Below are 72,089 nucleotides of genomic sequence, written 5' to 3' on the forward strand. Positions count from 1 at the left end.
TCAAAAAACGGGGACGATTCCACCATTTTTATTTTCTTAACGAATTTTTCTAAAGAGGTCAAGATATTGAACTAACCTTCTTCTGATTAAATCAGATAGAAGGGAAACTATTACACACTTAACTTAAATGAATCAACGCTTTTTTCCTAATTGAATCAGGCACAGCCGTTGATCTATTCATTAGAGAAGTCTTCAGGCTATTATTTAATTACTCGAGTTCTAAGCGTATTCCTATTAATCAATTTTATTATTAAAATTCTACAGATTGCAACCTAACCCCATCCGGCCCATGGGTTACCATTGGAATTGGTAGAACCAGACAAGTACTCACCCACCCATAATTGAATGCCTTTCTTAACTTTTGCTTTAGAATACAGATACGCACACACTCCTCTTTAAACTTTAACTTATAAAACAATCCATTGAGACAAACAATCAAGTTTTGTGGTAAAGTTGATGTTTTGCATCAACTTTGATGCAAAACATCGAGTTGTGTGAAGAAAATTGTTGTACCATGCCTATGTGTAGTAGTATGCTCTCCAAGCATAGGGGACCTTGAATCTACCATCATCGTCGTGAAAGCTCTAAGCTCTTCTCTACCACCATTCCAGAAGCCCTAAGCTCCTCTCTTTTCTCTTTGTACATAAAGACAATGTCGCGAGCGAAGATTGCATCTCTCAGCATCCTTTGCATGTCCTCTAAATAATTATAACCAGAGTTCATTCTACACTACCCTTAGACATACCATCTTTCAACATCCTTCACATGCAAGTGCTATAAATAATTATAACTAGAGCTCATTCCTACACTACTCTTAGATATACCATCATCTATGTTCATGATAATGGCTATCTGGATCAAACATCAACATATGCATACTATGAATTTTTACCACCACCACATATGTACATGATATAGGCTACAATTTCTTCTCACCACCCTTATCCATATTGCATAACAAAAATTCCCTTCATGAAAATAAATGCCTATGTGGGTCAAAATTTACACTCATAGGCTATATGATGTCTGCCTCTAAGATTGTCCTGTTGAAAAAATATCTCTTTTAACATGCTTAGGTTTACTCAGAGCCTCCATAGTTACCATCTTCTACATATATATATGAATCTAGGTCTACCTTTGCACACCTATAAGTTGACCTCTTTAACTCTTAGCATTGGTTGTACATCATGCCCACTATCTGCTTATAAATAATAGAGCAAATAATTATATCATGCAAACTGTCAAGGTAAGTATATACTAAGGCTTTACTATTTGGGTCTAGAAATAGACTCAAGGATGTTTGTAGATTTTTTCATAAATTATGGAGCTTATATTGTTATGTATTCTAATATTTTTTGAGTGCTTATCAAATAATGTGCATATTTATGCATAGTGGTAGAATTTGTCCCCAAAAAGTCCATTAAAAAAAGTGTCTTATATTCATGAAATTTATAAAATAATTTTTTATTTGAAAAAGATTGATATTTCTTTAAGTTATGTAGACTCCTATGTAATTTTGTAAGTCAAGTTTATTTTTATGTCACAAACAACAGCAGTTTATAAATCTACAAAGGTCAAACGTGTTTTCAATCTTGAAAAAAATAGCAAAATTCATGTATTTTTTAATTTTATACATGGAATTCTAGATGTGTTTTCAAAAAACTATGCTTTTAAGCCATTTTTGAGATTTCACACATTTTGGAAGGGAATCTTTTTAGGTAACCCTCGTCAGTTACCTATTTTGCTCATTAGTTAACTATTTTGCCCATATGAACTGTGAGCAAAATTAAATGACACAAGATAGAAACTCAAAACACTAACCATGCATAAACTATATTCCATAATCACTCCAATACAAGAAAACAACAACACAAACATAGGAGACACAATGACATAAGATATAAACTCAAAACATTAACCATGCATAAAAAAACTATATTCCATAATCAAGAAAAAAAGCACACACTGCACCACACTGCTCATCACACACCCAATTGATACATAAGTTCAATGTTCTCAAAACTACTACATCCTCCTCTACACTTTTAGCTCCTCCCTCTCATTTTAAGGTAGCCTCAGATTTTTCAATGGGAGTAAACATGGAAGGGATGGAGAGAGGGAATAATCCCCATCAAGAAAGAGAAGATCACACCATCAGGAAAGAGAAAATTACACCTTCGGGAAACTCAAGGATCAGACCAGAGAGAGAGAGAGAGAGAGAGAGAGAGAGAGAGAGAGAGAGAGAGAGAGAGATCTACTTAACTTGAGAAAGTGAGAGAGATATGAATGCCATGAGTGTTGCATTAAGGCCCAGGATGGCCATGTACAACATGAGTACACACATCCGTGATCGTGGAGTAGTCGAAGAGGTCAAAAGAGGGTATCGACAACAGTCAGAGGGCATTGATGGTGATGGCTAGATAGCATAGAGTGTGGAGGATCCATCAAAGTATCCAAAAAGAAGAGAATAAAGCTCTTGCAAATATAAAAGTTTTTACTTTGGAAATTCTAGAAAATAAGTTAAAATTAAAGTGACACCAAAAATCTAGAAAAAGTTGCCTTTCAAGATATTGGAAAGATACATCTTTCAAGGTTTGGTTAATCATGATTTTAGAAAAGCCACATTTCTTGGGCACATGGTTGGACATTTGATGGTATGCTTTTTAGGTAGGAATAGACTAGATAGAAGATAATAATTCTTACTCATGTTTACTATGGTCCTAAAACTATTCCCATTTGGGCCCAATGTAGACCAATTGGGTCTAATTAAGATAAAAAACTATGGATCCTTATACTGGTACCATGTATCCTTATACGGGTATCATGTAAAGGAAGGTAAGTTACCTTTATCATTTCTATATACCTTGCAATGTTATATAGATCCTTATACTGACAAAGCTCATAAGCTATGAGCATGAGGAAGGTAAGTACCTTTACCTTTTTTATATAGAGGAAGGTAAGTTACCCATACCTTCTTGAAATGTTATATAGATTTTAAAGGAAAAGGGAAGAAAGGTATGCTTACAACGCTATACCTTGCAATTCTTATTTTAACTTTTCTATATAGAGGAAGGTAAGTTACCTTTACCTTCTCTATATACCTTGCAATGGTACATAGATAAAGGAAAAGGGAAGAAAGGTATGCTTGCAACGCTATACCTTGCAATGTTTACCTTCTCTATATACCTCACTATGTTTATATAGATAAAGGAAAAGGAAAGAAATTAGGCATGCTTCTTCATCTCCTTATGCACAAAGTCTTTCCTTTCCTAAAAATCTTACTTTCCCATGCCATGTTACCATCTTGATAAATGTAAGAAGCACAAAAAACTATAAAAAATCTTTCCTTTACCTTGTGGCATAGTAAATAAGGAGACTAGAGAACAAAGATTCCCCTTGTTTTTCTCCTCTTCCTTTCTTCTTGATTCTTTTGTCTCCATCTTTATGTTCTTTCTTTTTCTTTTGTCTTTCTATTTTTAATTTTATCTTCTTCTATTTTATGTGATTTTGAACATTTTGAGAAATATAGGGCGTTACAGCCATAAGCTTACCCCATTTTGCTAAACATTATATATATATAACACCGCTCTATAGCAATGTTTATGTTTTTTTGACATAACTACAAATTTATGCAAGAGAATAAGGGTGATAACAAGGGTAATAGTGAGGGTAACAGCAATGTTAATATCAAATTTTTAGCAAGATTTAGGTGAGCAAATGAGAGTGAGGTTAATAACTACACTAGTAGAGGGTTCATGAGTTCGTGAGAGTAAAAAAAAGTGTGAGTGAAATTATTGCTGAAAATGGCATCATGGTGCCCTAATCTCATTATAGTGCTTATGGATGAAAGTTATATTCAAGGCAACCTTAGAGGTTCAAAAAGGGGGCTCTCATAAGCCAAATGTTTTATAATAAGTTATAGAATTAACATACATAAGAGTTATTTCAATGTGTAATTGGACAAAAATATGTAAGTGTATATAAATTGGATGAGGAGTCATTTGAAGCAGTCATGATTTGTAGGTGATGAGTTTTTTTTTAATGCATATGATTTGTAGGGTACAGTAAAGCCCCTAAGACCTTTTTATTTCTTAGAATGACCACATTTAAAGCATGTGTGCATAAAAAACACCAATAAGGTATGCGTTCTTAAAATACCAATCCTAAAACACATTTAAGTATGTGTTCTTAAAACACCAATTTGAAAACACATTTAATATATGTGTTCTTAAAACACCAATGAAAAATGCCCAATCAAAAAAGATAAAGGCCATGGTTACCATGGGTATTTGATAGTTCACGAAAGAAAATTGAGTTTGGTGAATTTGTAAGTGCTCTTTGGGCATATGCATTTGAATCATTGCTAAAATTCTTATTATGCATAGTAATTTGGTTATAGTGCTTGCCGATGAGGGTTCCCTTAAAATTATATTTAAGGCAACCATGGAGGCTCCTTCCTTAAGTCAAAATGTTTCAAACAACTTATAGAAATAAACTTACATAACGGATGTTTTAATTGAAAAAAAATGTAAGTGTGTTATTTTGAGTGGTCATGATTCACATGAGAGTTTTTTTGAATGCACACACTCCATAGGGTATGAAAATATAAAGCCCTTGAGACCTTTTTGTGTCCAAGAGATTAAAATGCCCACATATATAAAATATGCATTCTTAAAACACCAATGAACAAATGCCCAACCAAAAGAAGATAAAGGCCATGAATACCATGGGTACTTGATAGCCCAACAAAGATTCGGAGAACTTTCAATTGCTCTTTACAAATACCTTTGTAAAAGCAAGGCCTTATTTTGGCAATAAATATAATGTTTCTAAAATGTCTAGCTTTTTTATTCTCTCACGTGGCAACAATGATAAGCGTTCATTTCTCATTCCCTCTCTTTGACTAGAGCTTCTTTCCACGTTTATGTCCTTTCTTTTCCCAATTATGTATATTGTGTATGGCTCACAATTTAAATGAAAAAATGGCCTACATTACCATAGTAGAGTCCCAACACACACACACACACACACACTCTCTCTCTCTCTCTCTCTCAAAATGTTTTCTATCAATCACCTACGATCCTTGAGATTCACTTAAACAAAGCATAAAAATCGCAGGATAAGATTTGTTTTCTCTTAAAAATCTCTCTCTTCAGCAAAATACATAGTTTTTCTAACATTCTCTCTCTCCCATCAAAATCTCTCTTCAAAAAGTACATAAGATGTCAAGTTTTTCTTTCATTCATTCATTCATTCTCTCTCTCTCTCTCTCTCTCTCTCTCTCACACACACACACACACTCTCTCACACACACACACACACAGCACACCGCACACATGCATAGACACACACGTAGCAACTACAACAAAGGCAGTCCACCTTTTGTACAAGTTTCTCTCTGGTTAACAATAAATAAAAAAGTTTGATATTTTAATGGTCCTAAGAAGTGCTGAATAGTTGGGAGATTTTAGTTTTTAAACCTCCAATTTTTGAAATATATATGTCTTACGTTATGTAAATTATGTTTTCCAAACACTAGTGTTAGTGGCGATGTAACCATCTAATATAGGTCTTATAACTGTGTATTAGTCGAGTTTAGGATGCAGAGGCCTTCACTAGAGATCAGCAAGCTGCTGGCTTGAAGGAAATCAGGCCAATATAGTTCTTATATCTGTGTTAATATTAGTGTTAGTGGCGATGTAACCATCCAGTATAGGTCTTATATGTGTGTATCAGTCGAGTTTAGGACGCGGAGGCCTTCATTAGAGATCAGCAAGCTGCCGGCTTGAAGGAAATCAGGCGAGCGTCAAGGTCGTAGAGGATATGGTAATTCTGCTGCTGGACATTGCCAAAGACGGATTGACTATCGCTTGACTTTAGAATGGCCAAGCAGAACAGACCCTCGATGGTGATGAAATAATTCTGGGATGGGAGATACAAGCTGGCGCCATGGAAGTGGAATGCGAGGGAAGGCACGGGGCCAGTGGAATAATAGCAGAGGGTAAGGTTACGGGGTGAGGAGCCATGGGCACGAGGCAATGAGATGCGGGAGCGGAAGGCCTTGAGAACGGCATTGAAGGCAGGCGGCGCTAGGGTAGTGAAGGTGGTGCCGGAGTCGACAATGACGCCTCCATGTTGGAAGACTTTGGTGGAGATGTTGAGCCTTTTGCCGCCGACGCTGATACCCTTGAGCAGCACGTTGTAGACGGGGGTGTCGGTGTAGAGGATGGTGGTGGACTGTACGTCGTGGGCGCCGCCTAGGCTGGCTGCGTGGCCCAAGAAGAGTGGGCTGGTAAGCGATGGGGAGCTGTCTGCGGTGCTGCGTAAACAGTAGGAGAATTTGCGCACGTTGAGCTGAGATGGGAGAGACAGCGGGCCTTGCCCTAGCCCAACTATTCCGCCCGACCCTGCGAAATTGTAAGGGCCGTGGCTATTATGGCTGCAGCCAAAAGCAAATCTAGGAAACAGCCTAGGTTTACCAGCCACGTCTGAAATGGTGAGCGTGTCGAAGGACAAGTCTCCCTGTGTGTAGGCAGGAGGGTCGTCGTAGTTGCTCGTGTATTCGCAGGTGCGGCTGCTGCACGTGCCTCCGACTGCAGCGCACAGGGGGTCCCTGCAGGAGGCCTTTCTATAGGTGGGCGATTTCGAGGGGTCGAAGATGGTGGTGCCCCCGACTGCTTGTGGGTAGCATTTCCTGCAGGGCTTGCACTGGCGCCACACCAGGTCGCTGCCCGTGTCTACGATGCCCGTGAAGCTTACGGGCGGCGTCCCTATGGACAGAGACGTCATGAACTGGCCGGGGCCAGCGAAGACGGAGGTCTTGTAAGACGTAGAACTGTGTTGCTGCTTCACAACGCGGCTCCGCGGAGCAGCAACACGGCTCCGATTTGCAAAGCCTGGATCTACCTTGAGAGAATCAGAGAAGGGAATTCTGGCGCCATAGGCACCACTGTAAGAGGAGCTGCAGCAGGCTTTGACGATCACCAGCAGAAACATGAAGTGAAGAGCCATCGCCGCTTGCTGCATGCGCAGTCGCCCCCCCTTCCTAAAAATATAAGCATTCCACCATAGAGAAAAGCCCGCGTGTGTACGACGAAGTCAATGACCCACTTCGCAAAAGCACCCCTCCACTTGCAATGCAATGACAGGTGGCCCGTGTAGTACACACAGCCTTTGGACTAAGATAATTTGAACTCATTATTAGCATACCAAATTCAGACTCTCACACTATAGACAATGTGGCTATTTTTAAGATGCATTTGGCGAACTCAGCTCGTGGTTTTCAACTTCCCCACGGTTCACATCAAACCTAGATCCTCAAAACCTTCTACCCTCATCTCAATCGAAAAAACTAGATGAGTTCTCAAGGTAACCATCATTGGAATTTGAGCTGGACACACCTCAAGGGGTTCACCAAGGAATATGTGAAATAGCATGTCAATTCAATAAGGGGTTTGGTTCCTATGGACCCATAGGAAAAGTTACGTAATAAGATCGTTCTTAATTTGAAAATGTAGAAATAAGATTTATAATTTTGGTCTCAAATGGGCCAGTTTTATTAAGTCCGAATTTGAAGTAAAGCTCCAAAATATAGAGAGATTGGCTTCTTGATACATGTTGGTTTTCATGTAGTGACATACAATACCACAAAAGACTTTACAACATGGTCCAAAAATAAAAAATGCTTAAATGATCTAACATTGATACTTTGTACAATTTATCAACTAGGGAGTATACTTTACTTTAAGTTGCACATGTGAGTACATACGAGAGAGACACACACATGCACGCACATGTGCATGTGCGCACGCACGTACACACACACACACACACGCGTACACACACACACACACGCGTGCACGCATGCACACACACACACACATACAGAGGAAACTTTAGGCTGACGTACTTGGAAGTCCAAGCTTCACACGCATACAGTATGAGAAATTTAAAAGAAGAAAACGTCGATAGAATAAAGGAGGGAGGGAGGGGGGTGAAACCTCGAATATGTAAGATAGCACGTGTGAAGTGGAAAAATATATAAATTTGATCTCAAAAGGGTAATATATCCAAATTTATAGAAGGTTTTCATGGAGGAGTGAACCCACAGAAGCATTATACTTGAATATTGATATGTTGCGGCTGGGGGTGTGAATGTAGGTTGGTATGAATTATATTGGGAAAAATATTACACATAGTGGGTTTCTTCTTTTCTCAAAGAGTTGAATCAGCATGATGACATGAAGAAGCCCCCGACTTTTTCTATTTCTTTTCTAATTCTTAAAGTAAGTACAAGTTCTTAAGTCATAAGAATGATGAGTGGCCATCTTGAAGGCACCAATCTTTGTGATTTAAAATTTCACTTAGAAGCAATGATCACAAATTGGGTTGCACAATAGGACTAAAAGAATGAATCACAAAATAACCAGAACAAGACACTTTGAGGATGACAAAGTGGTTGTACAATAAAACAAAGCTCTACTTGAGCTGAAAAGGGAATGATTCCAAATGTACATAGAAAAGTTTTTAAAAATGATCAAAGGACTTTTAAAGGGCCCATGATCATTGTGGATCCATATCAAGAATAAGGATTGTAGCATCGGTGCAATCATAACAATGCATGAAAAAAATTTCACCTTCATTGTGTTTTTCTACAAAGACTCACTTTTAAGTCTACAAACACTTTTATGTATTCAAATGAAAAGAAACAAACAGCCACATAGATAATCAAGGTAGGTAAATAGATTCAAGCGAAAAACATCAATAAGAACTTATGAAATTTGAGGCATGATCTTATTTTTCTCATGTTCACAATTTGCAAGGAATGTAAAAATATATCGAAAAGCCACAGTATTGAAAATTTTCATGAGTAATAATAATTATTAGTTTTATACATTGTACACATAGTGAGCTCTCTCTCTCTCTCTCTCTCTCTCTCTCTCTCTCTCTCTCTCTCTCTCTCTCTCTCTCTCTCTCTCTCTCTCTCTCTCTCTCTCTCTCTCTCTCTCTCTCTCTACATATATCTATGTGTATATGTGCAAACGTGTACATGCATTTATGCACGTGTGTGTGCGTGTGCATGCATGCATGCGTGCGTGGATGTGTTTACAAGATAAAAGCTAAGCAACACTAGCTATCTATATACATATATTGTGCAAAGAAGCCTAGAGGTGCTCTATTTTGATGGTAATTGGAAATGAAATAGGAATGACCAAGGGCCATGCGTGATGGTAATTGGAAATGAAATAGGAATGACCAAGGGCCATGCGTGATGGTAAATAAAGCCTTTCAAATAGCCATAGGTGGGTAGAAAATCAAAGAGCTTGGGAGGTCAAAGAAAGTGCAAATGAGTTGTCATGTATGTATATGGAGTTATTTATGAGATTCCTTGAGCGTGATAGTGGGCAACCATTACGGTTCATGACAAGGCTTTTTGTGGTGATGTAATCAATAGTGCTTGGGAGGGTCGAGCATCACCTTGCATAAAAAGGGCTAGGCAAAAGTAATGAAGGTGGCACTGATGGGCACTGATGGCCTGCCACTCACCTTCGCTAGATAGCTATCAACATCACATGACATCAATTGCAGCTTCTTAGCCACCCCTAGCACCACTCGCATTAATATGCTCATAAACATGAACTAAACAAGACATTTATGAATTGAATACTAACATTGGGCTTGTAAAAAAGACCCAACTTTGTGGCTTACACATACTTTTGTAAAAAAAATCATTTTCTTTAAGTATATCTTGTTAAAAAAATACAAGGAAATACTTTCATCACAAGATATTAAATGGAAATAAAATATTAGCAACCAAAAAAATGTCAGCAACCAAAAAAATGTCAGTGACCAAAAAAGTGTACAAAACATTGTTTCTCATGGTCCCATCTAGACACTTTTTACAAAAAAGGTATATTATTAAAGTTCTGCTTTGGAAACACCTAAATCATGCATGCTACAAATATAATTAAATATATATTATATATTTATTTAATCCATAGACATGTGTGTGTACCTTCCACATAAATTGAAGACATAGTTTTGCTCTAGAAACACCTTCCACATGAATTGAAGACTATTTTTTAAATCATGCTATAAATACAATAAAAAAATATTCTATATTTATTTAATCCATTGACATGTACTCTCCATCAATTGAAGACATATTTTTATGTACTTATCCTCAAAGGCAAGGCAAATAAAACATTTTTATACTTTTTTTAATTTTTATAAAAATTATAAATTTGCTATAGATACATGTTTTTTTTCCAAAAAAATCATAAATGCTCGCTAACTAAGCATACTCAAGTAAATTTTCTATAATTTTGAGTCAATTTTCCTTTCCATTTCTTTAAAATTCATAAATCAATCTTGTCAAAAACTTTTCATTGGGTTTGAGCCACTTTTATGGCTTCATTGCAAGGCTAGTGTTAAAATATATTAACATAAAGGCTTATGCCTATAACTGTATAAAAAACCTCAGTAATGCATTCAATGTGATATCATCAAAGAAGTAATGAAGTCAAAGTGACTTCTAAAAATGTGCCTAAAAAATATCAGCAAATGTAGCTTACCATTGAGATTGAAAAGTAGCATAATCACATAAAATTGACCATCCATAATACTACAAATAAATCTTGTGATATACTATTTATCATGTCAAATTAACCTTGTGGCTTACTAAAAATATCATTGTTAAATTCCATTTACTATCCACAATGAAAGAATGAACATATGCAAGCCCACATCACAAATTTTAGTGCCAATGAGTCAAATTAATTGAATAAAAGAGGACCCTAATATATAGTGTGAAAACTAAGAGAAATTCTTTTGCATCAATGAGATGTTGAATAAGATCAAGTAGAGCACATTAACAAATCAACTAAATAGTTACAAACCCACACAACATTTAAAAGCCTAGAGCTCAAAAGAAGTTCCATGTTATAAATGTTTGAAATAGCTCTACTAGAGAGAACATCAACAAATAAACTAAACAATTAAAAAAACCCATGGTAATTAATCGGTAATTTTGATCATTAAAGAAACAAAACAACTCAATAGAGCATATGGACCAATTATATAGTGTATTGTAAGATCATTCTAAAGATTGGGAATATATTAATCACATTTAAAGATAGTCTGTCTAGCCACCCACAAGACCTAGAGTTTTCTTAGTAGGCTAACGTTTACATCATTTTGGTACATTACATTCTATTCTAGTAATTAGGATATACATATTAGACACAAAGTTTACCATTTATGATTGATATTTTATAATTATCAATAATATCCTTAGTTTGCTTTTGGGTTATTGTTGGAAAAAAAACATTTGAGATAAATTAGTATTATGGAAGCATGTCTCCTGAACATCATTATTTGGAGTTATTAGAATGTCCCTCTATAACCATTGATAAATATACTTATTTTAATGTTAATTAAAATATTATGTAGGTGTAAGGAATTTGGAATTTTAAAATGGCTATACATCTAAAGATAGATTAAAGTTGATCCATTTGTTATATGTAATATGATGATCCATTTATTATATGTAAGATGATGGTCGTGTAGTCAACCAAAAACAAATTGGGGGGCATAGCAATATCATCTTATCTCACCATGTACCATTTAGATATCAAGCTCCACATCAAAATCATAGAAAGATTATTATGTGAAATGTTCAACACTCGATAAGCTCTGGTAGTGATGTGTAGGTTTCCCACGTACTAACTCTCATGTATAGACAAAGGCACCAAGCATTAAAATATGATGCCGAAAGAGTACATTGATGAAGGATGTAATAGAAAGAAAGGGATGCTAAATGTTAAAATAATTTATTTTCTATAAGGTTGCAAATTGCAATAATGAAGAAAAATCCATCTTTTTGCACAAATGGTACCTAACTAGAACCCAACCCATAATTTGCATAAAGGATTAGAATACACGAGAACTTATACATTAGATATTAATGCTCCACCCTCATATTATGATGTTTAGGCTATGTATGTACAACCCTCACTATGAGAAGTAGCCATGGATGAAAAGCGTGAGCACATATCCTTGTATCCACGTGGGCGATAGCCTAGGAGTCCAGATGGTCTAGAAATGACTTATATAAGATTTATAATAGTGCTAACTAAGTTTCATGGTAGACTAGACTATTATCCCCCATAGTGACCACACTACACTGAGGGGGTCACTCATAAATATGTAAGTGTAGCACGCGGGCTCAACAAAAGGGGGTTTTTTTTAAATCCCCTTTTTTACACATTTTTTACATACAAAAGGGTACCCTTTAAAGGGGGTATATACAGATTGAATAGAAAAAGGGTGTGTTTTATTCATGAAAAAATTACAGATAAGGGGTTTTTAAATTAGGCCTTGAACGCACGTGATATAGAGAGTTTACATATAGTGAACCCCCCGAGACACTACATTATCCCATCCCATAATGACCACACCACATGGGGTAGGCAGATTTGACACTTTTAGAATATTATCCCTTCATGGCTACACCACATGGGGTAGGTAGGCTTTACTCTTGGACACTTTGTCCAAAAGTAGCAAGGCCCAAAGGAGGCCCAAAGGAGGCCTAAAATGAGCCATAGAGGGTGGAATACTGGAAAATGGTGTTGCAGTTTCTTGACACCATGAAGGCCATGGATTAATGTAGTTTAGTTATGTCTACCCAAGGTAAACTATGTACTCTATGAGACCCGTTTCAAATACACTACAAGACCCATTTCCAAAAAAATCATTAGTATTACCATGAAGGCTCCCACATATTGGTAGTTCTAAAAAGACATACATGCAGCATGTAAAGCTTGGTCCTCTATTGTATCAAATAAATAATATAACTATGTTTTCTCTCTTTATTATGTGTAGATTGGTTTCAAGTTTTTTGCTATGAATGATCCTACCTCTTGTGAGTGTTATGTGTCCACATATACTACACACAACATCAGTAAAAAGGAACTATCACACAGAGTAGGGGAATTCAACCCCTTATCTTTTGTAACTATGATTATGGGATCTAGCAACTTTTAGGTCCCTTCGACATTTCGTGGGTAACCGGTTGGACATGGGATCTAGAAAGTTTTTAGGTCCCTTGGACCTTCCATGGTCTTTTGGACATGCCATGGGATAAAATAACCCAAAGTTCTTGGTGTCCTTTAGGTAACGGAACCCATGGAAATACCTTTCTCGAGTGACTTATTATGAGCAAAAGGAAAAGTCGAGCGAAACTCGCCAAACACCCCCCAAATAGAAAAGAATAGCATCACTATCTAAACATGCTTATGCTAGCACAAAATTTCATTCTAGTAAAAAATAATAGCATTTAATCCAACAAATGACACCACCCACCACAAAACAAGGGAATTTGAAAGATGCTATATTCCAACGATCAAGTGCACCTAATTCAAGGCTAATAACAAAAAGGACCATTGTACAAGCCATCAAAAAAGTGACATCAACAACATCTGCATATTCTATTGGCACATGGCATCATCTACCACTAAGTGCATGCAAAAACAACTCCACCTTAGTTAGTGCTACCTGGTGCATGAAATCGTGAGCTATTGAATCCAATCTCAAAACCTATAAGTAAACAAAGTACAAGTGCTTGCATGGTATGTACGATAGATGTTTGCCCTCTCGTTTTTGAAAACATTCACACGTGCACCATGGAAAGTCTACTATTAACACAAAGTAGCTCACACTCATTGCTCTGGACCCCTCAGTACTAACGTAAAAGATGTGGGATTCATTACATAATATAATGCCCTTGTTGCGAATAACCTATGAATCCAAGGTCCTTCCCTTCTCCACACTCTCATGAAATTCCTTAGTCAATCGGGCTCTTCACCTAACAATCTTGCCATCCCTGTATTTTGGACAAAAAGCACTTGGAATGTTTACTGCGTTTGCATTGGCTTGATTTGATTGTGCAGGCAGAGGTGGTCCTCCACTTTGAAGCATAAATCCATTTTCTAGGAGCATTTGCACCTCATGTGCTGCAGACATGTCCCTTCATCCACCATTGGCCACACCCTAGGAGTTGGACCAGGTGTGCTAATCACGTGGCTTTCATCAACATCCCAAGAGTGAGTGGAAGATAAGTTACAAAACCATACAAACGCCCCCACAACACCACGAGGGTATTTTCGTCGACCCCAAAAGCATGGTGCAGGCACTCCATCATGTTTATCTCCATCTCCCTCGTTGATGTGTCTCTGTCCTGGAAAATGCCCAAAGCAAGTCATTTTTTGGTCTAGCTCCATCCTTCGAATAGCCCACATTGTTTTAGGAACTTGTTTCTTAATACATCCATGTGTTTCCCCTCCTTGTGCACCTTGCTGCTTGTTCACTGTAACAGTCACATATTCATGCCTATGGCTATCTTCTTCCAAGATGACACCTAGATCTGCATGCACCAGTCTTTTCTTATGAACACTACATCGATTTATGTTTTCATGTTGCATCTTTGGAGAATTTTTCCCCATCTCTTACATAGATTAGTGTGCCAAATCAACTAGTCTTTTACTTGTAGCCCATTCCTCAATTGTAAAATCTCTCTGCCATTTCCTACATCCCTAGTCCATTACATTTGCGCATTCCTTTCAAGTATGCATTATATTTAGCACTCTGTAGAACCTCCATTGTCATGTTTACACCTATTGCCTCATAGAGTGAAAGCTTGCTCTTCTAACTAACACTTTGCTCTCATGCTTTCATGTTTAGCCTTTGAAAGGTTAGTTGTGGGATGAAAAACACTAGACTCATCTTGAGTTACTAACCAAGATCCCCAATGGAACACCTGGATATCCCACCAAGCTAGCCATGTCTCCAATGCCTGGGATCTCTCCATGTATTGCATGCCATGATTGCCAAAAAATTTTGATTTCATTTTTGCAATTCTCAGCCGCTACCTTGGTTGGACATTGAATTTCTCCATTTTCGACACAAAGACTTATGATCCTCATGGGGAAAGGGGGACGCATACATTTTTGGGTATGATGCACCATGCTCTGCTCCTAATGAAAAATTCAAGCTCTTTGCTTCTCTTGCACCCTTTTATTTGCTCCTCCAAACTAAACAACACGAATGTTAACCACATGCGGTTAACACATTCCTACAACAACTATGTCCACACACTTATATAATGGGCATCATCACTCTATTTTAAATCTCGTCATTTGTTGAGGGAAACGCCCTAAGATTATCCCAAGCCTTGAGCTCCAAAGGACAGACAAGAGGATCTCGTATAGTTGGCCAAACCATAGAGAAAAGCCTTGTAACTATGCTTTGGCGCCTCGTGTCAATGTGGGCGGCCTAGTGGGAAAAGGCTTGGAACTATAAAAGCCAATTTCTCTTGTTTGTAACTCATTCTCCCATTTGTGAAATAGAAGTGGAGTGTTCTCCCTCCCCCCCCTCTCTCTCTCTCTCTCTCTCTCTCTCTCTCTCTCTCTCTCTCTCTCTCTCTCTCTCTCCAATCTAGCATGTGTGGTGTGCATAGGGTTAGGGTTTGGGAGTGAGCTAATCACTTATTCTCTCTTGCTTCTTGTCTCCCTCTTGCTTGAGTGGTTAGGTTGTCACCCACGATCGTCTTTTGTGGAGAGGTTGCACCACCCATTGGATTAGCAACCGCCTCGGTGTGACAACTAGTGTAGGAGGATAGTGCGAACGCGGCTACGGTGAAGCTCTTGATCATAGCTCAAGCTCGGTGGATCGATAACTTCCAACGACACGTTAGGGTGAGCTTAACATCTTTGTCAAAGCCTTCCTTGATTCGAATCTGATGGAGTCTCCATAGCCCGGTGCCAAAAGGAAGTAACTGTGGCATTCAGTTTTTAGTTTGCGTGATTTGTTTTGTTGATTTTTTTATTGTTTTTATCTTGATTTTGTGCATAGCTTGTGGTTGTTTGGGAGTAGAATTAGCAAGTGTTTGAGCAAAAAAAAACTAGAGATTTGAGTGATTAGAGAGCTCAAAGAAGAGGGTTTTTGCTTAAAACATAGAGCATTTTTTGCTAATTTTTAGCTTTCAATCGTGTTTTTTGTTAGATTAGTGTACATAGGTAGCTTAGGAATATAAAATAGAACCCTAATCAACCAAAAAAGTCAAAAACAAATCATAAAAATCTCTTAATTTTTACTAATTACCACTAATCCACTGATTAATGTGATTAGTGAGCTTAAAGAGAGCTAAAAATCAAAGGAATTGAGCCTAATTGCTTACACAATTGGAGTGGCATTAGCACTTTAAAAACTTGCCTTGACCTAATTCCATGCCTAGACCAGTCTCATTAGGTCACAATTAGTGAGAATTAGCACCAATTAGGTATCATTTGCCCATTAGGGAGTAATTAGAGAGCAAAGAATAGGGTTAAAGGGTAATGAACAGTGCGATTAGAGAAGATTAATTTTAAGTTAAGTTAGAGTGCCTCTAGATTAGTTAAAAACTACTAATCTAGAGTTAACCTCTTCCCACCTACTTGACATTAATGAGGGAATCTTAGTTGTCCCCCTCACTCAAAAATTCAAATCTCCACCAAACCCAAATTCAAAATTGCACGGCATACGGATGTACGGACACCCAAAAAAAATAACCGACACCCAAAAAAATTATTTTTTTCCCTCAAACCTAAGCCACGATCGTTCACACCTAAACCATGTCCATTCACTCCTAAAGGTCACGGCTGTTTGCTCATAAACGTACGGGTGTACCTTCTTAAAAAAAATCTCAAAAAAAACTTTGGATTATAGTCCAGTTATTAAGGTTCCTATGGGCCAATAGGATCAATCCAAGTGTGGGGAGGAGATAAATCCAATTTATAAAAGAAAAATACCCAAAAACGAGTAAATGCCCACTTAATATGAAGAGTTGACTGAGTACAAGGTTTATTAGTAAAAAACTATGAATATTACTAAAAAAAAGAGATATTTTGGGTATAATGATTCAATTTTGACACCTTGATAAGGAGATGGGGGCTCTTCAAGGAGGCACCTATTTCACATGTGTGGTGGAGTTTTAAACTCAAAAATATTGTGATATTTTTTATCTCTCCTCTCTCCTGGATCAAACCAAATCAAAAGGGAGCCAAACTAGGTCCAAATCTTGTCCAAATTCAGCCAAACTGAACCTGGAAAATTTTAGAAACTAGTTGGACTTGGTTAGAGGCCTCCCTTTGTAAAAAAATATGAGAACTATACCATGCCAGTATTATACTGAAATAATGATATTTTCTATTATCCTCTAAAAATCATCTACAAATTGGAGAGATTGGAGTTTCTCTCTCTCTTCAATCTTCCTTGGAGTCTTCATCAACATACCAAACCAATTGATTGGTTGGGGGCCTCTACATTGATTAAAGAATCAAGCAATCTAGGAGGTAAAGTGTGGTTTATGGTCTTTTTTTTAAAAATCTCAAAATGTTCTCTCTTCTCAACCCCTCTCAAGCTTGAGAAGCATTCAATTGAATGGATTTTTAATACAATTGAAGTTCTTTAATGAATTGTAGTGATAAAACACATAAATTTCCATTTATGCTTAAATTAAAATGTTTTTTTTAAAGCACATCTCTCTCTCTCCCCCCCAAAGAATGGTCATTTCTATTACCTATTCTATATTCAAATGAAGCTTCTCATGAAGCGATTCTCTAATCTAAAAGTAATTTCTATGCTTGTCAAATTGAGGCCAAATAAGTGGCTTTTTAATATTTTTATGCTATTTAATTCATGGAAATATTAGGAATCAAATCCATAATTGGATATTGATCCAATTAATGGTTATTCTATCATATGATATTACTAAACTTTATGTTTTCAAAATTATCAGTAATAGCAGCGAAGCTATGGTAAAATTTCTAAAAAATTAACACAAATTATTTTCATTCATAATATGAAAAGAGAACTTCCTACCATATTCTAGGATTAATTGAATGATTCTCATTATAATCATGGAAAATTTGATTTTTTATGTTTATGCATAAATAGTTAATTAGAAAAAAGAGAAATTTCTAGTAATTCATTTTTATATTAAAAGTGTAATCCCCATGACAATGGAAATCCATGTATTCCAATGAAGTAAGAGAAAAATTGGGATGCTAAAATAATGTATATTTTATTTAAAAATTAAAGAAGGATTTTAGTTAAATTTATCTTTTTGCATAGATGAATTTAAATGATGAAAGAGGAATTTCCACCATATTGGAATTCAAATATTTAAATGAGAAAAGTATAATTTTTAGCATATTGAAATTATTGGGTACTTTATTTAAATTCAAAGATGAATTTTAGATAAATTTATTTTATCTATGAGAAATATTTAGATGGTAAAAGAGGAATTCCTATGACATTTGAAATTCCATCATTTAGATGGGAAAAGAGAAATTCCTAGCATATTGAATTAATGGGTATTTTATTATGAGAAATATTGATGATAAAAGAGAAATTTCCATGACATTGGAATGCAAATAATTAAATGCAAAAAAGAGAAATTTCCATGGTATTTGAGATCGAAGAAATTAAATGGAAAGAAGAGGAAAATTTTAGTATAATTCAATTTATGATTATTTATCAAAGTGAAAATATGGGTAGAATTTATTTCTGTAAATCCCATGAATTCTTTTATTCAAAAGAGGAATGTTGAATATAATTCAATTGAGGAATTGAGAAGGAATATAGAAATAGTTGTTCGAGAAAAGGAACCTTTAATTAGGCCAAGAAATTGGTAGAAATTAAAAAAAAAGCCCCATTATCGGAATCAAACTAGAAAATGCTACTAAATGGGAATAGCATGTGAAAGAATGGATGTGGATGTGTATGTGGAAGAATGGATGTGGATGTGAATGTGAAAGAATGGATGTGGATGTGTATGTGAAAGAATGAAAGTGGATGTGTATGTGAAAGAATGGATGTGGATGTGTATGTGAAAGAATGGAAGTGGATGTGTATGTGGAAGAATGGATGTGGATGTGTATGTGAAAGAATGGATGTGGATGTGTATGTGAAAGAATGGATGTGTGGATGTGTATGTGAAAGAATGGATGTGGATGTGTATGTGAAAGAATGGATGTGGATGTGTAGAGAAATGGACAGCCATACAAAGGAGGTTATGGCAAAATTTTCCAGAATTTTGTGGAAAAGAAAGTTTATTTTTATGTCATTCCAAAAGAGTAATTCCCACCATTTTTGCATCTAAAAGAAATATTCTAATTACTCCATGTACATATTCACCTATGAATATGCATGGATATCACTGATAATATTTATTAAAATTGATTTCTATGCATAGAAAGATGCATAATGGAAATTTTTTTATTATAAAAGTGTTATTCTTATTAAATTTAAATTCTATGCACAAAAAGATGCACAAAGGAATTTTTTAATATAAAAGTGTTAATCTTATTAAAGTTGATTTCTATGCATAGAAAGATGCATAATGGAATTTTTTTTTAAAATATAAAAGTGTTATTCTTATTAAATTTGATTTTTATGCATAGAAAGATACATAAAGTAATTTTTTTATTATAAAAACGTTGTTCTTATAAAAATTGATTTTTATGCATAAAGAAATTCTTTTTATTTAAAAAGTGTTATTCCTATTAAATTTGATTTTATGCATAAATAGATGCATAAAAGGATTTTTTTATAAAAGTGTTATTCCCATTGAAGTTGATTTTGATGCATAAATAGATGCATAAAGAATTTTTATATCAAAATTAGAATTCTCCTAAATTCTATGAGTATTTGCTAAATGAATAATTAAATACTCTAAGAGAGAAATTTCTATCGTTTTATATTCACACGGATTGTAAAAAGAAAATTCAAGAAATCTATCGAGATTGAAATATTTAGATAAATGATTAATTTATTCCTCATTGGAATTTGTAACTAATTTAGAAATCAGTTAAGTGAATATTCAAAGAAAGAAATTCAGTAAAATAGTATCTGAATTATCAAACCTTTTTGAGAAAGATAGTTTAGGAAAAATCTTATCCGATTCGAACCTTGAATCAGACTATGACCAAGGCCAAACTCTTTCGTCAGTTTCGACCGACGAGGATAGAAGATGTGAGCAGTTTATAAAAATACACTCAAAACTCCCGCCAAATTTGAAACTAAGTTTGAGACCCTTCGAATTGATCTATGGATCAAGGTTACAGAATTCAAAGAATTCTGGTATGAAATTCATAATTTCGATTAAGAAGTTTTGGGGATACTGATTCAAGAAATACTCCTTGTATTCAAAAGAAAATCAAACTGAAAACTTGTATAGAAACCCTGTTTTCTTAAAAGACTGTCTTATGCCAGAATGCTAGAGGGAGCATTTGGTATATGTTTTTCTAAGGGAAGTTCGGTTGCAACAACTGGTGAGGAGTGTTCAAAGACAGCTCATGCGGCAAAGCCTGCCAAGGTCTTGACCAGCCTCAGTACGGTTAAAATGGTACGCTTCCAGTACGATGGACGAGAGCTGACAAAGCGATCCCTGAGTGAAGTGCCAGGACACCTAAGGAGGATCCTGGAGGGTTTTGACCAAGCGATGCACGGGCTTGCGGTGCCTAGGACACCTATGCGTATGTCGAGGAAGATATGTATGATGGGACGAAATGATTATTGTAATCTGTTATTTACTAGATCTCGTTGATGACAAGCTGGTCTCAACGGAGAGTCCAGAGTGATACTGGTTTTTTAAAAACAAGGGACTGGATGGAATTTTTGAGTTATGACATCTGTAACCATTGTCAATGGATTCTTTTATATGTTAAAGTTTTAAAGAGGAGTGTGTGCATATCTATATTCGAAAGCAAAAGTTAAGAAAGGCATTCAATCATGGGTGGGTGAGTAATTGTCTGGTTCTACTGATTCCAGTGGTTGGGTGGTGGCTAACCCATGGGCCGGATGGGGTTAGGTTGGAATCAGTGGAGTTTTAATAATTAAATTGAAATAATAGGAATATGCTTAGAATTCGAGTAGTTATGAAGAATTTCTCAAATGATTAGATCAATGGCTGTGCTTGATTTTGGTTTAGGAAGAAAGCGTTGATTTCTTCAAGTGAAGTCAGTAATAGTTTTCCTTCTATCTGGTTTAATCAGGTGAAGGATAGTTTAGTCTCTTGACCCCGTTAGAAAATTCGTTAAGAAAATCAAAAAGGTGAAATCGTCCCCATTTTTCGAGGAAGGAAAATTTTCTCGATTTCGATTTCGGAATGACCACCAGTTTAGTCTTGTGTCCAGACATTCGAGGGTGAGGCCCTGAGTGGGAAACCCTGCCGGCGTAAGAGGAAGCTACTTTCGCTGACTAGCAACCGGAAATCGCGGTGCGCGGAGGGGACAGAGGGGTCTCACAGTATTAGAGCGTTGTTGTAAACCTACAAAACAGCAGCAGAAATTGTCAAAAATTTTAAAGTAATTCTGGAAAATAATGTTTTCACTTGTTAAGATTATTTTTGAAATGAACTTCATAAATTGAAAACTCATAAATTGAACTGGATTTTTAGATGGATATCCCAAATCTGTCTAGCATTCCTGGACTCTCCCATAGTCAGGATATGATCGCCTTTGCCTTTGAAAATCTTGTCAACTCCGCTACAACCCGAGAAAGCAGAGTGAGACTCGCTCGTCACTTTGAGGATCTATACTTTCCTGATCCAGTAGAGCGACGTCACCATATGTGGTTCTCTAGAGGGCGAAGTATTAGCATCAATACCAATCAATGACAGAGACTCAGATAGAATATCTTGCTAACCATGATCTTGATAAGGCTAAGAGTTATTCATTATGTACAACTCTATAATCATTTACCCCGGAATTTTAGAATTTGTTGCTGTATTTTTAGACTTCTTAGCCGCTTTATTCCTAGGAGAAGAATTACAGCACCATTATTAGTAATGAATCGCGTATATCATAGCATGTCTCCATCGTAGTATTGCCTTTTTATGCGTACACGATTGAGGCGATGAATTTTGGAGCCGAGACGCTCTATGTATATATCAAAATCTTTTGATAATAAATGATGTTTTGTAAAAGATTCCAAATTGTTTTCGTGGTTGTGAATATCGTTTAATAAAATTATCAGAGTGAATCTTGTTTTCAAGAATTATGATGGAATATTTATTTATTTAAGAAATAAATCTAAAAAATTAAATAGTCATAAATCTAATGACAAAGTTAAGTTGACAAAAATATCATTTTGTCAGAATCATGAGGCGCGCGGGTCGTGGTAGGCAGTCGAATCCTCTTACCGATGATGAAGAGTTAGATCCGAACGTTCGTAAAGCCCTGCACCGGTCCCAATTGGTCCCTTCAAGGGTTAAGGGGAACATTTAGGAGAAGTAGTGAAAAAATGGATCGAGGCAATGGAAGAGTATTTTGATGTAACCGGTTATAACGAGAGGAGCAAGATAGCTCTTGCCAGATTGAAAATTGTGGAAACGGCCAGGGTCGCATGGAGGAACCATTGTGAGACAAACCATCTTGATCAAAATACCTAGACCTGGTCAGATCTTAAAGCTTACCTCAAGAAGAGGTTCTCTCCTCCGGGCTTCCTAAAACGAGCCATTGGACACGTTAGTGAAAAATGCCAAACCAGTCTCAATGGAGCAGAAGCTGTCAGAATGGCAAAGGACTGCCAAAGCATTTGTTGTTAATGTCCCGCCGAAGCCTGCACCCTCAAACTTTACAAGGTTTCAAACCCCGGGAAGTGCTTCAAACTTTCCACCCCCAAAGAGGCAGCAAGGCTCTAATCAGAATCAAGATGCTGGAAGATTTAGAAGTGAAGAAGACCCTTCCCTCAGAACACTTTCTCAGGAGCCCACCTTTTTCAAGGATTCAGAGGGATGAGCTTAGAAGTGAGAACAGGTGTTTTGGGTGTCAGGGTCAGTCACCAGCTTAAAGACTGCCCGACTCCTGCCATGTCAAGAGGACAAGGAAGTCAAGGACCCAGAGTGCAGAGACCAGCTCCTTCATATCAGGGTTCATCTCGCCAAAATCACGGCAATCCCAGGAGGACTCCAGCTCAACCATCTGCCTCAACCATCTACCTCTATTCAGAGTAATCTCAGAACTCCCTCCCAGAATTGGGGTAACCAAAGAGAAAGAGTTCCGCCCCAATCTGCAGAGCAGCCAGAGCAGTTATGATAGCAGAAGTAGTGGAAGAGGAAAGAGGTCAGATTTCTGCCGCCGCGATTGAAAACCAAGGGCCAAATCGTCAAATCTCTGTCATCCATACCGAGTATAAGGGTAGGCCATTTTTTCTTTTGATTGATTCAGGCAGTACTCATTCATTTATTTCCCTAGGATGCTTGCGTAAGCTAGTCTTAGAACAGAAGTCAGGGAAACCTATACAAGTTGAATTGGCCAGTGGGAGGATTCTTTTCACTCACCATGAGACAGATCGTATTTAGTTTAATCTAGATGGTAATGTAACTGACTACCAGTTCAAAGTCTTACCTTTGGCAGTTTTCGATGGAATCCTTGGAATAATGGATTGGCTCCACAAAAATCAAGCTGACATTCACTGTCACAATGGAGTCGTTTCCTTCCATGACCTTCACGGGAACAAAGTTCAAGGAACTGGAATTTTTGGATCCCCAGATCTGCAATTAGTAAAAGCTTCTAGGTTACTGAAAGGACTTAGAAAGAAGCAACTCATTTAGGTTGTCAAAATGAATCCGGTAGACACAAAGTTAAAGGCTAAAGAACCAGAATGGTTAAGTGAGTATGATGATTTATTCCCAGCAGAGCTAACTGAGACAGGACATATTCTCAGAGAATACTTGGATGATTTTGTTCTTGTTTTCTTTGATGATATTTTGATTTACTCAAAGAATGCAGCTGACCATGAAGCTCATGTCCGTAAAGTTCTTGAGATTCTAAGGGAGCACTAACTCTTTGCAAAAAAGAGCAAATACACTTTCTCTGTCGACCAAGTTGAATACTTGGGCTTTCTGGTATCCAAAGACGGAATTTCTCCAGATTTTGCAACAGCCCAAGCAGTCATAGATTGGCCTAAACCAAAGACAGTGAAAGAAGTCAGGGGATTCTTGGGATTAACTGGTTGGTATAGAATTTTTATACCTAAGTATGCCCTCATAGCTTCCCCTTGACTAATCTTCTCAAGAAGAATACCCCGTTTCAATGGTCTGCCAGGTGTCAGAGCACTTTTGATAAGTTGAAGACTGTCTTGGTAACCAATCCTATTCTGAAGTTACCAAATTTTTCTCTACCCTTTGAGGTAGTAACTGATGCCAATGGTTTTACCCTGGGAGGTGCACTCATGCAGGAAGGTCATGCAGTGGCCTATGAATCCCGAAAACTTAGAACGCATGAGAGAAATTATGTTGTCCACGACCTGGAGCTACTTTCAGTAGTCTATGCCCTGAAGTTGTGGAGACATTACCTCCTACTGGGTCAAAGATTCATTTTGATGATAGATCATCAAGGCTTAAAGTGGATCTTCACTTAGAAGGATCTCAACATGCGCCAAAGAAGGTGGATGCAGACCCTGGAATTTGATTTTGAAATCAAGTACTGCCCAGGCAAAGAAAATGTGGTAGATGCCCTCAGCAAAAAAGCCTCCTTGCTTGCAATCACAGTGCTGTCAAATCCATTGATTAATGAAGCAAGAGAGAAGATAATGCAGGATAGATTCTTTGGTCCTATTGCTACCCTACTTATGCAGGAAAGCAAAACTCCTCAGGAGTTGAACTTTTATGCATAAAGGAATAATTTTCTTTTATTATGAAAGTGTTTCTTTCATCAAAATAGATTTTTATGCACAAAGGAATAATTTTTTTTAATTATGAAAGTGTTACTTTCATCAAAATGGATTTTTAGGCATAAAAGATTATTTTCCATTATAAAAGTGTTACTTTTGTCATATTTGATTTTTATGCATAAGAGGATGCATAAAAGAAATTTATTTTATTATAAAAGTGTTACTTTCAACATATTTGATTTTTATGCATAAAAGATTATTTTTTTAATTACAAAAGTGTTACTTTTATCACATTTGATTTTCATGCATAAAAGATTATTTTTTTATTATAAAAGTGTTACTTTTATCATATTTGATTTTTATGCATAAAAGTATGCATAAAAATTTATTTTTTATTATAAAAGTGTTACTTTTATCACATTTGATTTTCATGCATAAAAGTATGCATAAAAGATTATTATTTTTATTATAAAAGTGTTACTTTTATCATATTTGATTTTTATGCATAAAAGTATGCATAAAAGATTATTTTTTATTATAAAAGTGTTACTTTAATCATAATTGATTTTTGTGCATAAGAGGATGCATAAAAGAATTTTATCTTATTATAAAAGTGTTACTTTTATCGTTATTGATTTTTGTGCATAAGAGGATGCATAAAAGAAATTTATTTTTATTATAAAAGTGTTACTTTTATCATTATTGATTTTCATGCATAAAAGATTATTATTTTTATTATAAAAGTGTTACTTTTATCATTATTGATTTTTGTACATAAGAGGATGCATAAAAGAAATTTATTTTATTATAAAAGTGTTACTTTTGTCATATTTTGATTTTATGCATAAGAGTATGCATAAAAGATATTTTTATATCAAAAGTGTGATTTTCACCATAAATGATTTTATGCATAAATTAGATGCATAAGAGAAATTCTTTTATTCTAAAAGTGTAATTCCTACTAAATTGGATTTATGTATGGAAAGATGCATAAAGAATTTATTTTAATCCAAAAGTGTTATTCTCATCAATTTTGATTTTATGCATAGAAAGATGCATAAAGAAATCTATTTTTAGTTCAAAAGAATTATTTTCATCAATTTTGATTTTATGCATAAGAAGATGCATAAAAGATTGATTTTTAATTCAAAAGTGTCATTCTCATTTAAAATGAATTTATGCATAGGAAGGTGCATAAAAGATTGATTTTTATTTGATAGTGTTATTCTCCTTAAAATGGAATTTATGCATAAATAGATGCGTAAAGAAATCTTATATCAAAAATAAGAATTCCCTTGTATTCTATAAATAGATATGAGGATGTGAAATGAATCAGATAGATGAAAATGAACGAAGAATGGATGGAGATGTATGTATGTGAAATAATGGATGTAGATATATGTATGTGAAAGAATGGATGTAGATGTATGTATGTGAAGGATGTATGGGAAAGAAAAGATGTATGTGTATGTTATAAGTATGGATGTGGATGTGGATGTGGATGTGGATGTGGAATGTATGAATGTGAATGTGGAATGTATGAATGTGGATGTGGAAATGGATGTATGGATGTAGATGTAAATGTGGATGTGGAAATGGATGTATGGATGTAGATGTAAATGTGGATGTATGGATGTGGATGTGGATGTGGAATGTATGAATGTGGATGTGGAATGTATGAATGTGGATGTGGAAATGGATGTATGGATGTAGATGTAAATGTGGATGTATGGATGTGGATGTATGAATGTGGATGTGGAAATGGATGTATGGATGTGGATGTATAAATGTGGAATGTGGATATAGATGTATGAATGTGGAATGTGGATATGGATGTATGGATGTAAATGTGAATGTGGATGTATGGATGTGGATGTGGATGTATAGATGTGGATGAGATGTGATGGCATGTGAATTGGGATGTGAATAAATGATATGTGAATTGGGATGTGAATAAATGATATGTGATGTGAATGAATCTAAGGTGATGAGATGGAAAATGATGTGATTGGATAAGAATGAGTACACATATGAATGGAATGTGAAATAAGTAATGTGGATTGATGAGGGATAATGTGGAAAGACGAGAGTTCATTATAGAAACTATATTTGTAAACTGTTTGTAAATGACTGTTTTATGTCAAGAATGCTGGAAAAGCATTTTGACTGTCTTGTGATTAAGGTCGTGGAGACCTAACTGTTAAAGTTGCAACTGCTGACGGAGAGTCAATGGAGGATGTCTCGTGTAGCAAGGTCGACTGAGGTCTTGACCATGCTACATTCACTAAGGCCATTGCCCAGGAGCATAAGGAGGTCCCTACCCACCACCACAGGAGGACCATGAAGAGGGTGGTACATGAGGAGGCTATGTCTGACATTGATGGTGACAATCTGAAACTCTCTTGCTTAGTCCCTGCTATGGGGTTTAAGAAGAGGAAAGCTTGTAGCCTTCCTACCCATAAAAGGGTTGTGACCCTGTACACTTGCCCAAAACCAAATCCGGCTCAAAATGAGCATACTATTGTATTGCCCCTTTGTTTTGCATTTTTGGGAATGCGCTGCACTTTTTGAAATACACTTTTGTTTCTACCTTGAGTAGAGTGCATCAATTTGTTGTGAACTTTTTTTAAAAGTTGGTCTTGAGTTCATTATTTTAGTACCTTGTCATTTATCTGAGTACTTCATGTTTTTGAGAAGTACCTCTATGGCAAAATTTTCTTAAATTTTGTGAAATAGGTTTTATCTTTTATTCAAAAAGAGTAATCCCCACCGTTTGTGTATTCTAAAAGTGTTACTTTCATTCTAGGCATAGAAAAATGCATATTAAAAATATTTTTATAAAAGTGTTATTTTCATTAGAATTAATTTCTATGCATAGAAAGATGCATAAAGGAATTTATTTTTATAACAAAAGAGTGATTCTCATTAATTTTGATTTTATGCATAATAGAAAGATGCATAAAGGAATTTATTTTTATTTCAAAAGAGTTATTCTCATTAATTTCAATTTTATGCATAGAAAGATACATAAAGGAATTTATTTTTATTTCAAAAGAGTTATTCTCATTAGTTTCGATTTTATGCTTAGAAAGATGCATAAAGGAATTTATTTTATTTTCAAAAGAGTTATTCTCATTAGTTTCGATTTTATGCATAGAAAGATGCATAAAGGAATTTATTTTTATTTCAAAAGAGTTATTCTCATTAGTTTCGATCGAAAGATGCATAAAGGAATTCATTTTTATTTCAAAAGAGTTATTCTCATTTGTTTCGATTTTATGTATCGAAATATTTATAAAGGAATTTATTTTTATTTTGAAATGATTTTTATAAAAGTGTTATTTCCACAGAAGTTGATTTTTATAAAAGAATGAATGGATGGATAGGTGTGATGTGAATTAAATAAATGTGAATGAATGGCTGGATAGATGTGATGTGAATCAAATAAATGTGAATGAATGGATTGATAGATGTGATGTGAATCAGATAAATGTGAATGGATGGATGTGATGTGAATAGATGTGATGAGATGTCATGTGAATCAAGATGTGATGAGATGTCATGTGAATCAAGATGTAAATGAATGATATGGGATGGATGTGGATGTATGTGAAAGGATGGATGTGGATGTATGTGAAAGGATAGTTGTGGATGTGTATGTGATAAGTATGGATGTGAAAGGATAGATGTAGATGTGTATGTGATAAGTATGGATGTGAAAGGATAGATGTAGATGTGTATGTGATAAGTATGGATGTGGATGTATGTGGAAGAATATATGTGGATGTGAATGTGATGGATATGAACGAGATTAGAGGCGATGAGATGTGATGTAAATTAGATAGATATGAATGATAAAGGATGTGAATAAATGATATGGGATGTGAATGAATGTGTTAGCATGTGAATCAGGATATGAATGAATGATAAGAAATCAGGATGTGAATGAATGATAAGGGATGTGAATGAATGTGATAACCTGTGAATCGGGATGTGAATGAATGTAATGGCATGTGAATCGGGATAAGAATGAATGGTATGGGATGCGAATGGATGTGATAAGATGCGATGTAAACTAGATAGATATTAATGAATGTGATGAGATGCGATGTAAATTGGATAGATGCGATGTAAACTGGATAGATGTTAATGAATGTGATGAGATGCGATGTAAACTGGATAGATGTTAATGAATGTGATGAGATGAGATGTATGGGTAAATGCGAGTGGATGAGATCTGATGTATGGGTTAATGCGAGTGGATGAGATCTGATGTATGGGTAAATGCGAGTGGATGAGATGTATGGGTAAATGCGAGTGGATGAGATGAGATGGGTAAATGCGAGTGGATGAGATGAGATGTATGGGTAAATGCTAGTGGATGAGATGAGATGTATGGGTAAATGCGAGTGGATGAGATCTGATGAGGTTAATTGAGGAAAGAAGTGTTAAGATGGAAAATGATGTGATGAGAATGGGAATGCATGAAATGAATGTGGATTAAGTAATGTAGATTTATGTGGAAAGACGAGAGATTCGTTATAGAAATTGTATTTATGACCTGTTTTTAAATGATTGTTTTATGTCAAGAATGCTGGGGAAGCATTTTGACCATCTTGTGAATGAGGTCGTGGAGACCTAGCTGATAAAGTTGCAACAGCTGATGGAGAGTCAACGGAGGACGTCTCACATAGCAAGGTCGGTCGCTCGATTTAAATGGTGAGCTTCGGGTACGGTGGATGAGGGACCAAGGAAGCGGCCTATGAGTGAAGCGCTAGGTCACCTGCAAAGGATCCTAGAGGGTGCTGACCATACGGTGCTCGGGCTCTAGGTCATCGATGATACCCACACATGCGTCGTGGAACATATTGGAACAAGGAGTAAGAGTTGTTTTCTGAATTCGGGCATGGATCTGGTTGATTGACCTTGCTGGTCCTCAACGGATGAGTCCATGGCTCTTTTATATGGATCCGTTTGGTTTCTCTTGCTAATCTTCAACAACGGAGATTACATTTTGTTATGTGAATATATTGCCGGTTACTATGAGCTAGGAACTATTGAAAAGGCCCCTGAGTGGACACGTGGTGAGCGTTCTGGTTGCCAATGATGCCATAGGTATACCGATGAAGGAATGATTGGAAACAAAGATTCAACCAGAGATTTTGACGATTATGATCAGTGACACAATGGTTTCATTAAAAGATTGTTTTTAGAAGATGCTGATTCTGTGAAAAAGGCAATTTCATATTAGGTGTGTAAGTGGTGTGACTAGTTTTAAGTTTGCATGAATTTCCGGCTAGGGGACCTGGGAACTCTTTTCCCTGGTACGCGGGATAAAACCTAGCCAAATTCCTAATTGGATCCCATCACTATAGTGGTTGGGCAGTTGGCTAACCCATGGGACTGGGCTGGACTGATGGATCCCTAAAATGAGACTAATTTCTATTGGTACGATAGATGAAGTAAATCCCGGATAAAATTTGTTCTATGGAAAAGAATCAACGGCTGTGCCTCTCAATGAGGAAAAAAGCGTTGGTCTCTATGATCCAAGTGCAATCTTTCCCTTGATCTCACTATGGGACTTACAGGTTCGGTTAGATCATTTCAATTAGTTAAGGCTTTTGACTACCTAGAGAAAAGTTATCCTGGAGGAATCGCCCGTGCTTTCCGAGCAAGGGAAGTTTTTCCGAGTTTGGTTTTAGAAGAACCGATGGATTAGTCTCATGTCTGGATATCCATGGGTGAGGCCCCGAGTGTGGGACCCTGTGCTACGCAAGAAGTGCTACTTCCGCTGCTAGCACCATAGAATTCGTTGCGCAGTGGAGTAAGGGATCCTACAGAATCTCTTTCTTTGAATATTCACTTAACTGATTTCTAAAATAGTTACGAATTCCAATGAGAAATAATTAATCATTTATCTGAATATTTTGATGTCGATAGATTTTGTGAATTTTCTTTTTACAATCCGTGTGAATATAAAACGATAGAAATTTTACTCTTAAAGTATTTAATTATTCATTTATTAAATACTCATAGAGTTTAAACATAGAATTTAAGAGAATTCTAATCTTGATATAAAAATTCTTTATGCATAAAAATCAACTTCAATGGGAATAACACTTTTATAAAAGAAATCCTTTTATGCATCTATTTATGCATAAAATCAATTTTGATAAGAATAACACTTCTAAGATAAAAAGAATTTCTTTATGCATCTATTTATGCATAAAAATTAATTTTTATAAGAATAACGCTTTTATAATTAAAAAAATCCCTTTATGCATCTTTCTATGCATATAAATCAAATTTAATAAGAATAACACTTTTGTAATAAAAAATTCCATTATGCATCTTTCTATGCATAAAAATTAAATTTAATAAGAATAACACTTTTATAATAAAAAAATTCCTTTATGCATCTTTCTATGCATAAAATCAAATTTTAATAAGAATAACACTTTTGTAATTAAAAAAATCCTTTATGCATCTTTCTATGCATAGAAATCAAATTTAATAAGAATAACACTTTTGTAATAAAAAAATCCTTTATGCATCTTTCTATGCATAGAAATCAAATTTAATAAGAATAACTCTTTTATAATAAAAAATTCTTTTATGCATCTTTCTATGCATAAAAATCAAATTTAATAATTAATATCAGTGATATCCATGCATATTCATAGATGAATATGTACATGGAGTAATCAAAATATTTCTTTTAGATGCAAAAATGGTGGGAATTACTCTTTTGAAATAACATAAAAACAAACTTTCTTTTTCACAAAATTTTGGAAAATTTTGCCATAACCTCCTTTGTATGGCTGACCATTTCTCATTTTTATCTTCTTAAATTAATCCAAATTAGATTTATAGAACTCTAATCTACACAATTTTCTAAATTCAAGAGAGTAAACAATAAGAAGAGTTTAATTAGACTCTTAATTAATCTTTCTAGGATTAAGAAAGGTTGGAATGTAAAGAAGAGAAGGGGGTGGCCTTTTTATCAAGGCATGGTATTTGACTTTAATTCAAACATTTACAAAACATAAAAATTAAGAAAACCATAGATTTTTCATTAAACAAAGTAAGAAAATTAACTTACATAGAGCTTGTAAGCTCTCCTTTGGCTTGAGGGATTGAGGGTTAGACTCTTGTTTGAAGCAAGAGTGGCCACCAATTCACTTTGGAGAGGATTAGGCCAAAAAGAATTGAATTATTAAAAAATTCAATGTAGATGGCTTAGGAGACAGGAGCAGAGTAACAGTGCATAAACACCATTAAGCTTTTATAAAGGGGGAGGCCTTTATTTATAGGAAAAAGTGAGCCTCTAACCAAGCAATCTGATTCTAGAATTTTGCAGATCAGTTTGGTCAATTTTTGACCATTTTTGGGTCAGTTCAGCTTACTTTTTGGATCTAGTTTTGAAATAGGAGAGAGGAGAGATGAAAATATCTCATTTTATTGATTAAAAATTGGAGGTAATGATGAGAAAATGGTGCCTACTTCATGAGGGGAGATCCCCACACTGAGATGTCAAATTCAGCTTTTTAATTCTTTTCTTTGGTCCTTGGTCCTTGGTCCTTGGTCTTTGGTCCTTGGTCTTTGGTCCTTGGTCCTTGGTCCTTGGTCCTTAGTCCACTCTTCATCTTATGTGAGCATTTACTCATTTTTGGGAAGTTTTTCTTTTATTCTTCAATTTATCTCCTCCCTACATTTGGATTAATCTTATTGGTCCATAGGAACCTTAATTGGACTATAATCCAAAAAATTTTGAAAATCTGGATCCTTAGGCTAAGGTCCTTTATACCTATTTTCAATTAATTCCAATTGCTCTAAGGAAAATTCTTTTTGAGTTTCTGTTTCAAGGGAAACCATTTTAGACACTAGAAGGATTTTTATATCCAAAAATATCTCAATTTTGAATTACCTCCCTCTACACATTTTCTCTCTCCATGCCAAAACAGGGTAAAACAGGATCTTTCTTTTATTTCAGAGAGGGGAATAATTATAAGATTAGAAGGGAAGGTTTTTACACTTACAAACCTCAAAAGCTGGAAGGAGGAATCTTACAACTAACATAATAGTAACATAGTACTAACACAGTTAAGCAAAGATCTAACAATAGTAACATAGTACTAGCATAGTCTGCAATTTCTATGGAGATGAGAAAGGGAAAAGTAGCTTTATTTCAAGTATTGCACAGTATGCAACATAGTTGTAGGTGCTTCCCTTAGTAAGGCATAAATATTTTTAGATTGTGGCAATTTAGCATAATAGATACCATGCACCACTGCATCTTCAATGTTGAAAACATTATCGATTGTTGGTTAGTGAATAATACATGTAATAACCAAAACAATAAAATTTTGTTGATTGCAAAACAATACTGATTTTTTACATATACAGATATTGTGCTAAAATAGTACTAACATAGTACTAACATAGACTAACACAGAGTGCTACCACAGACTAATGCAAACTAACACAAACCAACACATAGTACTAGCATAGTACTAACACAGACTAGCAAAGAGTACTAGCACAGATTACTAACACAGACTAGCATAGAGTACTAACACATACTAACACAGAGTACTAACACAGAGCAACACAGACTAACATAGTACTTAGGCATAGTACACATAGTACTAACACAAACTAACACAGAGCACTAACATAGTACTAACATAGACTAACACAAGCTAACACAGAGTACTAACATAGTACTAACACGGACTAGCACATAGTACTACCGCAGACTAACACAAAGTACTAACATAGTACTAATACAGAGCAACACAGACTAACATATTACTTACACATAGTACTAACATAGTACACATAGTACTAACACAAACTAACATAGATTAGCACAGAGTACTACCACAGACTAACACAGAGTACTAACATAGTAGTAACACAAACCAACACCCACCTTGCAAATGAAGTAAAATGGGTGTGCTGCCTTAAATTGAGATACTGCTCCATCTGACCAAACCCAGTGCCTGTAAACTTCAGTCCTTGAGATAGAAGACGTTGATAATGAAGCTTAAAACAATATTGAACGAACAATGTGTCATGCTGTTTATCATCTGAAATATAAAAGACGGATTGCTTCTTTAAATTTCCATCCTTCTTCCAATAGTAAATTTGTACGAATATTGTACACTGGTCGCTATACCAATGCATGGATTGGATTTCGTTCTGCACCTTGAAGGTATAATTCTTGGCAAAGTCAACAACAGACATCACCACATCATCTGGCAAATTCTTCAAGCATTCTTTGAATTCTGCTAGTAACTTTGAAAGTTATGGGGGATGAACACATTCAAATGTTGCAAAAATAGTGGGATAATGTCTTTTACAGGTGTCTCCTTGTAGACTTGTTTTATGCATTTTCTTATTTGACCTTTTTCCTATGTCTTCTGTGACATACTCATAAGTCTTCCACTTTACCAGTTCTTGATTTTGCTACATCAAGCTCACGAGGAAAAAAAAGGTTTTGGACAGTTCTTACACATTTGTAGTAAGCATGCAAGCTTGTGCCACTTAGCTGACTCTTCCTTTGGGCATACTGTTGACCTCTACAATTCTGACACTGAAGAATAGTTGGTTGCATAGGCATTGTACTTTTCCTCCTCATTTGGCCTCTAAACCATACACAAGCAATCACATGCATCTCCATGTAATGATTTTGTATCGGTCCTTGTGGAATTCACAGCAAGGCCCGCATTAAATTAATTCTTGTATGGTAAACACAACAGCACGTGTTTCTCTCCTTAAGTTTTCTAACAAAATAAGGCTTTAGGCTTTGAAAAGCACAAAAGCCGATGTTAATGGAGGGATGTTGTTCTTTTAAGTTCATGAAGAATTCTGCCTGCATAACCAAAACAAAAATTTACAAAATCAAGATTTTGTAAGTATGAACTCTGATACTACCAATAGTAGTTTCAATGGTTTTAGTGTTGATACTGCTAGTACTAATAGTACTAATCGTACTAATAATTTGAAAAATTTAGAGAAGAAGATCAAAGAGGTAATATCATGCTGAAGATAATAATGATGTAGATAGTTCCCTTGACTACCTTTGGCAGAAGCAGTAAGCAAAACTTGGCCAGTATTAGTTTAGGTGCTGAAGGGAGTTTTGATTGATGTATCTCTTCTAATGCAAGATTTTGTCTACACTTGGATAGCAATTTAAGGAGCTGAATTTCCTTTCCTAAGAAAAAAATAATGATGTAGATATACCTTGGTAAGCTCCAAGTAATGGCTGGGATGAACTCTGTAGTTTTTTTGACTTATCCGCTGCCTGCAGACATCCTTCTTGTTTGGAGACACCCTTGTGTTTCTTGTCCAAAATTGAATGACAGAGTGAACAACCTCTTCACTTAGACAATCATTCTTGCGTTTGCGACCTTCTCCCACCCATTTGAACTGTTTAGCTTGTACATCAACACGATGTTTCTTCAAATTTCTTGGTTGGATACCAAGGGCTTTAGCAACTCTCCTATCATTGTATTGTTTTTTTGCCACATTGTTAGCAACCATGTGAAGTGCTTCTCTCTTTGCAACCATGTGAAGTGCTTCTCTCTTTGCAGCTAGCTTATCTGCACTTTCCATGCCTTTGAACATGCTCAGTGATGGATTTATGCTCTCTATAATCGCCTCTGAAATCATCTAGTTAGGAAACAATGTCTTCTTCTTTCACAATTTCTTGTAGTTCTGGATGTCGTAAAATCCTACCAAGAATTTTTGATCGTCCGTCTCTGTCAAAATTGCTAGTAACATTGAGGAGGTAACGTATTGTAGAAAATGCAAGACCACACTTGTTCTTGTCCGAGCACTTTGAATATCCACCTGCTGATGACCCCGCGGACATGCATGGCTCAGTTGAATGTTCCATACAAATGAGATATCTAGAGAGAGAACAAGCGGGGCGGGCAGGGGGAGAGGCAGGAGGGAGAAGGTAGAGGGAGAGGTAGAGAGGGGGGGAGGGGCAGAAGCGTTGTAGTGACAGAGTAGGAGAGAGCTTCTCAGAAACAAGAATCACACAAATCGGGGAAGATCGAGCACTCAATGAAGTCGAAGCGAACTACCATGCACGTCCAAAAAAATTTGAATTGTGGGAGGATCTCTATTTTTTGAGTTATAAATTTTCTTGCCATGGATCTTTATTTAGTACTAAAAGTATGCTTAGTACCCGTCAATTTTTTGCCAAAAACACTACTAAATGGGGATACACCGTACCATGCTTTCACCCTTGAGGTATTTTACCCTCCCACAGCACCCAAGTTTTGACCTCAACCCCCATCAATAAGGACCAAACTGACCTTCTATATACTGTTGTGCAAGTCCACCCTATGAGAACAAGGCCCTGAAAATGAGGAAGTCCCTCATCAATATGACCTTAACTAGCCTCTCAACCTTTCTTTCTTCCCAAATCCAAATGCCCACCATTAGAACCTTGCTAAAAGGAAATCCAAATTTATGGAATGACCTTAGGGATTAGTTGGAACGAAAATTACAGGCTTCTGTAGAGGAGAGAGATAACTCAGATTCATCGGATGATGTGAGCCCCGTCATCCTAACATACTCTGTGAGCAAGACTGACAACCCAAAGACGCACCAACAATTTGAGTAAATGCGTTGTGCCACTACTTTGAAACCCATGCCACTAATGCAACCTTGCCCATTTCCTATGAAGGACATGCGATCACATCCATCTGAGAGACGAGGGTGCTGACATAAGGCTCATCACAAGGACATGCTAGAAAAATTGGGGACAACCACCCTTGGATCCCACCCAATTAATGATATGGCAGACATGACATTCACAACACCCTTTGGACTATTGAAGGACCTCCTGATTAAAGTCCTTGACATGAGATTCAAACACACATTTGTAGTCATGGAATTTTGTCACATGGCTATGAGAGCATTGTGGCCAGGCCCTTCATGAGATTGACACAAGCCTGGTCCATGCCTAGGACACAGATCATGTCTATATCTAGGATTGAATGCTCAAAGTCAATTTACATACCTGGCAGCCACATCCCATGATCAGAGGTCCCTTCACCAAAGATTCTGTTACCACATCCAAGACCAGTGATCTCTTTGTTTGTGAAGCTTGTCATCAAATCCTTGATGATGCGTGGGAGCCATACATAGTTGCTTTTGTCAATGCTGACGAAGCCGGGATGAAAATCCTAGCTACACTTGATGCACTTCTAGATCACAAACTTGGAATGCAATTTGTGGTCCCAAGTGGCCAGTACCTTCACAACCCCTACTAGGCCTTTGCCTCACTTAACACCTTGAGTGTAAGCGTAGCTTCCCACCATGAAACGGAAATCCTTCAGCAATGGTTAGATTTCCACTTTGGCCAAAATATGCAAAGAAAGCATGCCTTGTTGTCTCCTAAAACTAGCCACAATCTTTTACCATGGGAAAAATGATTATCCCTAGGCAAACCATCTCTTCAAAGTGCCCATGCTAAAATTCAATTGCCTAGTTGACACCGTATGCAAAGCCTTGGGTTTTTTACACAAATGGTACATGATGTCTCTAACCCATTAGCTTGCAAGTTTTATGTGGTTCCCATAGGTGAGACCAAAGAAGCAGTCATCCTTGGAGGGATATGGGTCAAGAATGCCACATGTATAATCAACTTAGCTCTACTGGACAACGAAACTACCCTCGAGATTCCCCAGGGCACAAGTTAACCATGATCCTCTAGGATGGGGAGTGCCCTGTATCCAACACTAACTTCTTCCACAAAGGGTACTCTTCCAGCACCAACTTCTTTCACAAAAGGTACTTAACTGCATCCACAAAGGGTACTCTCTCACCCCTAACAATAATTGATAAGCCTTCCACCGCCCCCGCCACCAACACTAAACCCACCAAGAATATGGATTGGACTCCTGACTGAGAATGGTCTACAATGGTGGAAAGCCCACATATATCCCATGTTCCACATTAATCTCATATTCTTGGAGGCATGGAAAACTCTTGGAAAACCCACACTTACACAAGAAAACACTTACATTCAAATTGCACATGAAAACACTTACATTCAAATTGCACATGAAATGCGTCTAATGATTTGGGTATTTCATTCCTAATTTAATATAAATCATAAATAACCAGTTGGAGTGCAGATTTCATGTCATAGATGCAAGAGCGCTCTAGGCTGGATTATAATTGGAAAGAGTGGACTGATGCTACTCATTGCCAAATCAATTGGCGAGAAGAAATGGCCACCATGGAAATGAATGACAAAAAAGCCAAAGTCCTCTTGTGTTACCAAGAGGAAAACAACCACACAACCTCACCCTCGACTGCCCTCCACATTCCAATACCATACTCATCACCGGCAATCTCACATGTTACCACACCTTGTGCCTCACCAAAGCCGGTTGAAAGGGAACCATCCAACATTGACAATCAAGCCTCGTCGCGCGTCAACAATCACCCTCAACTCTACATCCTTGACCACCCGCACCGCAAGCACCCCAATATCTTACCATTATCATGACACTCCATGGTGGGTGCCCAAGAAATTTCTTACATCCCAAGGATTCTATGATGGCTACACGGAACTCTGGATCCCAAAATGGCCATCTCAGAAACACAAGCGCAAGAAGTAAACCATGCCGACAAAAACCAACCCTAAGCCAAAGATTCAATGTTGGCTAGTCCCCGATTGCATGCTAAGAGCATAAGGCTACTATTATGAAGGCAACACTCACCTTTGGCTACCCAAGAACGCCGCCTATGCTCATCCACCACAACAACTCCCCAAAGAGCTGCGACAAAAAGTCCCAAAAACGGTTGAAGGTTAGGCAACCCCAAGCCCAACGAAGCCAACAATGATGGGTGCCTACCAATGTGCTCAAAGCTCAAGGCTTCCATGAAGGCAGCACACACCTGTGGCTCCCTAAGCCACAATCAAAAGCCTGTCCTTAGCATCGGTAGACTTAAATCCTCATCAACAAAAAAGAAAGAAGCCTTATCAACCACGGGCTCTCATCACACTAGGCAACGATGGGTTCCCAAATATCTCTTAGAAGACCAAGGCTTCAATGACAACTACTCCATCATTTGGATCCCATAAAAAAACCCTTAATAGTTGGCCCAAACTACACAAACTAAGCCAGTACCTATACAATTGATGCAGATGGTTTGGCAACCAAAACGAGGAAGCAAGTCCCCTTCATCCACTATCTCTTATGGACTTGCCTGCACACTAACCATGGGCACTCAAATTCTCAATTCACCTAGTCCTTTCAACCCAAAGAGACTTGTCCATGAAGCTCCACTCTATCAACAAACCAAGGGGTAGTGCCACAAATGTCAAAGCTTATCCAACCACTCAAAGAACAACCTCAAGGGTGAGCTCACAAATCTAGCCAAATGGGCTAATCAGTACAAAATACTCTTTTGGGGTGCTGACCAATAAACACATGTACGTCTTCACCCACAAGGAGGACCAAAAAAGAAGAAGAAGATGAAGAAGAATTAGAAGAAGAAAAAGGAAAAAAAGAAGTCTCTTAGGCCCACGGGCACATCTTTTGCCCTCACCCATGCACAACACCTGCACTTCTCACTAGGCTCTGTCATATGTACACACACTACACAAAGCTTCATCATCGACAGCCATCCAGGTACATGTCTAGATGGGGGACTATGGAGGGTGCAAGTTTGGTCAATGGTACAACCCATCGCTTGGAATTTTTAATCACCCCCGCTTCACTCGAATAACTGTGCGTCATGCCTCATCAATCCTACCCACCACGTCTTCTTATGCTAAACACCTATGGATCCTCACCATCAACAACTCTTATCAAAACAAGATCCCAGTCCTATGAGCCACATCTGTGAGATCCTTGTCCCCACCGCGCAACGAATTCAAGGGTGCTAGCAGCGGAAGTAGAACTTCTTGCGCGGGGCAGGGTCCCTCACTCGGGGCCTCGCCCATGGATATCCGGACAAGAGACTAATCCATCGGTTCTTCCAAAATCGAGCCCGAAAAAACTTCCCTTGCCCGAAAAGCACGGGTGATTCCTCTAGGATAACTTTTCTCTAACGTAGTCAAAAGCCTTAACTAACTGAAGTGATCTGACCCAACCCGTAAGTCCCATAGTCAGAACAGGGAAAAGATTGCACTTGGATCATAGAGACCAACGCTTTTTTCCTCATTGAGAGGCACAGCCATTGATTCTTTTCCATAGAACAATTTTTGTCTGAGATTTACTTCATCTATCGTATCATAACAGAATTGAGTCTCAATTTAGGGATCCATCAGTCCAGCCTAACCCCATCCAATCCCGTGGGTTAGCCAACCACCCAACCACTGTAGTGATGGGATCCAATTAAGAATTTGGTTAGGTTTTGTCTCGGGTACTAGGGAAAAGAGTTCCCAGGCCCCCTAGCCGGGAATTCATGCAAACTTAAAATTAGTCACACCACTTACACACCTAATATGAAATTGCCTTTCTCACAGAATCAGCTGTCTTTAAGACAATCATTTAATGAAATCATAGAGTCACTAATCATAATCCTCAAAATCTCCGGTTGAATCCTTAATTCCAATCATTCCTTCATCGTTGTACCTATGGCATCATTGGCAACCAGAACGCCCACCACCTGTCCACTCAGGGGGCCTTTTCGATAGTTCCTAGCTCATAGTAACCGGCAATATATTCACATATCAAAATGGAATCTCCGTTGAAGATCAGCAAGGTCAACCAACGGATCCATATAAAAGAGCCATGGACTCATCCGTTGAGGACCAGCAAGGTCAATCAACCAGATCCATGCCTCAATTTAGAAAACAACTCTTACTCCTTGTTCCAATATCTTCCTTGACACATGCGTGGGTATCGTCAGCGCGCCGAGAGCACCCTATGGTATCAGCACCCTCTAGGATCCTTTGCATCTTTCCTCAATTTATCCTCATCAGATCTCATCCACTCGCATCTACCCATATCCGCATCTCATCACATCACATTCATTCACATCTCATCCATTCATACCACATCGCATTCACTCACATCACATCTCATTCATTTTACCTCACATCTCATTCATTCACATCTATCCCGCGATTCACATCCCATCACATCACATTCGTTCATATCCATCATATTCACATTCATTCATATCCATCACATTCACATTCATTCATATCCATCACATCACATTCTTTCACATACACATCTATATCCATTCTTTCACATACTCATTCACATCAATTCTTTCACATATACATTCACACCCATTCTTCACTTATACATTTACATCCATTTTCACTTATACATTTACATCCATTTTCACTTATACATTTACATCCATTTTCATCACATATCATCCACTCATATCCCATATCATTCATTTACATCCTGATTCACATGACATCCTGATTCACATGACATCACATCTCATCCATTCATTCACATCTATCTGATTCACATCACATCTTAACACATCTACTCACCTCACACTCTCATCACCTCTATTCACATCACAACCACCCATCCATTCATTCACACTTATTTGGTTCTAATCACATCTCATTACATCTATTCACCTCACAACTCATTACCTCTATTCACATCACATCCATCCATCCATTCACATCTATCTGATTCACATCACATCTATTCACCTCACATCTCATCACCTCTATTCACATCACATCCATCCATCCATTCACATCTATCGGATTCACATCATATCTCATCACATCTATTCACCTCACATCTCATCACCTCTATTCACTTCACATCTCATCACCTCTATTCACATCACATCCATCCATCAAAATCTATCTGATTCACATCACATCTATTCACCTCACATCTCATCACCTCTATTCACAACACATCCATCCATCCATTCACATCTATCTGATTCACATCACATATCATCACATCTATTCACCTCACATCTCATCACCTCTATTCACATCACATCCATCCATCCATTAACATCTATCCGATTCACATCACATCTCATCACATCTATTCACCTCACATCTCATTGCCTCTATTCACATCACATCCATCCATCCATTAACATCTATCCGATTCACATCACATCTCATCACATCTATTCACCTCACATCTCATTGCCTCTATTCACATCACATCCATCCATCCATTCACATCTATCTGATTCACATCACATCTCATCTGTTCACCTCACATCTCATCACATCCATCCATTCACATCTCATCCATCCATCCATTCACATCTATCTGATTCACATCACATCTCATCACATCTGTTCACCTCACATCTCATCACATCCATCCATCCATTCACATCTATCTAATTCACATCACATCTCATCACATCTATTCATCTCACATCTCGTCACCTCTATTCACATCACATCCATCCATCCATTCACATCTATCTGATTCACATCACATCTATTCACCTCACATCTCATCACCTCTATTCACATCACATCCATCGATCCATTCAAATCTATCTGATTCACATCTCATCTCATCACATCTAGTCACCTCACATCTCATCACCTCTATTCACGTCACATCCATCCATCCATTCACATCATCTATCTGATTCACATCGCATCTCATCACATCTATTCATTTAAGAGAATTCTAATTTTTTATATAAAGATTCTTTACTTATCTATTTATGCATAAAAATCAACTTCACACTTGTATAAAAACCCTTTTATGCATCTATTTATGCATAAATTCAATTTTAAGAAAAATAACACTTTTGAATTAAAATTAAATCCTTTATGCATCTTTCTAGTCATAAAATCAATTTTAATGAGAATAACAATTTTAAAATAAAAAAAAATTTGCTATGCATAAATCATTTTTAATGAGAATAAAACTTTTGAAATAAAAATAAATCGTTTATATATCTTTCTATGCATAAATCAATTTTAATGAGAATAACACTTTTGAAATAAAAATAAATCCTTTATGCATCTTTCTATGCATAAAATCAATTTTAATGAGAATAACACTTTTGAAATAAAAATAAATCTTTGATGCATCTTTCTATGCATAAAATCAATTTTAATGAGAGTAACACTTTTGCAAGAAAAATAAATCATTGATGCATCTTTCTATGGATAAAATCAATTTTAATGAGAATAACACTTTTGCAAGAAAAATAAATCCTTGATGCATCTTTCTATGCATAAAATCAATTTTAATGAGAATAACACTTTTGAAAGAGAAATAAATCCTTGATGCATCTTTCTATGCATAAAATCAATTTTAATGAGAATAACACTTTTGAAAGAAAAATAAATCCTTTATGCATCTTTCTATGCATAAAATCAATTTTAATGAGAATAACACTTTTGAAATAAAAATAAATCCTTTATGCATCTTTTGATGCATAAAATTAATTTTAATGAGAATAACACTAATTTCCATTATGCATCTTTCTATGCATAGAAATTAATTTCAATAATTAATATCAATGATATCCATGCATATTTATAGGTAAATATGTACATGGGGTAAATAAAAATATTTCTTTTAGAATGCACAAATGGTGGGAATTACTCTTTTAGAATAACATAAAAATAAACTTTATTTTCCATAAAATTTAAGAAAATTTTGCCATAACCTCCTTTATATGGCTGACCATTTCTCAATTTTCAACATTCTATTTTCAATTTAAAATTAACCCCAATTTGAAGTAAAGTACTCTAATCTACTCAATTTTCAATTTCTAGAGTAAACAATAAGAAAAGTCTAATCAATTTATTTGTTACTCATTTTAGGATAAAGAAAGGCTGAATTCTTAAGGAAGAGAAGGGGGAAGCCTTTTCATCAAGGCATAACATGAAGATTCACTTTAATCAACTATAAAAAAAACAAGGAAATCAGAAAACCATAGATTTGAAATTAAAAAGTAGGAATTTTAGCTTACATGGAGTTTTGTAAGCTTTCCTTTGGCTTGAGGGATTGAGGGTTTTACTCTTGTTTGGATCGAGAGTGGCCACCAATTCTTTTGGAGAGGATTTAGTCAAAAACAATTGAATTATCAAGTGAATTCAATGTAATTGGCTCTGGGTAGGATTAGAGTAACATTGCATAAACACTATTAACCTTTTAAAAAGGGAGAGGTTTCTATTTATAGGAAAAAGTGAGTCTCTAACCAAGCAAACTGATTCTAGAATTTTCCAAATCAGTTTGGTCAATTTTGACCATTTTTGGGTCAGTTTAGCTTGAATCTAGTTGAAATAGGAGAGAGGAGAGATGAAAATATCTCATTATTTATGAGTTTAAAACTCCTCCACACATGTGAAATAGGCGCCTCCTTCATGAGTTTAAAACTCCTCCACACATGTGAAATAGGCGCCTCCTTCATGAGGCGAGATCCCCACACTGAGGTGTCAAAAATGCATCATTTCCTCTAAATATCTCTTCTTTTTTAACTAATAAACCTTGTCCTTAGTCAACTCTTCATCTTATGTGAGCATTTACTCATTTTTGGGGGATTTTCTTTTATTCTTAAATTTATCTCCTCCCTGCATTTGGATTAATCTTATTGGTCCATAAGAACCTTAATTGGAGCATAATTCAGAAAATCTGCACCCTTAGGCTAAGGTCCTTTTTACGTATTTTCAATTAATTCCAATTGCACATTGTAAAGTTCTTTTTGAATTTCTGTTTCAAGAAAAAACCATTTTAGACACTAGGAGGATTTTTATATCCAAAAATATCTCAATTTTGAATTACCTTCCTCTGAACATTTTCTCTCTGTAGGCCAAAATAGGGTAAAACATGATCTTTCTTTTATTTCAGAGAGGGGAATAATTATAAGATCAGAAGGGGAGGTTCTTACACCTACACACCTCAAAAGCCGGAGGGAGGAATCTTACATCCTACCCCACTTAAAAAATGCGAGATGTCCTCATCTCGCAAGATTAGAGGAGAACTCTTTCCCTTAACATCCAACTGATTCTGGGGTTCCTTATAGTCTAGTGAACCCAACAGAATCCTGGGATAAAGATCCCTTATATAGAACTCATCATTAGATATAACAATTCACTCAGATCATATCATTCAAATCCTTACCACAATAATGGTCCATTAGACCGAAATTTCCATCTAAACAGTCCTCCATGATGGGAATTTTCAATTATACAGATTTTTAATTTGACATCCCTTAACCATATCCACTGGGTCAAGTGTCAGCACAATCCACTAATCTCATAGTGATTTACTAAAGTCATTAACGTCATTCCAGTTATGAACATCATCACAGGGACTCGTCCCATTCATCCTCATTGTGGTTTTGCTCAGCTTATTACATTTCAACCAAAATTCAAGAATCATCATTTTTCAATCACAATCCAATTCAACTCATCAATTCTTAACTAGAATTTAAAAATCATATCAACCACATTCGAATTCATCATCTAGATAGCATTTATGCTTATAATTTCAAGTCTTAGATTTACTCGTAAAGAGCTACAGTTATACCCTCGGTATATACGGGTAGTCACGATCCTTGGAACTATAAGGTAAATACCATCATTTCTAGGCCTCAAGCTGTTGAAATATACAAGTGAATAGGGTGTGTGCGGGAACAAGCCCTTGGCTAGAGGCTATAAAAGAGAATATGTAAATGTGAGAGAAGCTATGAGAAGGTGAGAAGTATCTACTGGGAGAGAATAAAGGGTAGCATGAGGAGATTTAGGAGGTGTGGAGATATTATGAAAGAGGTGAGGAGAATCAAGCAAAAGAGGTGGACTGAATCAAGGAGAAATCAATGGGATTAGATGCTTGGATGCAAACCCTATGAATTGAGGCATTGGCCTAATGAGAATTTGCTGGTTTTTTATTACCCATGCCTACATTAAGCTATCAATTAATTGCTCACTAATCACATCTTAATTATCATCTAATCTCTTTGTTAATGATGTTGATTCTAGCATTTGATCCACCATAGGTCATCACATTGCTGTAATTTTAACATGGTATCAGAGCCTAGCCTAGAATCCATCAAATTTATGAGCCCATTATCTAACTAATTAGGATTAGTAGATGATTAAAAAATAATCACTTTTTTAGTTATTTTCAAGTAGCTCAATGGGTCTAATTCCTCTTGGCCCTAGGGGTTTTCAAGGGTGCTCTACAAGCTGGTGAAGACAGAATTTGATTTGATCAAATCTATAGTGAGATCCAAGCTCTTCATCAAATCTGCAGAGGTGACTTTGGTAAAACAGAGATTAAGCATTTAATGTTTGGTCAAATCTTGTGTTTCTTGGCTTAATCCTCTACTAGACTAATTGCTATTGATGGCCTTGAAAGGATTTGAGCTCATTTGAACTCTAAGGCCTCAAATCTGGGCTCCCCGCATACTCTGTTTTTTGCACACAAAATAGAGGATTAATTTACTAATCAATGATTAATCAGTGCTAATCACTATATTTTGGTGCAATTGAGGGTTCAAATTAACTATTAGGTATTTGATACAGATCCCTATAACTTCAGATTGCAATTCTCGGAGATGGTTTGATACTCTAACCATTCCGTACAAATTGGTTACCCTTGATTTAATGTAATTTCTAGTGATTTTATGCTGATAAATCTGTAATCATCTCCTAAACACCAGATTGAGTTGTAAAAGGGTAGACACTGCCCTTGAATCTTGAAATTGGATCAAGAGATAAGACCCCCTTCACATTATCATGAGTACGGCACAAGAAATAGCGAAATTTAATGGGGTGCAATTTTATACAACAAAAACCATGTATCTGCTCATGAGGAAAAAATTATGGGAGCTAGTTGAGGGAAGAGATGAATGCCCAGAGGTGAGAGGGGAAAATGAGTGGAAGATCAGGAATGAAAAAGAATTGGGACTTATCGCACTCAGTTTAAATGATGAAATCATTCATCACATCACAGGGATACAATGGGCAAAAGATGCATGGGATGAACTCAATAAATTATTTGGCACACACAAGCTAAAAATTCAAAGATAAATCTGTTAATGCAATTCTACAAATTGGATATGAAGGAAAGTAAACCTTTAATCACACACTTGAACAGATATAAAAGCATTAAGCAACAACTAGCACAGTTATTGGCAAAAAGGTAGAAGATGATGAGGCACTAGCAGTGCTTCTGAAGAGTATGGACAAAGGTGAATATGAAAACATTGTAGCAACACTAAAGAATGTATCTGAATTGAAGCTACACAAGATAGAAGGAGCTCTACTAGAGCAAGAGACCAGAGGTAAAGAGAAGAAATGGCTCAACTCAATAGCAGGAGAAGAAAAAGCATTCTTCACCAGAGGAGGATTCTCTCGAGGACAAGGATGAGAAAAAGGCAGAGTAGGAGGAAGGACCTTCATTTACCACAACTGTGGAAAGCCACGACACATGGCAAAAGACTGCTACAGCAAACCCAGTGGAGAAGGAATGACATCGGCAAACTTCATGGAGGCTCCTAAGGAAGTGGAGTCAGATCATCTTTTCTGAGAGAGAGAGAGAGAGAGAGAGAGAGAGAGAGAAAGAGAGAGAGAAAGAGAAACCCCACAACCCAATGTAACCTGCCCCAACAGAGTAAACCACCTCTGAGCCACCCCGATGATGTACGCCATGTGGTAGATGTATGTGTGGGAACTTTAGTCAAGGTCACGGGCACTTGTAGTAGCCTTGGACACATAGAGAGAGAGTGTCAAGGAACATGAGTTTAGGGACTTGAGGCACTGGTCGCAGACTATCAAGTAAGAGGGAAACTTGGTATAGGGTCCAGGTGTGCTAGGAGTATTCACTTGAGGGGGGAGGTGTTGAAATATACAAGTGAATAGGGTGTGTGCGGGAACAAGCCCTTGGCTAGAGGCTGTAAAAGAGAATCTGTAAATGTGAGAGAAGCTATGAAAAGGTGAGAAGTATCTATTGGGAGAGAATAAAGGGTAGCATGAGGAGATTTAGGAGGTGTGGAGATATTCTGGGGGAGAGGTGTGGAGATATTCTGGGAGAGGTGGAGAGAATCAAGCAAAAGAGGTGGAGAGAATCAAGCAAAAGAGGTGGAGTGAATCAAGGAGAAATCAGTGGGATTAGATGCTTGGATGTAAACCCTATAAATTGAGGCATTGGCCTAATGAGAATTTGTTGGTTTTTTATCATCCATGCCTACATTAAGCTATTAGTTAATTGCTCACTAATCATGTCTTAATTATCATCTAATCTCTTTGTTAATGATGTTGATTCTAGCATTTGATCCACCATAGCTCATCACATTACTGTAATTTTAACACAAGCAAGTCATGGATTCCATGCAATTACGATACTTCCATCTGAAGACCCAATTACCAATTTATGAATTTCAGTCTGAATAACAATTTGTATGAATTTTATCACACAATTACAACCTTTTACTGCTACTTCATAAATTTTTGACATTTTTGTCTTCTCGGTTGATCCACATTAGCCAATTTGCTCTGATACCAGCTATGAGATCCTTGTTCCCACCGCGTAATGAATTCAGGGGTGCTAGCCAGCAGATGTAGCACTTCTTGCGCAGGGTAGGGTCCCTCACTCAGGGCCTCGCCCACGGATATCCAGACAAGAGACTAATCCATCGGTTCTTCCAAAACCGAGCCCGGAAAAACTTCCCTTGCTCGAAAAGCATGGGCGATTCCTCTAGGATAATTTTTCTCTAACGTGTCAAAAGCCTTAACTAATTGAACTGATCTGACCCAACCCGTAAGTCCAATAGTCAGATTAGGGAAAAGATTGCACTTGGATCATAGAAACCAATGCTTTTTTCCTCATTGAGAGACACAGCTGTTGATTCTTTTCCATAGAATAATTTTTGTCCGGGATTTACTTCATCTATCGTACCATAATAGAATTGAGTCTCAATTTAGGGATCCATCAGTCCAGCCTAACCCCATCCAATCTCGTGGGTTAGCCAACCACTGTAGTGATGGGATCCAATTAAGAATTTGGCTAGGTTTTGTCTCGGGTACTAGGGAAAAGAGTTCCTAGGTCCCCTAGCCAGGTATTCATGCAAACTTAAAATCAGTCACACCACTTACACACCCAGTATGAAATTGCCTTTTTCACAGAATCAGCTGTCTTTAAAACAATCATTTAATGAAATCATAGAGTCATTGATCATAATCGTCAAAATCTATGGTTGAATCCTTAATTCCAATCATTCCTTCATCGTTGTACCTATGGCATCATTGGCAACCAGAACGCCCACCACCTATCCACTCAAGGGGCCTTTTCGATAGTTCCTAGCTCATAGTAACCGGCAATATATTCACATATCAAAATGGAATCTCCGTTGAAGATCAGCAAGGTCAACCAATGGATCCGTCCATTGAGGACCAGCAAGGTCAATCAACCAGATCCATGCCCGAATTCAGAAAATAGCTCTTACTCCTTGTTCCAATATCTTTCTCGATGCACGCATGGGTATCATCAGCGAGCACCGTATGGTCAGCACCCTCTAGGATCCTTTGTAGGTGACCTAGCACTTCACTCATAGGCCGCTTCCTTGGTCCCTCATCCACCATACCGGAAGCTCACCATTTTAATCGACAGACCTCGGCCGACCTTGCTATGCGAGATGTCCTCCATTGACTCTCCGTCAGCTATTGCAACTTTATCAGATTAGGTCTCCACGACCTCATTCACAAGATGGTCAAAATGCTTCCCTAGCATTCTTGACATAAAACAGTCATTTAAAAACATGTCATAAATATAGTTTCTATAACAAACTCTCGTCTTTCCACATTGTTCCATCATCAACCCACATTATTTAATTCCACAACTATTTCATAAGTATTCCTATTCTCATCCAATCACATCATTTTCATCTCATCACATCTTTCCTCAATTTATCCTCATTAGATCTCATCCACTCGCATCTACCCATATCCGCATCTCATCACATCACATTCATTCACATCTCATCCATTCATACCACATCACATTCACTCACATCACATCTCATTCATTTTACCTCACATCTCATTCATTCACATCTATCCCGATTCACATCCCATCACATCACATTCATTCATATCCATCATATTCACATTCATTTATATCCATCACATTCGTTCATATCCATCATATTCACATTCATTTATATCCATCACATTCACATTCATTCATATCCATCACATCACATTCTTTCACATACACATCTATATCCATTCTTTCAAATACTCATTCACATCAATTTTTTCACATATACATTCACATCCATTCTTCACTTATACATTTACATCCATTTTCATCACATATCATCCACTCATATCCCATATCATTCATTTACATCCTGATTTACATGACATCACATCTCATCCATTCATTCACATCTATTTGATTCACATCACAACTTATCCATTTACACTTATACATTTGCATCCATTTTCATCACATATCATCCACTCATATCCCATATCATTCATTTACATCCTGATTTACATGACATCACATCTCATCCATTCATTCACATCTATTTGATTCACATCACAACTTATCACATCTACTCACCTCACATCTACTCACCTCACATCTCATCACCTCTATTCACATCACAACCACCCATCCATTCATTCACACTTATCTGATTTTCATCACATCTATTCACCTCACATCTCATCACCTCTATTCACATCACATCCATCCATCCATTCACATCTATCCGATTCACATCACATCTATTCACCTCACATCTCATCACATCTATTCACCTCACATCTCATCACCTCTATTCACATCACATCCATCCATCCACATCTATCTGATTCACATCACATCTCATCACATCTATTCACCTCACATCTCATCACATCTATTCACATCACATCCATCCATCCATTCACAGCTATCTGATTCACATCACATCTCATCAAATCTATTCACCTCTATTCACATCTCATCACCTCTATTCACATCACATCACATCCATCCATTCACATCTATCCGATTCACATCACATCTATTCACCTCACATCTCATCACCTCTATTCACATCACATCCATCCATCCATTCACATCTATCTGATTCACATCACATCTCATCACATCTATTCACCTCTATTCACATCACATCCATTCATCTCTATCTAATTCACATCACATCTATTCACCTCACATCTCATCACCTCTATTCACATCACATCCATCCATCCATTCACATCTATCCGATTCACATCACATCTATTCACCTCACATCTCATCACCTCTATTCACATCACATCTATTCACCTCACATCTCATCACCTCGATTCACATCACATCTATTCACCTCACATCTCATCACCTCTATTCACATCACATCCATTCGCATCTATCAGATTCACATCACATCTCATCACATCTATTCACCTCACATCTCATCACCTCCATCCATCCATTCACATCTATCTGATTCACATCACATCTCATCACATCTATTCATCTCACATCTCGTCACCTCTATTCACATCACATCCATCCATCCATTCACATCAATCTGATTCACATCACATCTCATCACATCTATTCACGTCACATCTCATCACCTCTATTCACATCACATCCATCCATCCATTCACATCTATCTGATTCACATCTCATCTCATTACATCTATTCACCTCACATCTCATCACCTCTATTCACATCACATCCATCCATCCATTCACATCTATCTGATTCACATCACATCTCATCACATCTATTCATTTAAGAGAATTCTAATTTTTGATATAAAGATTCTTTACGCATCTATTTATGCATAAAAATCAACTTTAGTGGGAATAACACTTGTATAAAAATCCTTTTATGCATCTATTTATGCATAAATTCAATTTCAAGGAAAATAACACTTTTGAATTAAAATTAAATCCTTTATGCATCTTTCTAGTCATAAAATCAATTTTAATGAGAATAACACTTTTGAAATAAAAATAAATATTTTATGCATCTTTCTATGCATAAATCAATTTTAATGAGAATAACACTTTTGAAATAAAAATAAATCTTCTATGCATCTTTCTATGCATAAATCAATTTTAATGAGAATAATACTTTTGAAATTTTTTAATTAACCCCAATTTGAAGTAAAGTACTCTAATCTACTCAATTTTTAATTTTTAGAGTAAACAATAAAAAAAGTCTAATCAATTTATTTGTTACTCATTTTAGGATAAAGAAAGGCTGAAAAGGGGGAAGCCTTTTCATCAAGGCATAACATGAAGATTTACTTTAATCAACTATAAAAAAAACAAGGAAATTAGAACACCATAGATTTGAAATTAAAAAGTAGGAATTTTAGCTTACATGGAGTTTTGTAAGCTTTCCTTTGGCTTGAGGGATTGAGGGTTCTACTCTTGTTTGGATCAAGAGTGACCACCAATTCTTTTGGAGAGGATTTAGTCAAAAACAATTGAATTATCAAGTGAATTCAATGTAATTGGCTCTGGGTAGGAGTAGAGTAATAGTGCATAAACACTATTAACCTTTTACAAAGGGGGAGGCTTCTATTTATAGGAAAAAGTGAGTCTCTAACCAAGCAAAATGATTCTAGAATTTTTTATATCAGTTTGGTCAATTTTTGATCATTTTTGGGTCAGTTTAGCTTACTTTTTGGATCTAGTTGAAACAGGAGAGAGGAGAGATGAAAATATCTCATTATTTATGAGTTTAAAACTCCTCCACACATGTGAAATAGGTGCCTCCTTCATGAGGGGAGATCCCCACACTGAGGTGTCAAAAATCCATCATTTCCTCTAAATATCTCTTCTTTTTTAACTAATAAATCTTGTCCTTAGTCAACTCTTCATCTTATGTGAGCATTTACTCATTTTTGGGGGATTTTCTTTTATTCTTAAATTTATCTCCTCCCTACATTTGGATTAATCTTATTGGTCCATAAGAACCTTAATTGGAGCATAATTCAAAAATTTCTGAAAATTTGGACCCTTAGGCTAAGGTCCTTTTTTTACCTATTTTCAATTAATTGTAATTGCACATTGGAAAGTTCTTTTTGAATTTTTGTTTCAAGGGAAACCATTTTAGACACTAGGAGGATTTTTATATCCAAAAATATCTCAATTTTGAATTACCTCCCTCTAGACATTTTCTCTCTGTAGGCCAAAACAGGGTAAAATAGGATCTTTCTTTTATTTCAGAGAGGGGAATAATTATAAGATCAGAAGGGGAGGTTCTTACACCTGCACACCTCAAAAGTCAGAGGGAGGAATCTTACAACATCGACAATAGAAGAAGACAAACCAATAAATGCAAACAAGAGAAAACTGACCCTTAATAAATCAACACCCACGGTAGCCAAGATACCCATTAAAGTGTCTTGATGAAGATGTTATATCTACATGTACAATGCTATCGACATACAACATCTTGGAGTGCAAGTAGTTTCCATGAGAGTTACCTTCTTGTCCCTGGGGAATTCCCCCCTTGCCACTTGCTTACTAACACCATTGTTTTACTAACCCCTCATTAACACCACCACCTACCACTTGGCTACTGGTCATTAAGTATTCCATGCCAGTCTACTAATTCAAGTACTTTGACTTCTCTCATGAGGATGTAAAGCCACAAGGGTGACAAAAAATTTAAAAAAAATAAAAATAAAATAAAGAGTACAACTGGGCCCATGAAAGAAAGCAAATTCATAAGAGGCCATACGACTAGATCATAGATGGATACTTTACCGCCAGTACTCCACTAACTTCTTTCCATCTTACTAACCGCCCCCCACCCCTTCTTATTTCTAGAGAGACAAGGGAACCAACTAAGTGCGACACTTCCCAGCATGCCTTGACAACCTCTTACCGATCATGATGAAACAATCGAGTTTAGGAAGGGGACTATGTTAACCACATGTAGTTAACACATTCCTACGACAACTATGTCTACACACTTATGTAATGGACACCCACACTATATTGTAAATCCCATCATTTGATGAGGGAAATTCCCTAAAGATGCTTCCAATTCTTGAGCTTTGAAGGATAGACAAGAGGATCTTGGTCAGTTGGCCAAACTATAGAGAAAAGCCTTGTAACTATGTTTTGGGCACCTTGGGTCACTTGCTCCCCAGGCGGCCTAGTGGGAAAATGCTTAAAACTTGCAGAGAACTAGCTATGGCCACTCAGAGCATGGAGTGACAACATGGGTGTAGGAGCACCATCCATGAGTAGGGAGAAGGGAAAGATTGCCATGAAAGCTGATTAGCTTGTAAATTTGATTAGTATGAGTTAATTGTGATTAGCTATTCACATTGGCCTATATACCATGGCCTCCTTTTCACACACACTTATTAGTGTGCACCCCCAATTGGCCTTTGGCCCATAAGCCTATGTCCCTCAATTACAATTGGCCCTTTGGCCCAATACACTTATGCTTGGCCCTTGGACTCATATGTACAAGTCGTGTCCATAATTATGTGTCCACTGCTTCATTACAAACCATCCCCACCCGAATAGGTTTTGTCCTCGAAACATGCTCAAAGTAGAACCATAGTATGGATGATTTGCATAAGCATTAACATGAATCACTTCACACTTCTTTTGCCAAAGCTTTCCACCAAAAGAGCATCATTTGAACCTTTCAGACCTCTAAAACTTCATGAAATGCTCCCAACACATTGCCAATCTTGGCTGAGAAGTGTATATGTCAATTGCATCCATTTGAACCTCTTTTATGTCTCATAATAGTAAATTACAGCACTCTATTTTTTTCTGTTTTGGCTCAAGAATGCACCTCGGATGCATCAAAAGGTGTTCCATCCCCTCCAACATAGAGACGAGCTGCCATGTTGCTTCATCTTGAGGTAAACCTTTCCACTTGATAAGGTATTCATGCAAAGTGCGGTTGCGTAACACATTCTCTCTTTCTTCCAACACCTTTTCGTGTATGTACTCCGCCATGCCATCTTCACTCATGGATGAAAGCTCATCCAATACTTGCACCTCCGACCTAGCATATACCTTCAAATGTGATACCTGAAAGACATAATGTATTCTTGTAGTAGATGGAAGTGGCAATTGATAAGCCACTTCACCAACTCTCCTCAATACTTTGTATGGCCCATAATAACGGTGTGCAAGCTTTGTGTTGGTACTACCTTTGAGAGATCCATATCGAGTCTGAGGTATCCTCAAGAACACAAAGTCTCCTTCTTTGAATTTCAATGGACTTCGATGTGCATCTTCATAATGCTTCATCTTCTCTTGAGATTTCTTGATGTTCTCTTTTCATGTTTGCAAAAGAGTTTGCATTCTTTCTACTTCATCCCTTGCATGTGGATTTACATTCTCTTGCTTAAATGCTACAATCGGTACATGCATCTCATAGCCATACATAGCCTCAAAAGGTGACATTCCAATACTATTATGATAGGTGCTATTGTAGGCAAACTCTGCCAAATGCAACCAATCATCCCATGCATGTTGCATTTCATAGCAATAATGCCTCAAGTAAGTCTCAAGCCACTTATTGACCCTTTCTATTTAATCATCGGTTTCTAGATGATAGGCCGTACTAGGAGTCAACTTAGTGCCCATGCTATCAAACAATGTATGCGGAAATGTGCCCATAAACTTCACATCATGATCACTCACTATTTGCCACGGCATACCATGAAACTTGGACACATTTTCCATGAGTTGATGTGTCACCATAGATGCCAAGTGTCTCATTTTTGTTGGTACAAAATGGGAAGCTTTTGTCAATCGGTCAACCACCACATAGATGCTATCTCATCCCCTCTTGGTAGAAGGCAATCCAGTAATGAAATCCATAGCAATATGTGTCCATTTACCCTCCAGAAGAGGTAAAGGCTAAAGCAAACCATCGGGCTTGTGTGTGGGATCCTTGTTAAGTTGACAAGGCATACATTTAGCAACATATTCTTTGACTTCCCTCCATAGACCTTTCCAATGGAAACTTTTCCTTATGGCATCATTGGTTTTGAACAAACCCAAATGCCCCGCCATAGGAGTAGAATGCATCTCATCCATGACCTTTTTCTTGAAGGATGAGTGGGGTACAAGATACACCCTTTACTTATAATAGAGGAGACCATTGTGTAATTGAGAATGAGGTAAATCATCACAAACACCATGCTATAATTTCTGCACTATTTATGAAGCCTCATCATCAAGCTTATATTTCTCTTGAATCTCCTCAACCCAATCATTATGCACTTCCGTGATGGCCGATAGAGAACATGCCCACATTTTAGAGAGTGAATCTCCTTTCCCTTTGTATATGTGATCTCAAAATCATATTATTAAAAGGTAACCAACCATCTTCTTTACTTAGGTGAGAGGTTTGATTGAGATAGGACGAATTGAAGAACCCTATGGTCACTTCGCACATAGAATTTGCTTCCATAAAGATAGTGATGCCACTTCTTGATTGTGTGCAAAATAGCAATCATCTCTTGATCATACACATGCATCTTCATCTCTTTGTCATCAAGTTTGCAGCATTCATAAGCAATGATTCCATGGTCTTGATACAACACCGCACCAATGCCTCTTCCAATGCATCCGCTCTAATAGTGATGAAGGGCTTGGAGAAATCCGGGCATACCAGGATAGGTGCTGAAGCAAGCATTATTTTCAGCTCATCAAAACTCTTTTTTGCCATTGCATCCCAAAAGAATGCCTCTTTCTTCAACTTATCTGTCAAAGGATCCGCTATATGTGCATACCTCTCAGTGAACTGGTGATAGAATGATGAGAGACCTAAGAATCCCCTCACTTGAGTGAGATTGGTGGGAGTAGGCCAATTCTTCACACATTCCACCTTCTTGGGGTCCACCTTTATGCCATCAATGCTCACAATGTGACCAAGGTATTCCACCTCTTTTGCCATGATTGTACACTTGGTTTCTTTGGCATACAAGTGATTGGCTTTCAATGCATAAAATACCTCCTTCACATGAACCAAGTGCTCCTCTTCACTCTTGCTATACACAAGATGTCATCAAAAAACACCGATAAAAAATTGAAGAGGAATGGCTATAGCACTTTGTTCATCAATGCTTGAAAAGTGGTCTGGTCGGTGCATTACATAAACCAAACAGTATCACCATGAAATGATAGAGACCTCTTTTGGTGCAAAATGCCGTCTTGTGCTCATCCCCACTTTTCATTCTTATTTGGTGGTAGTCCCCGACCATAAGTCAATCTTGGTCAGAACTTGGCACCCTTCACTTCATCCAAAAGATCATCAATTCTTGGGATTGAGTACCTATTCTTGATGGTAATTTTGTTAACATCCTGATAATCAATTCACATTCTAAAAGTCTCATCCTTATTCTTCACAAATAAAACAGGCGATGCAAATGGCAATTGACTCGGTTCCAACCAACCAATATCAATGAGCTCTTTAACTTTCTTTGCCACTTCATATTTTTCCACTTTTGATAACCTATATGGAGGTTTGTTGACTGGCCTTGCATTTGGCTCTAACTCAATTGCATAATCAACCTCCCTCATTTGGTGGCAAGCACTTGGGCATATGAAACACATCTTCATACTCTTTAAGTAACTTCTTCATGCCCTCATGTATAACTTTGCTCTCTTTTTCATTGTCTTCATCCTTACAAAGCTGCAAAGACATACAGATAGCCACTCTTCTTCAATTCCCTCTTGAGTTGTGTGCTATTGATCAAGGTTAACTTTGAGGTGCCAAAACCATGCAATGTGATGGTCTCCTTCCCATGCATAAACCTCAAAAAGCCTTGTTTCAAGTTCATGGAAAATGTTGCAAGAGTTGATAGCCAATCACACCCCAAAACCATATCAATGGGCCCCATATCAAGCACTAACTAAAAGATCGCTGCCCCCACTACGCATCGATTCGGGGATGCTAGCAAAACGGATGTAGCACTTCTTGCACAGGGCGGTAGAGTCTCCCCCTTGGGGCCTCGCCCACGAATATCAAGACAAGAGACTAATCCCTCGGTTCTTCCAAAAACCAAACTCGGAAAAAAACTTCCCTCGCCCAGCAGACATAGGCGATTCCACCAGGAAAATCTATTCTAACATAGTCGGAAGCCTTAAATTTACCCATTGACATTCCGACCAAACCCATAGGTCACATGGCCGGGTCAAGGGAGGAACTTGCACCACTTGGATCATAGATACCAATGCTTTTTTCCCCATTAAGAGGCACAACCATTGATTCTTTTCCATAGAACAAGGATTATCCGGGATTTTACATTATTCTACTAGATTAAGCTAATTTAGACATTCCTTCTTTCCCAAATTATTAGGATAATCCTTTTCTAATTTAGAATGAGTTAAAGTAATTCTTTTCTACTCACATAAACAATCTAAAATGAATTAACCATTATTTTTACTAACTCAAAATCATGAAAATATCAATTCTTAATCTCTAGCTCATCAAGCCTAGAGTTTAGTTTTGAAATAAGAGATTATCATTGAGAAACATTCTTTTGCTAAAGATTTAGCCATAAAGATGACTACTCTTTTAGAGAGAGAGATTTACTTAAAGAAAGCATTACAATTAAGCATAAAGATTAACTTAATGCTAATAAGACATTAAGAATATTAGGGAAAGCTTGATTTGAATAAAAATAATCATTTTGAAAGCTTCTCAAGCTTGAGAGGGGTTGAGAAGAAGAAAGTCATTGAGATAATTGAAAAAAAACCATAAATTTTAGTTTTACCTCCAAGTTTGGCTTGATTCTTAATTAGCAGTGAAGCCCCCAACCAATCAATTGGTCCACCAAGAGGAGAAGAGCAACTTCAAGAGTTTTAGAGAGAGAGAGAGAGAGAGAGAGAGAGAGAGAGAGAGAGAGAGAGAGAGAGAGAGAGAGAAGCTCCAAGCTCCCAAGAGAGGAAAATTTAAGGGATAATAGAAATATGATTATTTTAAGATAATACTAGCATGGTATAGCTCCAATATGAAAATACAAAGGGATGAGGTTCTATTTATAGGTGAGGGAGGCCACTAACCAAGTCCAACTGGGTTCTAGAATTTTCCAACTTCAGTTTGACTCAAATTGAACAAGATTTGGACCAGTTTGGCTCCCTTTTTGATCTAGTTTGTTCCAGGAGAGAGGAGAGATAAAAATATCACATTTTTTGAATTAAAAAACTCAACCACACATGTGAAAAAGGTGCCTACCGAAAAGGTCTCCCTCTTACCAAGGTGTCAAAATGCATCATTTCTCAAAATATCTCATTCTTTTAGTAATATCTCTTAATTTTTAACTAATAAACCTTGTATACTCAGTCAACTCTTCATCTTATGTGAGTATTTAATCATAAATTTTGGGTATTTTATTTTATTCTGTGGATTTATCTCATCCCAACACTTGGATTAATCCTATTGGCCCATTGGAACCTTAATTGGACCATAATCCAAAAATTTCTGAAAATCTGGACCCTTAGGCTAAGGTCTCTTTTACCATTTTTCATTAATTCCTAATGCACATTGGAAATTTCATTTTGAACTTCTGATTCAAGGGAATCCATTTTAGACATTAGGAGGATTTTTGTATCCAAAGATATCTCAATTTTGAATTACCTCTCTCTAGGCATTTTCTCTCTCTAGGCCAAAACAAGGTAAAACAAGCTCTTTCTTCTATTTTAGAGAGGGGGATGATTACAAGAACAGAAGGGGAGGTTCTTACACTTTTACATCTCAAAAGTTGGAGGGAGGAATCTTACATCCTACCCCACTTAAAAATGGTGAGATATCCTCATCTGTAAGATTCCTCCCCCAACCCCCTTTTGATGTCGAGTATCTTCCCCTGTAATCAATCCCTCTTCAAAAATATAAAGACCTTGTTTCTAACTGTTTTAACCTAGAGAGAGAAAATATTCTAGAGAGAGAATATTTAGATTTTTAATATTTTTGGATAGAAAATTATCTCATCTTATTAAAATAAGTTCCCCTGAAACAGAAATTCAAAAAGAACTTTCCAATGTGCAATTGGAATTAATTGGAAATGGGTATAAAGGACCTTAGCCTAAGGGTCTAGATTTTCAGAAATTTCTGAATTATGGTCCAATTAAGGTTCCTATGGGCCAATAGCATCAATCCATGTGTAGGGAGGAGATAAATCCAATTTGTAAAAGAAGATACCCAAAAATGAGTAAATGCTCACATAAGATGAAGAGTTGAAAATGTACAAGGTTTATTAGTAAAAAACTATGAGCAATATTAAAAATATGAGATATTTGGGTATAATGATTCCATTTTGACACATATGTAAGGAAGGGGAGTTCTTTAAAGGAGGTGCATATTTCACATAAGATGAAGAGTTGAAAATGTACAAGGTTTATTAGTAAAAAACTATGAGCAATATTAAAAATATGAGATATTTGGGTATAATGATTCCATTTTGACACATATGTAAGGAAGGGGAGTTCTTTAAAGGAGGTGCATATTTCACATGCTTGAATGAGTTTTAAACTCATAAAAATTGAGATATTTCATCTCTCCTCTCTCCTCATTCAAGTCTAGTTCCAAAAAGTTAGCTTAACTGACCTAAAAATGGTCAAAAATTGACCAAACTGATTTGGAAAATTCTACAATCAGTTTGTTTGGTTAGGAGCTCAATTTTTCCTATAAATAGAAGCCTCCCCCTTGTTGAAAAATATATAGTGTTTATGCATCGTTACTCTACTCCACCTAAGCCAAGAACTGTGAATTCATTAATAATTCACTAGTTTTTGGAGCTTTCCTCTTTCTTCAATCCCCATTAGTGGCTCCATCAACATACTTAACCAATTGATTGGTTGGGGGCCTCTACCCTGAACAAAGAATCAAGCAAATTGTAAGGTAAATGGTGAATTTTGATCTTTTCTATAATTCCTCAATGTTTCTCTCTTCTCAACCCCTCTCAAGCTTGAGAAGCTTAATTGGAATGGTTTTTGAATGCTATTGAAGTTAATTGATGAATGTTAGTGAAGAGTTACATAATTTGATGAATGCTATTGAAGTTAATTGATTAATGATAGTTAAGAATTACATAAATTTTCATTTATGCTTAATTCTCATGGTTTTTATGTAATTTCTCTCTCTCACTCAAGAAATGGTCATACTCATGACCCATTCTCAATCCAAATGAAGCTTTTCATAAAGCTTTTCCTTAATCCAAGATTAAGCTATGCTTGAGGCCAAATTAATGGCTTTTTTCTATGCTTTTAGTTTATGTATATTGATGATTCAATCCATTATGGATTGATGATCCAATTAGAGACCATTCTAATTATTTCCTTAATGATAAGCTTTATCCTTTAGAAAAATTGAGATTTATCACTCATAGCAGCAAAGCTATGGCAAAATTTTTATAAAAATTACGCATAAAATAATTTCATTCAAAGCATAAAAAGAGGACTTCCTACCATATTCTAGGAATTATCATCCTAGATTAATTGAAAGAATTTCATTATAATCATGGATAAATTACATTTTTATATTATGCATAAAGGATAAGTTTTTATATCAAAAGTATTACTTTTATCATTTTTATTTACATGCATAGAAGTATGCATAATGGAAAAATTTTTATATCAAAAGTGTTACTTTTATCATTTTTGTTTTCATGCATAGAAGTATGCATAACGGATAAAGTTTTATATCAAAAGTGTTACTTTTATCATTTTTATTTTCATGCATAGAAGTATGCATAACGGATAAATTTTTATATCAAAAGTGTTACTTTTATCATTTTTATTTACATGCATAGAAGTATGCATAATGGATAAATTTTTATATCAAAAGTGTTACTTTTATCATTCTTATTTTCATGCATAGAAGTATGCATAATGGATAAATTTTTATATCAAAAGTGTTACTTTTATCATTTTTACTTTCATGCATAGAAGTATGCATAATGGATAAATTTTTATATCAAAAGTGCTACTTTTATCATTTTTATTTTCATGCATAGAAGTATGCATAATGGATAAATTTTTATATCAAAAGTGCTACTTTTATCATTTTTATTTTCATGCATAGAAGTATGCATAATGGATAAATTTTTATATCAAAAGTGTTACTTTTCGCATATTGAATTTCATGCATAGGGATATGAAAAAAAATGATTATTTTATTATAAATTTTAATGATTATTTTATTGTAAAAGTGTTACTTTTATCACATTTGAAATTCTTGCATAGAGGTATGCATAAAAGATGATTATTATATTGTAAAAATGTTACTTTTATCATAATTGGATTTCATGCATAGAGTTATGCATAAAAGATATTTTTATACTAAAAGTGTGATTTTCATCATAAATAGATTTTATGCATAAATTAGATGCATAAGAGAAATTCTTTTATTCTAAAAGTGTAATTCCTACTAAATTGAATTTATGCATAAGAAGATGCATAAAAGATTGATTTTAATTCAAAAGTGTTATTCTCATCTAAATTGAATTTATGCATAAGAAGATGCATAAAAGATTGATTTTAATTCAAAAGTGTCATTCTCATCTAAAATGAATTTATGCATAGGAAGATGCATAAAAGATTGAATTTTAATTCAAAGTGTCATTCTCATTTAAAATGAATTTATGCATAGGAAGATGCATAAAAGATTGATTTTTATTTCGAAAGTGTTAGTATCCTTAAATGGAATTTATGCATAATTAGATGCGTAAAGAAATTTTATATCAAATATAAGAATTTCCTTATATTCTATAAATAGATATGGGAAGGGATAGGATGCGATAAGAGATGTATGAGATGTGATAAGGTGTGATAAGACGTATATGAGAAGAGTTATGATGTGATAAGATGAGTTAGGATGTGATAAGATGAGTTAAGATGTGATAAGAGACCTATGGGATGAGTTAGAATGTGATAAGATGAGTTAGATGTGATAAGAGACCTATGGGATGAGTTAGGATGTGATAAGATGAGTTAAGATGTGATAAGATGTGTATGGGATGAGGTAAGAAGTGTATGTGATGAGACAAGATGTATATGAGATGAGATAAGATGTATATGGGTTGTGATAGGGCGAGAATGGATGTGATGTAAAAGAATAGATGTGAAGGCGTATGAGGTTATATGAATGGAAATGTAGAAATGGATGAATGTATATGGATGTAAGAATTTGAAAACGGATGTATACATGTAGATGTAGATATATGGATGTGAATGTGATTATGGATGTGGATGTATGCATGGAGATGTGGATGTATGGTTATGTATGTGGATGCGGATGTATGAATGAGGATGTGAAAATGGATGTATGCATGGATGTGTATGTAGAATAATGAACGTGAATGTGTATGGAAAATAATGTGTCGTCGATATGAGTAAATGGATGAAAATGAATACACATTGAATGGAATGTGGATTAAGTAAAGTGGATTGTGGAGGGATAATGTAGAAAGACGAGAGTTCAATATAGAAACTGTATTTTATGACTGTTTGTAAATGACTGTTTTATGTCAAGAATGCTGGGGAAGCATTTTGACCGTCTTGTGGATTAAGGTCATGGAGACCTAACTGATAAAGTTGCAACTGCTGACGGAGAGTCAATGGAGGACATCTTGCGTAGCAAGGTCGGCCGAGGTCTTGACCAGCCTCGGTTCGATTTAAATGGTGAGCTTCCGGTACGGTGGATTAGGGACCAAGGAAGCGGCCTATGAGTGAAGTGCTAGGTCACCTGCGAAGGATCCTAGAGGGTGCTGACCATACGGTGCTCGGGCTCTGGGTCGCCGAAGATACCCACACGTGCGTCGTGGAAGATATTGGAACAAGGAGTAAGAGTTGTTTTCTGAAACCGGGCATGGATCTGGTTGATTGACCTTGCTGGTCCTCAACGGATGAGTCCATGGCTCTTTTATATGGATCTGTGGGTTGATCTTGCTGATCTTCCACGGAGATTCCATTCTATTATATGAATATATTGCCGGTTACTATGAGCTAGGAACTATGGAAAAGGCCCCTGAGTGAACAAGTGGTGAGCGTTCTGGTTGCCAATGATGCCATTAGTATACCGATGAATGAATGACTGGAAATAAGGAATCAACTAGAGACTTTGAGGATTGTCATCAGTGACATAATGGTTTCATTAAAGGATTGTTTTAAAGTTAGCTGATGCTAAGAAAAAGGCAATTTCATATTGGGTGTGTAAGTGGTATGACTAGTTTTATGTTTGCATGAACTTCCGGCTAGGGGGCCTTGGAACTCTTTTCCTTGGTACCCGGGACAAAACCTAACCAAATTCTTAATTGGATCCCATCACTACAGTGGTTGGGCGGTTGGCTAACCCATGGGACTGGATGGGGTTAGGCTGGACTGATGGATCCGTAAATCGAGACTCAATTTCTGTTATTATGATAGATAAAGTAAATCCCGGATAGTAATTGTTCTATGGATAGGAATCAACGGCTGTGCCTCTTGATGGGGAAAAAAGCGTTGATCCCAATGATCCAAGTGCAAGTTTCTTCCTTGATCCGACCGAGTATCTTTATAGGTGCAGTCGGATCAGCATGATCAGTAATAATCTTGACTACGTTAGAGTAAAAAGTTATCCTGGTGGAATCGCCTGTGCTTTCCGAGTAAGGAAAGTTTTTCCGGGTTCGGTTTTGGAAAAACCGACGGATTAGTCTCTTGTCCGGATATCCGTAGTGGACGAGGCTCCGAGTGTGGGTCCCTGCCCCGCGCATGAAGTGCTACTTCCGCTGCTAGTACCCCGAATCCGTCGCATGGTGGGGACAGGGATTTCACAGTTGGTATTAGAGCAGGTTCAAAACTAATACGGATAAGCAAATTCTTATCATAAATTGATAATAAAAATTCAGAAAAAGCATTTTTTTCATAATGTATTTTCATTCCGTAAGCCTCTTTAATGAAGAATTTTTAATCAAAGAAATTTTTATATAGATGGAAGTTCCCTACTTATCTGGTATTCCCACCGACCTCACCCAGTCTCAAGATATGACTGCGTTCGCCTTCGAACGTCTCATCTCTTCCGCTTCAACTCAAACAAGCCGAGCAAGAATCGCACGCCATTTCGCGGATTTATATTTTCCTACCCCAGCGGAGAGAATACAGCATAAGTGGTTTGCAGGGCAATATGTCCACGCCCCTTGCGACCGCCGTACAATGCTGTAGTAGCAGAATCTCTCATTGACTATGATCCTGTTAAAGCTGAAAATGGTGCGTGGTGTCATTCTATATCATTCGACGCCTCGAAATTTTAGACTTTCATGTCGAATTTATAGACTCCTTAGTCGATTTATCCCTAAGGAGAAAATAATAGCCCCCTTCGCAGTTAGAGAACTTATGTAACAGGGCATGACTATGGCCCAGTATGGTCCTCTTATATGTCTTCCGAGGAGATTTTGAACTCAGAGCCGAGTTGCTCTATGTACATATTGAAACTTTTATATAAATAAAGAAACGTTTTCCGGTGAAAAAATTCATGTTGGATAAATGATTGTTTATGGTGGCAGACGATCTGCTGCTATTGATAAAGAAAAATAATAATAATCTGTTATCGGACATATGTCATAGATCTCCATTAAGATCTTATCTTGTATAAGAAATTGTTTTCCGAACTCTTAAGTCTTAGGATCTCGTGAATAATATCAAAATAAAAATTTAATAATTTATAAATTTTGGCAGAATCATGAGACGAGGAAACCGTGGTCGTCAGCCAGACCCTGTCTCTGAAGATGACGAGCTTGACCTTGATGTTCGCAAGGCTCTTCATAGGACTCAGCCAGGACCCTTCAAAGGAGAAGGGGAGAACCTGGGCGATGTTGAGAGATATAATCGCGGTGTTGTGTGTATGTGGGAAAGCACCCTAGAGGTGCAAGATATTGTGTGTATGTGTATATGTGGGAAAGCACTCTAGAAGTGCAAGATATTGTGGTGAGATGGAATGCCACATGTAATATTGTATGGTGTGTGAGTGTTGACCAAAAGAGTGGAAAAGGGAGTGCCACATGGATGATGACATGTAAAGTGGGATAAGGCTTGAGAGCCTATATCATTGTATGGTTCATTGTGATATGAGAATACAAGGGAATAGTGTTGAGTGTGCAATCTCCCTCTCTCTCTCTCATGGAGTTTTTAGTGTGGTTTAATCCACCTTAATCTTATGCTTAATCTATGTCCTTCACCATGACCAATCCCATTTCTAGAATCTTAACATGGTATCAGAGCCAAATGGGCTCTTGGTCATGGGTGATTATTATGTATATTAGTTTGTGTGTTTGTTTGATTAAGCATTATTTTCAGTTTATTATGAAAAAAAAATTATGCACACTCATATTATCATTTGGATTTGCATTTGTGAGGATTTGAGAGAGATTTGGTGCTACCATTCTCAAGTTAGAGAGGAGATTTGCAACAAGAAAGTTGCATAGAAGCTGCCCAAGAGAGTTGCAAATGGAGTTTTGCAACATGGAGAGCTTGCTAATCATCAAGGAAGCTGAAAATGGAGATTTCAGCATTATGAAGGCTATGGAGTCTTCATCATCATCAAGGAGAAGCTGCCAAGAGAAGATATGCTGCTGATTATGCCTCAAGAAGGTTGGTTTTGTGAAGTTTTGCCTCAAAGTTTTGTGTTTGAGCATGGAAGAATGTTCATATTTGAGAAGGGTTGCTATGTGTGGGATTTGTGGATCCCATGGTTCTTTGCACTTGGGCAAAGAGTGTAAGAGGTGCAATGCTTGTCTAAGAAGGGACAAGCGGTTATGGGCTTGGAAGAAGTCCATGGTTGAGCACATTGGAAAGAGTGATGCTCATGGTTTTGCTCATAGAAGATGGGCAACGATGGTGGAAGCACTTAATAGCTTTCACATGTTTGGCACCTAGAGATTTCTTGTGAGAAATCTAGTTGAAGGCACCCTTGGAGTGGTTTCCTTGTGAGAGAAACCGCATGGAAAGCTTGCTTGTCAAAGATGGAAGAGGCAAGCAGTTATGGAGCTCGTGTGTGAGCTCAACATGGCCATGTAAATGGCTATGATGAAACCTTATGAAGGAGATTGAGGAGGCAAATCATTTTTGGCAACAAGGAGGAGCTGTGTCTAAGAGTTTTTTGAGTGTATGCTTTGTCAAGAGAAGAATGCATGCGAGTTGGAAAAACTCACATTAGAGCTTATGTTTGTTGCCATGTCAATGGCTGCAAGAAAATCAGAAGAAAGCTTACAGAGATGAGAAGCAAGCTTTATGAAAGTTAAAGCTTGAGGTGAGAACAAGCAAATGGAAGCTCAAGATTAGAGCTCTGGCAACTAAAAGCAGCTCAAATACAAGTGAAAGAAGAAAGGACAGCGCAGGTAATGGGAATTCGAGCTATGAGACACGACATCCTATGTGAACCTTGAATCAGCAGAAACAGTAAAAAACATTGCAGCGAATAGCAGGCAAGGTAAACAAACTCACGCTGCCGATAGCAGAGAAAAAGAGATGATGCACATGGAGAAATAAAAGCGTGGCGAAATGAAAGCGTGGCTAGACAGCAGGCCACAGTCGACGGCAAAGAAGCAGCAGCACAACAGCACGGCGGTAAGCAAGCCATTATAAAGAGCTTGAAGCGCAGCAAGACACAGGCAGCGCAGGAGGCAGCAACGTTATGCAGAGAGCAAGAAAGCAGCGCAAGCATGGAAGCTATGGCGATAGTCGTGGAAGAGCCATGAAGCAGTCCCCCAAAGAGGCTGCACGGTTGGAGATGCAGTTGAAGCTTGGAGCAGTACGAAAGGATGGAGACGAAGACCACGTGCTGACAGTGGGTTGCATAAAGGCTGGGAGGCGGGTCCAGTCGGTGTAGTAGCAGAGACTCGCCAGCGCGCAAGTGGAAGGAGATGTCAGCGTTCAACGCGGCGCAAAGAGGTGGCGTTTTAACGCACTGCACAGAATTAAAATTTCGAAGATTTTTTTAAAAAAAAATTATTTTATTAAGGTCCACAACCTTAATAAAATTTCAAAGGGTCTATTTTCATAAAGCCCCTGTTCACATGCTTTTTAAGAAGCATGTACTTTGCAAATGATTATACACTCACATAAGTTCTTTGCTGCGTGGCAAAGCCTTGTAATTTTTATTGGTTTCACCCAAAAATGATGATGGACAAATCGTCCACGAGCATGCGTGCTCAAAACGGGAAAAATTTTGTAATCATCCATGGTATGAGGGTCGCCCTGCCCGAGCTCACCTAGAAGCTTAAAATGGTTGTTGCGTGATGTGTGCAAGAGCGATGCACGTGTGAGGTGCATGCGCATGGGTTGGTTCCCACCCGAACTTCCATGTTCAAAATCGGACTCAGTGGTTCCGCTGTGAGCGATGAGTCGGCTCAAAATGGACTAGGTGTCTAAATGGTAGACACGAGCACACATGTTTGGATGTAAACACTCCAATGTATCATTGAGGGGGAGTGTTGAGAGGTAGCGATTGCGTTGGTGCAATGCTACATTGATATGGGTGATGGATGATGGGTGAATTGTGGAACACCTCGATTAAGAGGGGGTGTTGAGAGATATAATCGCGGTGTTGTGTGTATGTGGGAAAGCACCCTAGAGGTGCAAGATATTGTGTGTATGTGTATATGTGGGAAAGCACTCTAGAAGTGCAAGATATTGTGGTGAGATGGAATGCCACATGTAATATTGTATGGTGTGTGAGTGTTGACCAAAAGAGTGGAAAAGGGAGTGCCACATGGATGATGACATGTAAAGTGGGATAAGGCTTGAGAGCCTATATCATTGTATGGTTCATTGTGATATGAGAATACAAGGGAATAGTGTTGAGTGTGCAATCTCCCTCTCTCTCTCTCATGGAGTTTTTAGTGTGGTTTAATCCACCTTAATCTTATGCTTAATCTATGTCCTTCACCATGACCAATCCCATTTCTAGAATCTTAACAGGCGAGGCTGTGGAGAAATGGATGGAAGCCTTGGAAGAGTATTTTGACGTCACAGGATACAATCATCAGAGCAATTGGCTAATAAAGATCAACTGAGAAACCAAATATATCAAAAATTTATTAAGAAACACAAAAAGGTTGTAATTGTGTGATATAATTCATACAAATTGATATTCAAACTGAAATTCGTAATTTGGTAATTGGGTCTTCAGATGGAAATACCGCAATTATATAGAATCCCTGACTTGCTTGAGGCCTAGACATGATGGTATTTACCTTATAATTCCAAGGGCCGTGACTATCCGTATATACCGAGAGTATAACTGCAGCTCTTTACTGACAGTATATACGAGTAAATCTAAGACTTGAAATTATAAGCGTTAATGCTATCCAGATGATGATTTTGAATGTGGTTGATATGATTTTTAATTCTGTTTGAGAATTGATGAATTGAATTGGATTCTGATTGAAAATTCTAACTGAAAAATGATGATTTTTGAAATTTAGTTAAAATATAATGAAACCACAATGATGAGGAATGGGACGAGTCCCTGTGATGATATTCATGACTAGAATGATGATAATGAATTCAGCAAATCACTATGAGATTAGTGGGTTGTGCTGTCAGATTGCTACTGTTAATACTTGTCACGGTAGATCAAGTTAAGGGATGACAAATTGATAACTTACTTAACTGAAATTCCCGTGGAGGAATGTTCAGAAGGAAATTTTTCGGTCTAATGGACCATTATCGTAGGAATGATATGATCTAAATGAATTATTATTTAATGATGAGTTCTATATAAGGAATATTTATCCCAGTATTCTATTGGGTTGACCAGAATCTAAGGAACCCAGAATAAATTGGATCTTAAGAAAAAGAGTTGTCCTCTACTTTGCGAGATGAGGACATCTCGCACCTTTTTAAGTGGGGTAGAAGTTTGTAAGATTCCTCCCTCCCAACCTTCGAGGTATACAGGAGTAAGAATCTCCCTTTCGGATCTTAAAATTATTCCCTCTCTAAAATAAAAGAAAGATTCTGTTTAAAAAGGGAAGACACTTTCCCCAGAATACCTTATCAGGAGCCCACCTGTTTTAAGGATTCAGAACAATGAGTTCAGAAGTGAGAACCGGTGTTTTGGATGCCAAGGTTTTGGTCATTAGTTAAAAGACTGCCCGACTCCTACCATGAAAAGGGCATAGGGAAGTCTAAAACCCAAATTCAGAGACCAATTCCTTCATACCAATCTAATCAGGGTCCGTCTCTTGGACAAGATTGCTTAAACTAGGTCCAACCCATTGATTAGGGTCGAGATGACCAGTCAAATGCTTGGCGACTTAGAGCAACAGATGTAGGCAATTCATAAAGATATAAACGCTGCCCAGGATCGACAGAAACAATATACAGATAAGAAGAGGACAGTCAGAGAATTCAAAGAAGCAGTTATGGTCTTCAATTGAATACGGACCAAAAGAATTTCTTTATCTCTAGGGGAGTATAAGTAGTTATCCCCCAGATATTGTGGACCAAAGAAAGTAGGTGACTTAGCCTACGAATTTCTTGTATCTCCTCATCTCAAAGTTCTTAATGCCTTCTATGGAAATATGTGCCAAACCCAAATCATGGAAAGACGGTAAAACTTCAGTGGCAAGATACCGTTGGCTTCTAGGTTACGCTAACTCCTTCCTTTATATAAGTCGTAACTTTTACTTATCGCTCACAGTAGTCTTACTTCCATCGATCTCCCTTCTTCTTAATCTCCTTCATGGCTTGGCAACAGGAATTAGTTTTATCCATGATGATTTCTCACCTTCAAGACGCAAGCGAGTTTGTGAAGAAGGATTTTATAGAACAGTATGAGCGCTCACTTTTTCCTCACCTGGGAACTTCTGTAGCTCAGACCAAATGGCGGACCTATCGAGACATAACTAGGGTAACACCCTGGGGTCAGCAGCACTTTCGTAACAATGTCCGCTTGGCCATGGTTATTGAAGCCTTGGGTTTGGGTCCCCGATACTACTGCGTGTCATGAGATCAAGACATCTTGGGTTTTCTGAGCGGGTCTTCTTACTGGCGTGTTTTCTTCCTCATCAGAAGATATGCCTTTACCCCATTTTTGGTTTGCCTCTCAGAGGTCCTTTTGTTAGATCACCTCATACCACTGAGATAGGTGCGGCAATAACCAATAGAATTATTCCCATAGATGAGTTACCTTATACATGCGCAGCTTGTGAGTGCTGCTTTTGTGATCATATGATGGACGGACTTATGGAAGTGTAAAGAGTTCTTCTATCTTTACTGTATATGTTCCAAGAATGAATAAAGTTTAAATCTTGTTCTTGTCTTGAATCTTACACTCTTTGAGACTTTTCTTTGGTTAATCTTTATTCGTGCATCTTGCAAAATTATCCCAAGTTGCGAGATGAGGACATCTCGCGTTTTTTAAGTGGGGTAGAATGATGAGAGACCTAAGAATCCCCTCACTTGAGTGAGATTGGTGGGAGTAGGCCAATTCTTCACACATTCCACCTTCTTGGGGTCCACCTTTATGCCATCAATGCTCACAATGTGACCAAGGTATTCCACCTCTTTTGCCATGATTGTACACTTGGTTTCTTTGGCATACAAGTGATTGGCTTTCAATGCATCAAATACCTCCTTCACATGAACCAAGTGCTCCTCTTCACTCTTGCTATACACAAGATGTCATCAAAAAACACCGATAAAAAATTGAAGAGGAATGGCTATAGCACTTTGTTCATCAATGCTTGAAAAGTGGTCTGGTCGGTGCATTACATAAACCAAACAGTATCACCATGAAATGATAGAGACCTCTTTTGGTGCGAAATGCTGTCTTGTGCTCATCCCCACTTTTCATTCTTATTTGGTGGTAGTCCCCGACCATAAGTCAATCTTGGTCAGAACTTGGCACCCTTCACTTCATCCAAAAGATCATCAATTCTTGGGATTGAGTACCTATTCTTGATGGTAATTTTGTTAACATCCTGATAATCAATTCACATTCTAAAAGTCTCATCCTTATTCTTCACCAATAAAACAGGCGATGCAAATGGCAATTGACTCGGTTCCAACCAACCAATATCAATGAGCTCTTTAACTTTCTTTGCCACTTCATATTTTTCCACTTTTGATAACCTATATGGAGGTTTGTTGACTGGCCTTGCATTTGGCTCTAACTCAATTGCATAATCAACCTCCCTCATTTGGTGGCAAGCACTTGGGCATATGAAACACATCTTCATACTCTTTAAGTAACTTCTTCATGCCCTCATGTATAACTTTGCTCTCTTTTTCATTGTCTTCATCCTTACAAAGCTGCAAAGACATACAGATAGCCACTCTTCTTCAATTCCCTCTTGAGTTGTGTGCTATTGATCAAGGTTAACTTTGAGGTGCCAAAACCATGCAATGTGATGGTCTCCTTCCCATGCATAAACCTCAAAAAGCCTTGTTTCAAGTTCATGGAAAATGTTGCAAGAGTTG

The 72,089-nt window shown here is 37.0% G+C and overlaps 1 protein-coding gene across 1 annotated transcript; it reads right to left on the minus strand.

Moving 5' to 3' along the window:
* Window positions 1-5,340: 5,340 nt before the first annotated feature.
* LOC147633762 (aspartic proteinase nepenthesin-1-like) lies at window positions 5,341-7,011 on the minus strand. The gene has a single exon (XM_086804481.1). It carries the CDS (start codon window positions 7,009-7,011, stop codon window positions 5,770-5,772), a length of 1,242 nt encoding a protein of 413 aa, XP_086660607.1. The 3' UTR covers window positions 5,341-5,769.
* Window positions 7,012-72,089: the final 65,078 nt, after the last annotated feature.

This window comes from Cibotium barometz, chromosome 11 (genome assembly GCF_041138505.1).
Source record: "Cibotium barometz isolate CiBa-2024 chromosome 11, ASM4113850v1, whole genome shotgun sequence".
Lineage (NCBI taxonomy): Eukaryota > Viridiplantae > Streptophyta > Polypodiopsida > Cyatheales > Cibotiaceae > Cibotium > Cibotium barometz.

What these genes read in the sequence shown, in the direction of transcription:
- LOC147633762 (XM_086804481.1), bottom strand. Translation starts at nt 7,011, where the DNA reads ATGGCTCTTCACTTCATGTTTCTGCTGGTGATCGTCAAAGCCTGCTGC.